General features: G+C 37.7%; 1 protein-coding gene across 3 annotated transcripts; it reads right to left on the bottom strand.

Annotated features, from left to right (window-relative positions):
• Positions 1-20,714: 20,714 nt before the first annotated feature.
• On the bottom strand, positions 20,715-45,590 carry LOC104243434 (uncharacterized). Of its 3 annotated transcripts, none has more exons than XM_070172162.1 (19): positions 43,899-45,590; positions 39,754-39,839; positions 39,145-39,525; positions 38,376-38,459; positions 37,835-38,215; positions 35,010-35,070; positions 30,306-30,444; positions 30,116-30,201; positions 29,790-30,035; positions 29,372-29,619; positions 29,021-29,239; positions 28,723-28,950; positions 28,571-28,624; positions 28,387-28,452; positions 28,160-28,300; positions 28,015-28,068; positions 24,650-24,709; positions 21,434-21,829; positions 20,715-21,289 (listed from the first exon to the last, which is right to left on the bottom strand). In XM_070172162.1, the coding sequence occupies exons 1-19, from the start codon at positions 45,244-45,246 to the stop codon at positions 21,122-21,124; spliced, it is 4,446 nt and encodes a 1,481-aa protein (XP_070028263.1). In that variant the 5' UTR covers positions 45,247-45,590; the 3' UTR covers positions 20,715-21,121. The 3 variants fall into 3 exon arrangements, 2 of the variants coding, with proteins under 2 accessions (XP_070028263.1, XP_009796919.1); XM_009798617.2 differs by having other exon boundaries at positions 29,369-29,619; XR_011406888.1 differs by lacking the exons at positions 20,715-21,289; positions 21,434-21,829; positions 24,650-24,709 and having other exon boundaries at positions 28,160-28,295; positions 29,369-29,619.
• Between the last annotated feature and the right edge of the window lie 19,555 nt (positions 45,591-65,145).

Raw genomic sequence — 65,145 nt, forward strand, 5'->3', positions numbered from 1 at the left:
TTATTGGTATTGCGGCACTATCTTGTCTGATCGACGGATGATATTCGAGTTTTCTTGGTGGCTTAGAAGAATTATAGGTGTACCTCTCATGAGATGATTGAGTACTAGAGGTGTGTTATATATGTCAGCGGTAGAATTGGGATCAGATATGGTAATTCGTGTGCTTTATGGACTTAGAGACTGGAAGTTCTCATATATAGGTTAGCTCGTGGTTGTGGATGGCAAAGATGTGGGTAAGTTAGTCAGATGATAGTATGCGCTATGATTCAGTCGTTGTGAACCTTCGAAGGATTATTTATCTGTTGTGGGTAACTAGAGTTGATGTGTGGTTCATTGGTAGACCTATATGGATATGTGTTCGGCATCGAGACGGCTTTGTTGACTTCGAGTTGCTATTGGTGAGGGATGTGTTGATTTAGTTGCTATTGAGCTATTAGTAATCAGGGGGATCTATGAGTTACCTTTTCATGTTGCGAACCGTTAGGATTTGTTAGTTATAGGCACATGTGGTGCGGTGTTATTAGGGCCTCTCAGTGGAATTTGAGCTGGAAGAGTACTGGGTATTTCTCGGTGGATGATGTATCGGTTATGTCCTTTCGAGTTGTGTGGTGTTATGTAATTGCTTCACAGTGGTTATGATGATCGCTTTGGCTTTAGACATCATATTGCACGCGGTTGTTGATTTTGAGCATAGTGACTTAAGGTGTTTCATGCGGACCAGTGTTTGGATGAGGCCGTACATTGGAGCGAAGCTATGTAGAGGTATGATCCTGCGGGTTGGATTCGTGTATTCTGTTTCTACAATGTGTGACGGGTTCTCAGCCTTGAGCTGTGGTGGTACTGGTGAGCTTGCAGTACAGCTCTTTCATTTGAATCATTTTCATGATTTGGGTATGTTCGGATTGTTGCTTATTGGTGCGCGGGTTGCACAAGTTGTGACTTTAGCCTGTATTGATGTGTCATGTCACCAGAGTAATTGTGTTGGATTAGATGAGATCGTTGGGGTCTTTAATGAATACAAACGGATTCGATTTCAGCATGTTGGAAGGATAATATCGAGGTGCAGCTCAGGAATTTGTTATGATCTTTGCCAAAGGAGAAGTGGCTTCATGAACGGTTGATCTGGGAAATGGTTATGGCTTACTTCGTGTTTCATTTATCATTGGCAGTATATGAAAGTGTTGGAATGAGACTTTAGTTGATAAGAGGTTCTCTATCGATATTCGATTGTTGTGTGTAACTGCTGTGATTAAAAGTTATCGCTACAAGTGTTTGAGTTATGGGTTATGTTATATAATTGCACCTGATGGTTGCAGGTATGGGTATTACAGCTTGTTCGGGCCTATTCAGAGTATAGATGTGAGATTTTGATCTTGTGGATGATTTCGGGTAGAAATGTGGTTCTAAGGTTTATGAGCTAGGATGGATTATGGAATTTCAGTTATATTGTGTTATCGGACCTATATAAGATAGGGTGACGTGGGATTACCCCCGGGTATATGCATGGTAAGGTTATTCAGTGATTGGTTGGCTTTTGGAACAACTCTGGGCACGTTCGAGGACGAACATATGTTTAAGTGGTGGAGGATGTAACGATCCGACCGGTCGTTTTGAGCTTTTGCACTTTGTTCGCCAGTTCCTGGGCGTGACTTGCCCCATGTGATGTATTATGACTTATGTAAATCGTTGGTTTTGATTTTCGGGGTAATCAGAACAAATTTGGAAGAATAGTTCTTAGTTTGAAGCTTGAAATTTGAAAGGTTTGACCGAGATTTGACTTGTTTGTATATGATCTCGGATCGAAATTTTTATGATTTGGTTAGCTCTGTTAGGTGATTTGGGACTTAGGAGCGTGATCGAAATGCATTTTGGAAGTTCGTGGAAGGTTTAGGCTTGAATTGGCGAAATTGAGATTTTGGCGTTTTCCGGTTGATAGGTGAGATTTTGATATAGGGGTCGGAATGGAATTCCAGAAGTTGTAGTAGCTCCGTTGTGTCATTTGTGACATGTGTGCAAAATTTTAGGTCATTCGAACGTGATTTGGTTGGGTTTTTGATCAAAAGCGTAATTTGGAAGTTCTTGAAATTCTTATGCTTGAATCCGATGTGATTTTAGTATTTTGATGTTGTTTTGAGCATTTCGAAGGTTGGAAAAAGTTTGAATGAGGTTATGGGATATGTTTGCATGTTCGGTTGAGGTCCTGAGGGCCTCGGGTGAGTTTCGGGTGGTCAATCGGACCATTTTATATTGTTTGGAATTGCAGAAAATTGCGGATCTGTGTTGCAGAGAAATGGCCTTCGCGTTCGCAGGTAGGCCGTCGCGTTCGCGAAGGGTTAGCTGGTGAATGATGGAATTTTAGCCTTCGTGTTCGCGAGGCAGGCTCCGCGTTCACGAAGGGTTGTGTGATTGGTCATCGCGTTCGCGTGAAGTGGACCGCGTTCGCGTAAGAGGAATTGGACAGCTGAGCTTCAGGGTGTTTATTCATCGCGTTCGCGAGAGAGGCTACGCGATCGCGAAGGGTTAGTCTGAGGAAGTATCGCATTCGCAAGTGGCAAGAAGTGATCGCGAGGAAAGATTTTTGGTTAAAGCTGGATTGTGCTTCGCGAACGCGAGGCTTTGACCGCGTTCGCGAAGATGGTTTTTGATGCCTGGGCAGAATGTTTAAATAGCCATTGTCCGCGATTTTGGGGCTAACTTTCACTATTTTTGGACAATTTTGGAGCTTTTTGAGAGGATTTGAAGAGGGATTAAAGAGATAACACCTGCAGGTAAGATTTTTGAACTCAATACTCTATTCATGTGTGAATTCTACCTAATTAATCATGGAAATTAAGCCTAAAATTGAGGAATTAGGGCTTGAATTTGGAGAGTGTAAATTGGGGATTTGAAGGGGCAATTGAGGTCCGATTTTGAGGTTTTTGGTATGTATAGACTCGTGAGAGGATAAGGAACCTATTGATGTAAAATTTATCGGAATTCGAGACGTGGGTCCGGGGACTGGGTTTGAGCAATTTCGGGATTTTTGATATAAATTGGATATTTTCGAATGGGTTTTATTTCCTTAGCATATTTTAATGGTTATGTACTGATTATGGCTAGATTTGGAGCATCCGGAGGTTGATTCGTGAGGGCAAAGGCATCACGGGCTAGAGTTTGGACCGGATCGAGGTAAGTAATGATTGTAAATGCTGTCCTGAGGGTTTGAAACCCCTAATTTCACATCGTTGTGCTATTTTGAGGTGACGCACACGCTAGATGACAAGCATGGAGTCGTGCACCGTTGGGGATTGTGACTTGGTCCGTCACTGTACGACTGTCAAGTCGCGTATTTGATTTGAAATCCTATGATATTCCATATTTTAGATATTGGTATTATATTTTGGGTTGTATGCCATGTTTGCGGCCTTGTGCCAACCTGTTGAAATCCTTAGGGCATTTTCACTACTTTTCCTCACTCTATTTGTTTTGAAAGCATATCCTCAATTATGTTTTACCTGTTATCGTTTAAATCTGGTATTGTCACTTTACTTCTTAAAATGTGAAAACTATTTGGGCTAAGTTCCCTGATTTACTGATGGCCCGAGCGATTGTGAGGTTGATGATTGAGATAGACCGAGGGTCTGATTATGAGGTTGATGACTGAGATAGACCGAGAGTCTGATTGTGAGGTTAATGACTGAGAGAGGTTGGGTCCTAGTTGTGAGGATTATATATTTATGGATCGGGTTGCACGCCGCAACGATATAGCGCTTGGGCTGTAGGAGCCCTTCCGAAGTCTGCACACCCCTAGTGAGCGTTGTCGACGAGATATATGGATCGCGCTGCACGCCGCAGCGATATATGGATCGGGTTGTGCGCCGCAGCGGCTACTATATGGTACCTATTAAGTGTGAGTGTTGAGTGTGAGCGTTGACCGGTAAGAGTGAGTCATGAGTGACTGAGAGGCTTGCCCGAGGGGCTATAGATATACATGTACATGAGTGATGCTTTGCGTGAGGGGCCTATTTATGAACTCACTATTTTTTTTCACTCCTCCTTAAAGTGAGTTTTTATCGAATATGTTGATTTAATTACTGCTTTCACTCATCTTTAGACCGAGCCTCTATTGAAAATGTTGAGCAAACGTTTTAAACAACTTTCATTCAAACTGAAGTTTCTAAGTTATGAAATGGGTATAAATTTCTGTTTTGCCGAGGGGCTGTATACGAACTATGTTTTGCCCGAGGGGCCGACTATGATTTTCATCAATTCCATTATAAATATATATATTTCACTAAGCCTATATTGAAAAGGTTAGAAAGACAAATTTTTAAGGATTTTACTAAAGTTGTTAACGAAATGATTTGAATGGTATCCTGATTTGGGAACATGTTGTAATCACGGTGGTGCTATGACGTGGTTGACGTGTTTTCTTACTGCTCAGTCTTTATTTACTCTTATTACTTACTGGGTTGGAGTACTCATATTACTCTCTACACCTTGTGTGCAGATTCAGGTATTTCGGAACCCGGAAGCGGGTGTTGATTGCTCAGAGGCGGAGTCATCGGAGTTACCAAGGTGGCTGCACGATGTTCACAGCACTGCTTTCCTTCCTCTCATTTCCACTATTGTATTTAGTATATTTTTAGACTCTGGTTGTATTTGGACCCTGGTAGATGCTCATGAATAGTGACACCCCAATGTCGGACTTGTGTAATTATTCTGTTCTTTTCTTTAAAAAAAATTCATTATGAGAACTATTGTTTATAAATGGTATAAAACAACTTTTATTGGAAAATGGTTGATTCGGGAGTTGTGTCGGCTGGCCTAGTTTTACGATAGGCGCTGTCACGACCGGGTCGGTTTTGGGTCGTGACAGGAACTCTCAGCTTGGTCTTTTTGGTCTAGAATATTTCGCAGCAGCATCAGAAAGAACATTTTAGTGCAATGCTAGCTACACGAATTAAACAAAATGATATAAACGGAGCACAATATGCAAATAGTTGCCAAGAACCTCGAAAGATATAGCAGTCAGTGCTATCGAACACCTACAAATTGGATGTGCAACCAATGACGCAACCATTGTACAAAAAGCTCGACACTGAAACAGATTTTGAAACCAAAAGCAATAATTCCTTTTCCTATTTTGTTTTTGTTTCTGTTTTTTTAGTGTAAGCGAAACTAACAGTCTTACAGCAGTAATTATCCACTCATATGTGTCTATGTAGAAATGAGCATGAACCATATTACTGTGTGTGCGTATTTGTAATGTCATTCTCATCTATTGTTAGTACCAAGATAGAAGGTTCTTTAAGAATCTTAATTATCGCTATTATGGTCCTTGTCTAGTCAAACTTAAAATTCAATCAATAGCAGCAGTTGGAAGCAACCTCAACACCCATATGTATGCATTATTATCAGCCAAATCCGAAAAAGGAGGAGGATGGAGTCTTGAAATGTCAGTATGGAACTGACAAAGCTTTGGGTAGGGGTAGCATGTCTTTAAAACAAAATCAACATCTAGAATATGATTCAGAACACCGCAAAGTTGGCACCCATACAACAATTGAAATATGAAAACATTGCCTCACATGTAGAAAATCAAGTATTAACAGGCCTAGATTTGATACCTCCGGCGCCCCATCGGAAACACTATGCTCGCCTCTTTTAGAGGTCTGATCTGAGTTGAATGAAAACCAGCACTAGAAAATTTTCAAGAGACAATTATAACAAGGGTTCTTTTTTCTCTTTTAATAATAAAAGGACAAGGATACTTGAGTATTTGTTTAACAGTCTCGGGATTATCATAAAGCCTGTTCCGTTCCTTTGTGCATACGTCAATCCCCTGTCAAATGAACTGGTAGCAAACAAATTCAAACTGTTAGACTTAGACCGGTAAATTGTCGTGTTGTCCTTCCGCAAGAAGCAACTGAGAGAAGAAAGTAGATCTATTCCTGACAAGAAAAAAGGAAGCAGGACAAACATGCACTCCCTTACATAGCTAGTTTTATAGCTGGATCTTCAGACAATACCACCATTTGCTCTTGGATTCCTTGCAAAATTCCACCCGTCGAATATTCCACTGGATACCTGTAACCTCCCACCAGTGTTCATACCGGGTATTGATTCAAAGTCTATTCATTACAGTTTTATCACGGAATTTTGGAGAAAAAAATGAAAGACAAGTTTATCCGATATTAAAATCCTTGAAAACTAAGCCAAACAGTTCACCAGAAGTTCATGGAAAACTAGATTATGATGTCCAAAGTGTTGGATAATTAACAAGAGAATTAATAAGCTGTGCTCAACTCCTCATACACGAGGAACATTCAGGAGCAAGAATATCTCAGTTTTCTTCATCTTTTCTTAGTAGTCTCAATTATTCAACACCATGTGAATTTGTTTTGATATTATCATGAGTGGTTAAAACCCATGATTCTGGGGTTGTGATTTAGCCATGAATATTGTTGTTTTAAATTGACTTAACCTTTGTTGCAATTCACTAATATATGGTTGCTTCTTTAATGTTGTGATTAATTACTTAATTGTGTGGCCAACAGGTAGGTTCTACTTACTATCTATGATATGCTTGGGAAAGCTACGTCTAAATTAGAGAAGAATTGAAGAGAGCATGATCTTAACTCTGAGTAGGGGCGGATTTGTGGTTAAGATAGGAATATACCTAGTCACTGTGCTTAATTAAATATCATAATTTTAATGTGTTCTTAATAAATTGATTCCATAGGAATATAGGCATTAATCTATTTTGAATAGGCGAGTAGGAATTCGGGAGAGTACTACGAGAGCAATTGTTCGATTAGTTAGCAACCATGAGTGAATTGTATGAAAGGGAGAGTTGATTAGAACACAATAGGATTGGTGAATCGATCACAACCCTAGAATATTTGTCTCTACAGAATACACAACAACTATTTTGCTGCTTGGTAAATTAGTTACTTGTTAGAATTATTGTTTAGTATAATCACACTTTTGAACTCTGATTGACTTGACAGAATAATAATCCTGGTGAAACTAGTGGATAGTTAACACAAGTCTTTATGGGTTCGACACTTGACTTATCATTTTATTACTTGTACGACCATGTATACTTGCGTGTGCGTTTGGGAGCAACCATTACAAAATCAATAATGATCATTTTTGAGGAATTTAAAATAATGCACGCGGAAATATACGGCTTTTCAGTATGATTTATAGGGGAGGAGTTAACCTGATTAGTTTCTTACTGGTCATGGACTTATTTAGACATTCTGGCATGAATGTATCCCGAAAATGGTTGAACAAGAATAACTTCTTGAAAGCGTCGCAATAACAACATTATATTCACGTGCTGAAACTTAATTTGTGACTGAAATATATCCAAACAACTATAGGTAATATTACTGTAAGAAGATGTTTAAGAAAATTCGTAAGAAAGTTTGTAAACGAACGCAGTATAAGAAAATATTACAAGTATTTTATCGAAATGACGATAATTTGCACTGTTTTATTGATATGATAATTGGCTGATTTTGATCTATATACGAGGAGTCCTATTTATATATGGGCTGGTCATTACGTGCATAAACCATTATTCGTTGTGTCTTCACTTGAATTAAATATTGGAGTGCAACCCTTCTTGGACCTGCGTGAACGCAGGATACTTTGTACACCGAATTGACTTTATTTTTTTGTTTTTGTTTTTTCTCTTTCGCGCGATTGAAATGCTATTTTGAGAAGCTTTATATACCGTAAGCTCAAGTTAAACATCTTTACTCGATTGCTTTCAGTTTATAATAAAGATCGAAACAATAAAACTTACTAATTATTTTTCATTATTAAGTAGGAGTTCCAAAGAAATTAGTTTTTCCCCTATGCATGTTTGGTCTCGAATAATTTGTTCAAAATATGTATATAAGTTGATCCTTTTGTCAATAAAATATACTGGACAAATACGCATAAATCAATCATAGATCACAATGAATAACATTAGCACAGATGAATGCATAGCACTCAGAGCAATAATCACTCACAAGATTAAAATGACAAAAGAAAAAGGAAAAAGTTTTTAAAAAAACCACGCGGTAGACACCAATTATGGGGTAAGACAGCAAATGCAGTGGGAGCTGCAAGATATATAACTAGTTAGATGGAGGAGGTGAAAGTGTAGGAATGGTTGGAATAGTGGGAATGGTTGGAAGTGAAGGCATGTTTGGAATAGGAATATTGGCAGGCATTGGTGGTAGAGTCATCTTTGGTACAGAGGGCAAAGTCGGCAAAGAAGGCAATGGTGTAGCTGTTGGAAGTGTTGGCAATGGTGGCAATGTGGCTGCTGTTGGCAAGTTGGGAATTTTAGGCAACTGTGGCATTGTTGGCTGAAGTAATGACGGTACTGTAGGCAAGTTTGGAAGTTGCAGTAGGCTACGAGCAGCACGACTTGTAGTGATGCTCGATAAGGACAACGCTATGATCAAGAAGAGGATTGAACAAGCAGCCATTGTTAATTTGCTAGACTGATGCTTTGTTTTATAAAGAAGTTAAGTTGTGTTTTGAGTTGAGTTGAGTTTAATTTAGTACTGAAGGGTATATATAGGGAGAGTTCTTAAGGGAATACAAGGATTTGGTGAGCTGTTAGGTGAGGAAGCATATGCTCTAAATTCAAAAACTCTATTGGTAGTTAACCTTCTCTATGTTGGTTTGAGAAAAATGCACCAGCTTTTAGGTCAAGAAGTTCTCTGAGAGTTGTTATTTATAGATGAAATTTGGGTCAACCATATTTTGTGGACAACTATATCCCCTCAAAATACAACTCAGTTCATCTTCAGTAGACAACAAACATGAAATGGCATCTGCAATTATCACTGGTCAAAGAAAGATCAGTCAATACAAATAAAAACGGGAATGTCAGGCCTTTTTTTTTAATAAAATTTTCCCAGCTATAGTGGGGGTGTTGTATTAATCAAAAACCAGAGTTTTGTTATTACAACACAAGGATAGAGCACACCCTTCAAAAGATGAGGCATAGGCGATTATAAATAGTTCACCCGCCTCTAATTACAAAACACGCCTAGCTAACAAAAAAATTGGCCTTGTCGTATTTGTTCCTTATGCTAGGCATCTGTTCTTTATCCATCATAAGAGGTCCCTTAGCTTCACTGGGCAGATGTTGGTTGGAGTAGAAGAAAGCAGCATGTTAATTTTTTGCTGCCATTTTAGCTAAACAATCAGCAAGTTGATTCGCCTCTCTATAGCAGTGCATAATCTGTATTTTGGATGTGTTTGAAATGCCTCTAATCTTGCTAGCGATTTGGCTCAGTTTATAGTTAGTTGTGCTCTCCTTACGACGAATATCTACAATATAAAGAGAGTCCAACTCAAGGATGGCTTGTGTGAATCTATTCTGCGCGCACCAGTTGGTATCAGTCCACACGGCCTGAGCTTCAGCAAGATTGTGATTTTTGCCATTGAAAGGTATTGAAAAGGCCATGATTATATCATCATTCTCATCTTTAAGAGCTCCTCCTAGCCTGCATTTCCTTCACCTTGTAGATAGCTCCCATTAGTGTTGATCTTAACCTTGCCCCTACCTGGTTTCCTCCGTTCGACCACCATGTATTTGTGGACAGGTTGTAATCTTGTCAATAAATCACAGAAGCTATTCCATGGCATTCTGGGTTTGCATTTGGGATAAGCCTTATTGATTGCAGCCTCGACACTCTAAGAGATTTGATGGTGCAATTTATATACTTTGAAATTTTTTTGATCACCATACTTGTACGTACAAAATTCTTTCCACAAAAACCAACAAATGATAATAGGAGTTATATTTAGCATTAATCTATGTACATCATTGGTGTGCTTAGTAGTCCACCAGATGTTAAGCATGTATCTAATGGGGTAGATTACAAATATAACTAGCAGCTTGTCCCTCTATAAATACATGATTCATGCTATCAGTAGAGGGGCTTAGGCAACAGTTATATTTAGAAACAATTTGTTTGCCAAACGTAGTAATCACTTCATCAAATGGAAGTTTACCTTTCCATAATCTCCAAACCAAAAAGGACATTTTAAAAGGGATATTAGAGTTCAATACCTTGTTGATGAATTGCACTTTTGGTTTAGACTTCCTTACCAGATTCCACGCACTCTTGTTAGTGTATTTGCCATTTTCAGAAATTTCCCAGAATACTTGATCCTCATTGTCTTGATTTTCAATGTCAATGGAGTTAATGTGATGGACCAATTGATCTGGTAAAGTGTCATTCAGCTTACAAATGTTCCAATGACCATTTGTTATGAACTCCGCAACCAAGGTTTTAGCACTCTTACAAGTGTTAGGATTCAAAGTTGTCAATTAACCTTTTAATGATCAATTACCCCACCAAAAACTGCCAGACCTAGAGTTTACCTGCCAAACCATATGCTTCTCTACAATACCCATCACCTTGAGAACATGATTCCAAGCATGAGAATTACATGGAGCCGGTTTCTTTGAGGCTAAATGAGCCCTAACACAGTATTTATTTTTTATGAAGGTAGCCTAGAGAGATGATCTGGACCTAATCCTCCACCACCTTTTCATGGCTAACATATCACTAATATCCTCTATTTTCCTGATTTCAATGCCCCCTTCCTCAGTAGGGAGGGCAAGATTGTTCCAGGAACTCCAATGGTATTTATTTATGATCAACAGAATTACCCCAGAAAAAGTTGGAAAATTCTTTTCAATTAATCTAAACACACTTTTAGGGGGGAGGGGACATAGCAGATTGAGTATAAACGGGGATGGATTGAAGCACACTTTTAATCAAAATAGTTTTACCACCATGACAAAGAAACTTACCCTGTCAGCCATTAAGTCTTTTAACAATCTTACTAAGCATGCTGTCAAAATAATTAATTTTCTTCCTTCCCACATAAAGAGGGCAGCCTAAATAGGTAAAAGGAAAAGTCTTATCCATAAAACCTGAACAATTTATAATTATGTTGATTCTGATAGCAGTAGTGTTAGGAGCAGTTAAGAAATAACTTTTATCCCTACTAACAAGTTGACCAGAACTCCTTTCATATTTAGAGATAGTGTTCATGATCAATTTAATAGAGATAAAGTCACCACTATAGAAAATAACAATATCATCAGCATAGGCTAAGTGGTTAATCTTTGGAACATTAGCAGGCATAGAGAAAGGGATGAAATTAGGATTCCTATATAAACAGTTAAGAGATCTAGACAAGACCTCGGCAGCTATTATGAATAGAGATGGAGACAATGGATCCCCTTGTTTAAGCCCTTGAGAGGATGAGAAGAAGTCATGTCTGGTACCATTTAAAATGACCGAGTACCACACATTAGATATTAGCTTTTGGATTATTAAAATCTAACTATCAGAGAATCTAAACTTTCTTAAACAACATATATAAAATCCCAGGACATTCTATCATATGTTTTAGTCGTATCAAGCTTAATAATCATATTACCACCTTTGTTAGTTTGAGCAATATTGTGAATAATCTCCTGAGCAAGCAATACATTCTCAGGTTATCAACCTATCTTTTACAAAACCACTTTGATTCAAAGATACTAATTTGTGCAAAAGAGTATTAACTCTAATAGAAATGATTTTAGAAATAATCTTGTTAGTAAAATTTGAAAGGCTTTGGTCTAAAATCAGCAAAAGTAGCAGGCCGATTATCAATTTTATGAATTAAAACCAAACATATATGAGAGTAAAATTTAGTCAAACCTTTTCTCTTGAAGAATTCTATTACAAAGGCAGTTACCTCCATTTGGATGATGTCCTAGCAACTCTGAAAGAAGGTACCACTGAAGTCATCTGGACCTGCAGTGCTATGAGAGCTCAAGCTAAAAACTACATCTTTGATTTCTTTTTCATCTGGTATCCTGATCGGCATACCATTGTCTCCCCCCGAGATACAAGAAGGGATATAATCCTGAGTAGAAGTGTTGATAGCGGGAAGAGTAAGGTTGAAAAGAGATTGAAAAATGTTTAACAGCTTTCCTAGCAATCTTCTCATCCCCGTTGATCCAATTACCATTTCTGTTTTTGATTCTATTAATCTGATGCTTTCTTCTATTGTTTCAATCCATGCATTATGAGTTCAGATTAGTTATTAACATTAGCTTAATATAGCTTCCGCTTCCTTAAAGTTCAAAAATATCAAACAAGTTAAGAAACCATGTTAATGATTTTTGACAGGACTAGTAAGAATGTGTAGCACTAAAATGTGTTGCATGCATGCAAAGGGCTATCCCAACCATGGTCTAGAATTAGTGAGTTCAAAAAATTTAGTTGAATTTCTGAAGAGTGGATTGAGGTATATAGAGAGAATGAGCTGAAAGGAAAGTGTTGATATGTTGCATTAATTGAAATACAATACAATTGTCACTTAAACATCTCGCAGTTATAACTCTATGTAGAGGTGGCAATGACCAATTTATTAACCTAATTCATCTTGACCCATCCAAATTCTGTTCAATCCGTCCATTTTTGCCACCACTCTCTATGCTACAAACATTTGCAGATTTAGTTGGTGTACTTCTTGCTAAAAATAATTCAGCACAATTTTCAATTTTTCATGTGTTAATACTCACACCGTCTTCATGAGTTCCGGCGACGGGTTCTGAATGACATAAAATTTTGTGGGCTCATTGACAATGACCTAATGAACAATAATTATTGCTTCGTCATGACTGTTCCTCATTTTTAGACATTTTAAGACCATCAAATAGAGATTCAGGACTATTTCTATTTTTTGGTATGCTAATATCCACGCCATTTTCATGAATTCGGGTGACTGACTCAAAATCACCTAAAAATTTGCGAGTCCATCAGAAATGACCTAACTAACAATAGTCATCACTCCACTATGATCGTTCCTCATTTTTTGGCGTTTTAGGGCCATAAAACAAGAATTCAAGATGATATTTAATTTTGTGTGCTAATATCCACACCATTTTCATGAATTCGAGCGACGAGTTATAAATTGCCTAAAATTTTATGTGCCTATCGTAAATTACCTAATTAATAATAGTCATTGCTTCGCCATGACGGTTCCTCGTTTATTGGCAATTTAGGGCCATAAACAAGAATTCAAAATGATTTTCAATTTTTCGTGTGCTAATGTCCACAACATATTCATGAATTCGTGCGACGGGCTGTGAATGGCCTAAAATTTTGTTGTCCAATCAGAAATAACCTAATGAACAATAATCATTAATTCGCCATGATTTTTCCTCATTTGTAGGCATTTTAGAGCCTTAAATCTAGAATTCAAGACGATTTTAGGGTCAATTTTTCGTGTACTAATGTCCACGCCATCTTCATAAATTGAGGTAAAGGGCTTTGAATCGCCTAAAATTTAGTGAGCCCATAAAATGAGACCTGATGAACAATAATCATTGCTTCTCCAGGACTGTTTTTCGTTTGTCGGCATTTTAGTGCCATAAAACAAGAATTCAGAATGATTTCCAATTTTTCGTGTGTTGATGTCCCCGCCATCTTCGTGAATTCGGGCAACGGGCTCTGAATTGCATAAAATTTTGTGAGCATATAAGAAATAACCTAATGAACAATAATCATAGTTTCTCCATAACCGTTTCTTATTTTTTGGCATTTTAAGGCCATAAAATAGGAATTTAGGATGATTTTTAATTTTTCGTGTATTAATGTCCATGTCATCTATATGAACTCAGACGACTGGAACCGAATCACCCAAAATTTATTGGGCTCACTAAAAATGACCTAACAAAAAATAATCATTGTTTCTCCATAATATTTCCTTTATTTTTGAAAGTTTAGGGTCACAACACAAGAATTCAGGACGCTTTTTAATTTTTCGTGTGCTAATGTTCATGTCATCTTTATGAATTCGGGCGACGGGCTCCAAATCGCCTAAAATTTTGTGGTTTCATAAAAATGAGCTAATTAACTATAGTCACTTTTCCACGAACATTCCTTATTTTTTGGCATTTTAGTACTATAAAACAGGAATTCATGATGATTTTCAATTTTTCGCATGCTAATATCCACGCCATCTTCATGAATTCGGGCGATTGGCTCTGAATCGCTTAAAATTTTTGGAGCTCATCAGAAATAATCTAATGAACAATTTAGTTATTAATTCACTATGATTGTTCCTCATTTTTTGGTATTTAGGACCATAAAATAAGAAATCATGATGCTTTCCAATTTTTCGTGTGCAAATATCCATATCATCTTTATGAATTCCGGTGACGGACTTCAAATCCCGTAAAAATTTAATGTCCATCAAAAACAACCTAACTAAAAGTAGTCATCATTTTTCCTTGATCGCTCCTCGTTTTTTGGCATTTTAAGGCGATAAAACAGAAATACAAGATGATTTCCAAAATGCCATTTTCATGAATTCGAGTGACGGGACCCGAATAGCCTAAAATTTTGCAGGCTCATCAAAAATGACCTAATGAATAATATTCATTAATTCACCATGATCATTCCTCGTTCTTAGCATTTTAGGGCCATAAAATAGAAAATCGGGATGATTTTCAATTTTTCGTGTGCTAATGTCCAATTTATCTTAGTGAATTCGGGCGATGGGCTCCGAATCACCTAAACATTTGTGGTCTCATTAGCAACAACTTAATTAATAATAGTCATCACTTCTCCATGACCGTTTCTCATTTTTTAGTACTTTATGACCATTAATAGGAATTTAGGATGATTTTCATTTTTAGTGTGCTAATATCCACGCCATCTTCATGAACTTGGGAAACGTGCTACGAATTATCTAAAAAAAATTGTGCCTATCAAAAATGACCTAATTAATAATATTCATAGCCTCTCCATGCATTTTTCTTATTTTTGGTATTTTAGGGCCATAAAACTGAAATTTATGACGATTTTCAAATTTTCATGTACTTATGTCCATGCCATCTTCATGAATTCGAACAACGGATTGTGAATCGCCTAACATTTTGTAAGCGCATAAAAATGACCTAATTAACAATAGTCATTGCTTCACCATGACTGTTCCTCGTTTGTTGGCATTTTAGGGGCATAAAAAAGAATTCAAGACGATTTTCAATTTTTAGAGTGCTATACACCAAATTCATGAATTTTGGCAACAAGCTGTGAATGGCCTAAAATTTTGTGAGCCCACCAGAAACGACCTAATGAACAATGGTCATTATTTTCCAAGACCATTCCTTGTTTGTTGGCATATCATGACGATTTCCAATTTTTTCTGTGCTAATGTCAATGTCGTCTTTATAAATTCAGGCGACAGGTTCTGAATTGCCTAAAATTTTGTGAACCCATAAAAAATGACCTGACAATAGTCATTGCTTTATCGTCACTGTCTCTTGTTTGTTGGCATTTAGGGTCATACAATAAGAATTCAGAACGATTACAGTTTTTTTGTATGCTAATATCCCCGCCATCTTTATGAATTCGGGCAACGGACTCCGAATCACCGAATACGTATGGGCCCATCAGAAACGATATAATTCATAATAGTCATGCTATATTCTATTGTTTTCATAACTCAACCATGTTTACTCTATTTTGACATCTTAAATGATATTTTGAGCTGAGCATCATATTTTTACTGTGCCCGAGTGGCTATTAGAGATTTTTAACTGAGTAGGGCCGAGGGCCTGTCTGAGAGGTTATTGGGCTGATTCATGATTATGAGGCCGAGGGCCTGAGTTGTACGCCACGAGGTGGCTTGATATGAGGCCGAGAGCCTGTCTGATTATTCCACGAGATGGCTTGATATTGTGCTTGGGACGTAAGGAGCCCCTCCCGGAGTCTGTACACCCCCAGTGAGCGCGGGTACCCAGTATGATATGTGATATAGCCCGAGGGACTGAGGTTGTTCCATGTTATTGCCCGAAAGGCTGATTTCTGTTGGTATTGTGCCCGAGGGGCTGATTTTATGTGTTTATCTTTTCTTGCTGTTTTTCATTCACTTGTTTAACTGTTAAAAGATGTTTAAAGAGGTATTTACTGAACTGAGGTGTTTCTACAAGTTTTCACTGTTTTGTTGCATTGTATGGATTTTATACTATCTCTTTATAGCATGTTGTTGTGCTTTACGTGATTTCTTACCTCTCAGCTGCTTTTACTTTTATTACTCACTGAGTTGGAATACTCACTTTACTCCCTGCACCATGTGTGCAGATTCATGAGCTTTGGGTCCCGCCAGTGAGGGTTGATTGCTCCCAGCAAGCTATTCGGAGTCCACTAGGTAGCTGCTCGGCGTTCGCAGCCCAGTGTTTCTCCCTCCTATTTTACTTCCGTTGTTCTAGTTCTGTAATAGACTGTATAAACTCTTTCATACTCTTAGACTTATATTAGATGCTCATGACTGGTGACACCCTGATGTCAGGCTGTGTTGGTTTCTGCAAATTGCACTATTCCACTTTTATTTGGGATTATTAGCATGTTAATGACTTAAAAATTGTGTTATTATAATTGTTTAAAATAAATTGGGAGTAGTGTTGGATGGCCTTGTTTCACGATAGGCGCCATCACGATCGGGTCTGGATTTAGGTTCGTGACAAGTTGGTATCAGATCCTAGGTTACATAAGTCTCACGAGTCATGAGCAGGTTTAGTAGAGTCTCGCGGATCAGTACGGAGACGTCTGTATTTATCCTCGAGAGGCTGCAGAACCTTTAGGAAAAACTTCATATTCTTGAAATTCTTGTCGTGCAAATTTGTTGATCCGAGTACTAAACTTCTGTTATTCTATTCTCTCACAGATGGTGAGGAAACGAGCGAGTGGTCAGGATGGACGACCACCAGTACCACCAGCTATGGCCACTAGAGGCCGAGAATGCGGTCGAGGTCATGGTAGGGGCAGAGGTGTATCCCGCACCGCAGCTAGCGCAGCACCTGTAGATCTACCATCTGCCCCAGTTTAGGATCAGGTTCCAGTTGTGGACACTCCAACAGCACCAGTTGTGCCCATTGTGATTCCGGGTCTTCAAGAGGCCCTAGCTCAGATTCTATCAGTATGCACTAGCCTAGCTCAGGCGGTCTCAGTTACCACAGCCGCAGCTACATCTCAGGCCGGAAGAGGCACTCAGACTCCCGCTGCTCGCATACCTGAGCAGGTCGTGCAGGGACTTTAGACACCGGGGGCACTTCGAGCCCAATTGGTTGCAGTTGTTCAGGACTATGTAACTCCTGCTATGCCAGAGGATGAGCAGCGCAGGTTGGAGAGGTTTGGTAGACTTCAGCCTCTAACTTTCAGTGGTACAGAGGGCGAGGATGCCCAAGGTTTCTTGGACAACTGTCAGAGGATTCTTCGTACATCGGGTATTCTGGAGACCATCGGGGTTGGTTTCACTACTTTTCAGTTTTCTAGAGCTGCCTTCACTTGGTGGGAGCCGTATGAGAGGCGTAGACATGTTGATGCAGCACCCCTCACCTGGCAACAGTTCTCCGTTCTCTTTTTGGAGAAGTATGTGCCACAGTCTCGTAGAGAGGAGCTACGCAGGCAGTTCGAGTGGTTACGTCAAGGGGATTTGACTATAACGCAGTATGAGATGAGGTTCTCAGAGTTAGCTCGTCATGTTGTTTTGTTGGTTCCGATAGAGAGAGAGAGGATTAGGAGGTTCGTTGATGGCCTCACTTATCAGCTTTGTATTCTCATGATCAGTGAGAGGGTGTCTGGTGCTACTTTTGGGGAGGTTGTTGACATTGCTCGCGAGATTGAGTCAGTTCGTCGTCAAGAGCGAGATGAGAGGGAGGCCAAGAGGCCTCGAGGATCTGGTAGTTATGGTGGAGCTCCTTCGAGGGGTCAGTTTCAGCACAACAGAGGTCGTCTATTCAGGCATGCTCAGCCAGCTCGCCAGGTTATCATGGGGCGTCATCGGTTCATGGCTCTCACAGTTCTCATCAAGGCCAGTCATCACTTAGTGCCCTTCCAGCTCATAGTTCGTCACGTGCTACATCAGTTCAGGGCTCTTCTATGCCAGATGCATCTGCCAGTCATTCCGGTGTTAGGGGTTCCCTTTAGTCCCCATCTCCAACACCCGGGAGTTGCTATGAGTGTGAAGAGATAGATCACATGTGGAGGCAGTGTCCTCGTCGTCTTGGGGGTTCATCTCATCAGAGGAGTCAGCCATCGACTTCAGCACCAGTTACTTTACCATCACCCACCCAGCCAGCTCGGGGTGGAGGACAGTCAGCTAGGGGCCGCCCCATAGGGGGAGGTCGATCAGGCGGTGGCCAGGCCCATTTCTATGCACTCCCAGCTAGACCCGATGTTATTGCTTCAGATGTTGTGATTACAGGTATTGTCTCAGTCTACCACAGAGATGCCTCTGTATTATTTGATACTGGCTTCACTTTTTCTTATGTGTCATCATATTTTGCTCGTTATTTGGATACGCCCTGTGAGTCTCTTGTTTCGTCTATTCGTGTATCTACTCCGGTGGGCGATACTGTTGTTGTAGACCGTGTGTACCGGTCATGTGTGGTGACTATTGGGGGTCTGAAGACCTTAGTGGATCTTCTGTTGTTATTCATGGTAGAATTCGATGTTATATTGTGCATGGATTGGCTATCTCCGTGTCGTGCTATTTTGGACTATCATGCTAAGACAATGACGTTGGCATTGCCGGGTGTGCCACGGATTGAGTGGCGAGGTTCGACAGATTATGTTCCCAGTAGGGTAATATCATTCTTGAAGGCCCAGCGTATGGTTGGGAAGGGTTGTCTTTCGTATTTAGCCTTTGTGAGAGAAGTCGGTGCAGAGACTCCCAGTATTGATTCTGTTCCAGTTGTGAGGGATTTTCTCGATGTGTTTCCTGCAGACCTACCGGGCATGCCACCGGACAGAGATATTTATTTTGGTATTGATCTGGTGCCGGGCACTCAGCCTATCTCTATTCCACAAGAGGCCTAGATTATGATTATTTGCTTTTCTAGAGTCATTTTGGAATTCGAATGTAATAAGGCAAATGACTCATTTATTTATTGTCGTTTTAGGTTCGTCTTATTTACTACATTAATGAAATGAGGTAGTTATCGGCATTAAATTTCTCCAAATCTAAGTGTCGCTAGGCCTACCTCTGGCACAACGAGGTTCCTAAATTAAAACGCGAATTTATATTTCCGCAATACGTGTCTAAATACTGCAAATACCTTTTCAGAATTCTTACTGACTTGTTTACCTTTTTGTTTTTTTCTTTATTTTGATTGTTCCCATCCTTTAAAGTTGGTTCGCACATACTGGCATCATCCGCATATCACACCAGATCTAGAGGCCCTCCACCTCCTCCTCCAAGTGATCCGAAAAGTAAGGGAAAAGCTAAGATGTATGATATGAGTGGTGTCAGGAAAGACAACGCTACACATGCAGAGAATGTTGAGACTTCAGATGGTCGAAGTACTCCGGCACAGAATGATTTTGTCTTGCGGTTGGAGCAGAAGATACTAGAATTGCAAGGTGAACTTGAGCAGGTCCATAAATTGGCAAACCTTTCCCTCACCCTAAACGTCCCAGACATTAACCTGCAAAATGCCTAGAACCCAGTACCTCCTCAAAACACACCAAACCAACGTTCGCAAAATCCTCCTGCACCCCACCAATACGCAACACTTCCTCAAAATCCTAATCCTCTACCCGTACCGACACCTCATCAGCACCAGCATCTTCCTACTCAATACCCACGAACCACTTACCATACTCCTCAGGATACCCCACAACCTATCCCCGGTCCACAAAATTCAACTAATGATCACCATTACACTCAAACTCCCGGCATCCACCAATACAATCTCATATACGTAGAAACATTACCCCACTCCACTCAAACAACCTCATACACACCAGAATGCACCGAGAAGAGCTTGCTCATCAAGAATATGGCAGAGCAGCTCAAGAAGCTCACAAGTCGAGTCCAGGGTGTTGAAGGAGGCAAAGGAATTGAAAGTTTGAACTATAAGGATCTATGTATTCAGCCAGACGTAGAACTGTCAGAGGGTTACAAACCTCCGAAGTTCAAGATGTTTGATGGAACATGTGACCCGAAGGTACATTTGAGGACATACTGTGACAAACTCGTGGGAGTTGAGAAGGATGAAAGGATTTGCATAAAGCTATTCATGAGGAGTCTTACTGGCCCTATCTTGGTACATCGGTCAAAATTCCAAGAAGTGGGTTAATTGGGTAAGCATGGCATCAAACTTCATGGAAACGAGCCATATATATATATTAGTTTTAAAATATTGCGCTCATTAGATATCGTGTACCCAAAGACTAGTTAGAATAGGACATATATGAACCAGTAATATGGAAACAAAAGTATTTAACGACAACAAAATTGTTAAAACTGATTTGTTACATAACTCTCTATATATTATTCACTGTAAAACAATTTGTATTTTACAATAATATTATTTCATTAATATTCACAGCATAATTAATTCACGCATCACAATTCCAGTATAACAAGCAGAACAAAACTGGTCCCATAACAAATAATTTGTGAAAATAGTCGATGCTAAAACTATGGTAGATAATCTCATCTGCAAATTCGCCAACTGAAACAAGCATTTTACCTACTGTATACCTAAATGCAAAGGACGACTGTGCAGTAACGCGTGGCAATGCCAAAATCTACTGAAAGAGGGCAAACAACAAAGTCGAGGGTTTACATAACAGCTGGTGAAACGTGAAATCAGTACGAGAAAACGCTAAAATAATGTGGAACTATGATGATAAAATTAAACTCACTGCTCTGCGCTAATTGCTTTGAATCAACACTGTAAGAATATTTACAATAACTTTACAAGGCTTGCGTAGTAGGGAATATCCTCTAACTACTGTATACAATTACAAGAAGCAGAGCTACTATCACCACCCAGCTCACCACAAACAGCCATCGGGACATAGCCATTCAAACCACTCCAAATTCCACTGTACAGTAAGCTCTGAATGAATATACAACAATCAGATACCGTCCTCAACCTAATCTCGATGGCTCCTGGAAGGGCGCTTGTTGACATCATCTTAACTTTAAATAAGCCATCCTCCCCGATGGTTCAGATAAAAATGGTGTACCAGCAGCAAAATGCCAGATATGGCGTGCTCGTTCGAACCAAAATCCTACAATGACTGAGCTAAATCTATCCATCAGGATCCAGTGGTTCTCCAGAACACTCATCTGGAGCAGCTTCCTCCTCCTTCGGAAGGCACCGGATTGGGACATAGACGTACCCTTTAGGTAATCGCTGGTTCTTCATTGAGGCTTGATCTGAAGTCATTACCAGCTCTTTCTCAAAAGTTTCCATATGCTGTACATGCAAGAAACTGGTTAACATCTAAATTCCAGCAAATAATGCATATCAAATATCTAACCATACATCCAACTAAAGGCATGGATGTTTCCTGTTATGAAGAATGTCAAACCTAATGAATCAGATGGAACAAGACTCTACCTTTCTGTAGCTCAATCGCTTGTCCCCGTCATCTGTAGAATTGCAAGAAGCTCTATAAGGGATTTGCTTCCCAGAAAATGAAGCTCGTTGTGCAGGTTTTTGTGTGACAGGGTTGGGTGATATAGAACTATCATCAGTCTTCTGATCATTGTCCATAGGCACAGGAAACTTAATGCGTCGTTTTCCTGCTACAGCACTGTCTACTGTTATGTCATCTGATCTTTGTATTGTTTCACTGCCTGATTTATAGCCATCAGTGTAGCCTTTAATGGATGTTGTAGTAGCTGAATCTGAACTAACATCAGGTTGGAAGTAAGGGTGTCGAGTCAGAGCAGATAAAACAGCATTGTCTCTACTTGAAGCTAGAATATCATGTGAGCAAAGGATTACTTCCCGCTGCAAATCAAGAAACAACCATCAGGCCAACACACCAGAAAAACATGCAGCATAAAAGAAGAATAAAGCAAATCCCACATTTCGTGCAATATCTACGAACAACAACAACAAACCTACTATAAAATCCCACAAGTGGGGTCTGGGGAGGATAGTGTATATGCAGACCTTACCCCTACCTTGAGGGTAGAGAGGAAGCAACATAACAAGATAACAACAGCAAGATAACAAGCGGAATAATCAATATGTAGTAATAGAGATCTAACAATAGTAGAATACAAGGCTAACTACTAGTACTACTGGTAAGGGGAAGATACACACTCGACTACCTACCAACCTTCTACCCCAATTCTCGACTTCCACACCTTTCTATCAAGGGTCATGTTTTCAGTGAGCTGAAGCAACGGTAAATCCTGCTTAATCACCTCTCCGCAGTACTTCTTTGGCCTACCTCTGCCTCTCTTCAGACCCACCAAGGTCAACCTCCCGCACCTCCTCAGTGGGGGCGTCTGTGATTCTCCTCTTCACATGACCAAACCATCTAAGCCTCGTTTCCCGCATCTTGTCCTCCACTGAGGCTACTCCCACCCTGTTCCAAATATCTTCATTCCTAATCTTATCAATCTTGGTATACCCGCACATCCATCTCAACATCCTCATTTCTGCTACTTTCATCTTCTGGACATGGGAGTTCTTGATTGGCCAACGCTCTGCTCCACACAATAAGGTCGATCTGACAACCACCCTGTAAAACTTACCCTTAAGTTTAGGTGGCACATTCTTATCACACAGAACACCGGATGCGAGACTTTATTTCACCTCCGCTCCAATACGATGTGTAACATCCTCAACAATCTCCCCATTTTCTTGGATAATAAACCCTAGGTACTTGAAACTATATTTGTGTATCAAGCCTCGTGTTTGCTCCATTGGTCTTTTCACTGAACTTGCACTCTAAGTACTCAGTCTTGATTCTACTCAGCTTCAAACCTTTATACAGAGTCTGTCTCCAAACTTCTAGTCTCGGGTTAACACTGTCTCACGTCTCGTCAATCGGTACAATATCATCCGCAATAACATACACCATGGCACCGCCAAGGCAAATAAAATGGGCTAAGAATCGACCCCTGTTGAAACCCCATCACAATTGGTACGTGGTCCGAACCCCCATCCCTCACTATCCTCACCCGTATTTTAGCTCCATCATACATGTCCTTAATCACTCTAGTGTAAGCAACATGAACAACCCTAGCCTCCAAACATCTCTATAGAATCCCCCTCGAGACTTTGTCGTATGCTTTCTCTAGATCAATTCCCTCTTCCTCTCCCTATACTGCGCCACCAACCTCCTTACAAGGTGAATGGCTTTCGTAGTCGAACGCCCAGGCATGAATCTGAACTGGCTTTCGGAAATAGACACGCTCGTCTTCACCCTCGCTTTCACTACCCTCTCCCAAACTTCCATAGTGTGGCTCAACAGCTTGATACACTTATAGTTGCTGCAATTTTGGATATCACCCTTATTTTTGTACACCGGAATCATCATACTCCACCTCCATTCGTGAGGCATCTTCTTTGTCCTAAACATGATGTTAAACAATCCAGTGAGCCATTCCAAGCATGTTCTGCCCATGCTCTTCAAAAATTCTACTTTTTCATCAGGCCCGATCGTTATTCCCTTGCTCATCTTACGCATAGCCCTCTCGACCTCTCCAATCTTAATACGCCTACAAAAACCAAAATCTCGATGACTCTCGGAGTGCTCCAAATCACCAACACAATACCCATGTCCCCTTCTTCATTTAGGAGTTTATGGATGTATGTCTATCATCTGTCTAATATGCGCCTCTTCTATAGTCTTGTCTTCTTCGTCTTTGATGCACTTCACTTGATCCAGGTCACGAGCCCTCCTTTCTCTCACCTTGGCTAGCCTATATAGCTTCTTGTCCCCCACCATTGTCGCTAAGTTCTTCGTACAAACGTCCAAATGCTACCGTCTTAGCCGTCGTAACCGCTAACTTTGCCTCCTTCTTGGCCCTCTTGTACTACTCCCTATTCTTCCTCTTCTCCTCCTCGTCCTTGCTCTCCGCCAGCTTCAAGTACGCCGCTTTCTTGGCTTCAACTTTTCTTTGGACCTCTCCATTCCACCACCACTCCCCTTTGTGCCCTCCAAAGTAACCTTCCGAGACCCTAGCAGCTTCCCTAATGCATTTCGCTGTCATGGTCCACATACTACCCGCGTCCCCATTACTCCTCCATGCCCCCATAACCACCAACTTCTCCCCCAACACCTAAGTTTTGTCCTTAGTCAAGGCTCCCCACTTGATCTTAGGTAGACCATGCACAACCCTTTTCTTCCTCCTCCTCCTCCTCCTGATCTCCAAGTCCATCACCAAGAGCCTATATTGGGTCAAGAGATTCTCATTGGGAATAACCTTGTAATCCATGCAAAGGCCACTATCACACTTACTAAGGAGTAGGTAATCAATCTAGGTCTTGGCCAGCGTACTTTGAAAGGTAACCAAGTGCTCCTCCTTTGGAAAAAGGTGCAATATCTATAGTACTAAAAAGAATGTTTCTTACCATAGAAACAATTGATTCAAATCAGACAAAGTAAAGCACAATCACAAGATTGTAATAATACAAGACACCAAACTAACAATATGCAAACGAAACAAGTAAAAAGCTTGTACCAGCAATGCAACAAAAGTGATGAGTTTGACAAGGCAGCGGCAAACAGTGATATCAAACAGAAAAAATGCAGGAAGAGTATTCACAACTGCCATCAATCTGCAAAGAGCATGGGAACGAAAGAAAAGGTACCTTCAGCTTCTCTCTCTTAACAATTCTTTCGCATAATAGCCGTAATCGCTCCAATTCAACCTGCACATGAAGATTTGAAAGGATAAGGATCTTCGCCACTCCGGTATGAGCAAAAATATTCTAGATAGATAGACAAAAACAGAACGCTTCAATATCAGATTCCAACAGTAGCTCACAACTGCAGCATATAATGGAAAGGACCTTCATAGACTGGGATAACAGCCACAAAAGATTTACAAGCCAAAGCATAAAATTTGCACTTTGAGCAGCGTCCAACCCTGAATACAATCCTATAACAAGTTGTCCTGAGAAACTATTGAATAAACACATAGAGCCTAAAATCAACCACCCCTTCCATCTTTTCTGGGAAAAAAGCAGAAAGAAAAACAACAGCAAGGAGGCATGTTTGACTCAAAATAACAGATGCGTACTTTGTGAGGATGGATATGAAGATGCGAACCATCTTTTTATTCACTGTAAGGTCATTTCTCAAATAGGGAGAGCGATTCTGAATCTTTTAGAGCTGAAATAGTGTATGCCAGAAAGCACAAAAATTACTCCTCTATACAGAAAGTAACGAACAGAGACATGAAACCAGTGTTTGAAAAGGCAATCGCTTCGTCGCTTTAAGCGCGAAGCGACAAGGCATCGATTTTCCCAAAGAGAGGCGACTCGACCGTGTGAAGCGCACGCTTCAGTGGACAAAGAGACGAAGCGATGAAGTGATCGCTTCTATTAAAAAATCGCAGTTGGGCCCTTTTTTTAAAAAAAAAAAAGATTGGGTCTGTTTATAAATCATACAAAACAGACCCCTAAGCTCGCTTCTGTAATTGCTCGACAAAACAGAGATCCCTTCTCTCTTCTTCATCGACAAAACTAGGGTTTCCAAGTAATTTTCTTCTTCTCCTTTCTTCGTCTTCCTTATTCTTTCTTTTTTCTTCTGAGTTCTGACAAGAAGAGTCCAGCGCTGGTTTGATTCTTCTGCTTCCTTTCTCCTTGTTTCTTCCATTATTTATATATGTTATATTTTTCAGTTTTTTTTATTTTTAGTGTATATTTCAGTATATAAAATTAATTATTATATATATGTTATATTTTCAGTTTATTTGATTAATTTTATATGTATTTCATTTTAGAAAATTCATTATTATATATATATATATATGTTATATTTTAGTTTATTTGATTTTTTAATGTGTATTTCAGTTTATATAATTAATTATTATATATATGTTATATTTTCAGATTGATTAATTTTAAAATGTATTTCAGTTTAGAAAATTAATTATTATTATTATTATTATATATATATATATATATATATTTTATATTTTAGTTTATTTGATTTTTTTAATGTATATTTCAGTTTATAAATTAATTATTATATATATTATATGTATTTTAAGAATTGCGCTTCACTTCAATGAAGCTGCGCTTCGCTTTTGAAGCGAGGCGAGCCTCTGTCGCTTTTTTGCGCTCAAAAACACTGCATGAAACCATTTTGTAACGCTATCCTTGCAGCTATTTGGTGAGTGTTTTGGAAGGAGAGAAACCAGCGGATCTTTTAAGGAAGAAAGGACTGTCTGAGGAAGATCAGATACAGATGTATCTTTACATTAGCATACTGGTGTAAGCTGACAAATGTATATGACGTTGCTACTTTTGATAGAATTCCTCAATTATGTGCAGTAAGGTCTTGAGTCTTTGCTTTTTGTATTGCACACCCCAATGCACCTACTCGGTGTCACTTTTTTAGTAATACTCACCTTACCTTATCCAAAAAATAAAAAAGCTCCAAGTACTAATGTTCCTTTGCTTTCCACCATGTTCTAAATTTGTTGAACCAAAAAGTTAAATCAAAATCAAAAAAAAGACATGATTAAGGTTTGTCGGACCCAGTTCAACTACTTACAACACCAACTGGATTAAAACAACCTGGTTCAGATTAAAATTTTAGACAGCAAATCATATTGAATTTGAAACTCCTGCATGCCAACTAAGCCAACCTCACATCACACGACAGTAAGTTGTTCAAAGAAACATCCTGGTAAAAGAAAGGAGCTCCTGATTAAAAAAAACTGTAAAATTGCTCAAAATATCGTTTGTAAAATTGGATTTATGAACATCAACTGTAGTTGCAGGCACAATAAGGACTTAAGAAACAAGAAATCTGTTGCCGACTACAAATAGTAACTTGGTCTATAGTTTAACCCCAAGGTTTAGTCTTCACTTCTTTCTTAGGAAGGACCCAATAGGAGTCATTTTCTCCATCTTCTTGATAAGCCCGGGGTCAGTTTCTCTTAAATTACACAAGCTTCTCTTTAGCGCCAAAAGGGAGCTAGGCCATATCAAGATACAGGGTGTCCTCCCAACTCCCAAAACAAGAACAATATACCATTCAGGGGAAAAAAAGTTTTTCTTTGGGGTAGTTCTCTTGCTCCAACATCTTGCAAACGACATGGCAAAAATAGAGACTTTCAGGCAGTAAAAAGAAGAATCTGTGACCTTGGTAGTTGGTAGTATAGTCACTTGTTCTATTTTCCTTTTAGGCACCGGGTTATACTGGACCTATTCTCGTTACTAAGATTTGGAAGAAGAGGCCACCTACGGTATATGATCCAACCCTGAACACTGTCTGAAATGCTTTCAGGATTTAACTGAATGGCTCACAAGCTTAAAGAAAATGGTTGTACGCATTTTCTTTTTTGACATGAAGAGTGAAATTGCTTGTACGTTTCAAACTCTTTGGTCCAGCATAACTTTTGTGATTCTCTATTTTCTAAGTATTGCTTTTATTTCCAGTAGCTTTTGCTCATGCATGTCTATATATTAAACACAGCCTTCAAAAGCGTCTCACTTGCAACCCGTCTCTTCTTTTTTTTCTTTCTACATTAATAGGTCATTGATAATGCACAGCACAGCAGACACCAAATATGACTATGTCAGTAGCGTGCAAATTAATAGCCATGGAGATCAAAACTGAAAAGCGGAAAAAAAAAAAAAAAAACAGTCCCCAATTTCTAGACCCACCAGCTACTCTGTCCAACACCCTCTTAATAGTATCCTATTTCCTAAGTGAACATATAAAATTTATATCGAACTGGTGCAACTAACTGTCAATTCTCCTACTTAAACTGTCCATGCAGCAGATGTCTATGTTCCATCGCAACCATAAAATATGATTGAAAGCACTATGTCTAATACACTATTTAGTGTTTAGCAGAATTAATAACCATGGAGATGAAAATTGAAAAGTGACAAAAAATCAAAAACATGGGAAAAAACCAAAGAAAAATGAACGGGACAGCAAGACAACTTATGCAACTTGAAACATGATAGATAATCAGGCAAATATCATCACTTACCCTGACTTGCTTCAGGCTCTTCAGTTCTTCCACCCCATGTCTCTGAGTCTCAGACTGATCAGATGTGATAAACAATGAGTATATGACACAAGTACTAATCACTAGAGAAACTTGCACCCATTACATGGACAAAGACAACACCAACCTTAAGTCTCTGTTCCAAACTATGTTTATCACAATATGCTTTATGCTGCAGCTTGCCACCGTTAGTTCTCATGATCAAAAAGAAGCCAGCACTTCTAGCACAAGAGGGATGGAATGTGCTCTGACAGTGACCATAACTACACTGCAAGTAATACAGTAGTATTCCAATAAACAAACTAAGTTTAACACAATTTCAAAATGCAAAAAAAGCCCTATCACATCTTTTACCTTAGTGCATACACCTTTTCTCCGCTGGCATACGAGGCAGACATCGTTACCCTTGGGGACAGTTGCCTGCCATTATCACAATGATTGATACGATAACTATTACATAGACTATGCAAGTCCAGCTTTCCAGACCTAAAGACAACTGTATTGAGCAAAAGACATTCTTATTCTGCTAAGCACGTACCATTCCCTCTATTTGTTGTACCTGCCCTCTTTTGAAAGTTGATTCAAAGGCCCACTACAGAACAAAAAGAAATTAGTGCATTCATCAGTGCAACAAAGTAAATAAAACTAGTGTGTGATTATGAATAGCTAAACATGAAGATTGCATTTTACTTCAGCACAGAAGGCATGAACCCATTGACCATCATTTGACTTTCTAAAAGCGCCAGCAGTACCACCACATAACCCACATTCTGCAATAAAACAAGGTTTCTCCTTCTCCCAAAGATTAGAAGCTTGAGCTCCAGAGCCCCCAGATGACAATAAATCCGCGCATAGTTCACAATACCAAGGACCTGTTGAGTTTCTTACACTTCGATAGCAATCCAAGTGAACAGCAACCTATGAACAAGGATAATTTGAACTCAGGAAAAGATTTTAAAAGGAAGAATAGGAATGCAGTGCTTCCTACCTTGCAGCTGGTACAAACTAGGATGGGATTTAAAATGGTCTCGGCCCGTCTGCAGACATCACAAGTTCTGGCATGGTCTTTCAAAAAATCTGAACCTGGCTGGACAAGATCAGAGTTAGTCTCTGGTAATATCCGCACACTGGTTGGCCTTGAAAGCGTCTCCTTGACACGAGGATGCTGTTGGGAAGAAAGCCTAAGCCTTTCATTGGTAGCATTCATCTTCAAAACACCCAGCATAGAAGAAGAAAAAAACAAATAAACTCAGTATGGCGACAACAAGATTAAAATTCTGATATAGTTGTTAATATTACTTCAGCGGCTCTCAAGTCCTAACGTAAATAGACTTACAACCTCCTGGTGCATAGATTCTTCTACATTATCTTTCCTCAATGATGAAATCCTAGACGATGCGGCAGCTGCAGCAGTTGCAGCAGCCAGTACAGTCTGAGCCTCCTTATGTCGTTTTTCTTTCCTTCCTTGCTTTTTGGCTTCCCTAAGCTCATAAAGATACTGGCTAACGAGAACAGCATCCCATTCTCGTTGTCTAGCAGCATCAGTCTCCTGTTGGAGACTATTCACAACCTTAACAATTAAATCATCTGCAAAGAAAATCAAATGACCATCAGTTAATTCAACAACAATAGCCATGAGTTCTGGCACATGAAAAAGCTCAGCAAGAGGTGCATGTTATTTTCTGCAATTCTCATACAAGAAAAGGAGGCAATAATGCTAAAACGCGCAAATGGGAGATGGGGTTTATAGCAGAGACCACTAAAACGTTTCCTTGCAGCAGCATTACAAAGCAGTCTGTGCTGGTAATAAACGAGCTCTCCTTCCAGCTCATCTGCTGGTGAAAGCTCAAGCAGGCCCATATTACTTGCCTTCACCAACTGTTCAAGGCATGCACCATTCAATTTGAGAATGTTGCCAGAAGTTGACTGTAGAAAATGTTGACTGCAGCAGATTCCTGAACTGGAAGATGCTTCAATTTGAGAAACTTCTCCGTGTCTCAAATCTGCGAGCATAATAAATAACATGAAGTTCAATATACAAGTGACATCCACAAGCTTTTACCATAATAATCACGAATATTACCATCCAAAGGGGATCTGTTCTCCATTTGCCTTAATCTATTCTGAATAAGAGGGTGAATGTAGGAGCTACGGAAAGCTTCATGCTTACTGCATGAAGAAAATATAAATGCTGGTAAAGCTCAATAGTTAAAATGACGTAGCTCAAAAAGTAGCTACAAGTCACAACTAAACATAAAGTATAGAATACTTACAGGACATCCGGTAAGTGGTTAAAAGAAACTGAAGAAATAGTGCTGCTCGTATCAGCAACTGTCACAAGATTCTGATCAGATAAAGCACCCTGCTCCACTTGACCATTGTCAAGGCTGTGGACTGAAACCTTAGATGGCTCTGCAGCCAAATTATTCACAGATTAATTTTGAGAATGGCAAAAGGCAGTAAATATACAAGCTCATTATTACATTATAGCTTCACTAAAGAGAAATTCTCCTTACATCTCATCACAAGCAAACACTGTACAGATATAAACAAGAAGAGGCATAGTTAGTACTTAAAACTAGTTCTTCAATGACATTAAAATTAACCGACATTGTAAAGCATAACGCAAAGGCAGTTTCACCATTTCAAGATTTTATCGGAGGTGGATTTGGTTCCAAGTCAGTTTTCAACAATAAGCAACCAAAACTCGCACTCAAATACCAAAATAGGCTCAGACGAAAACAGAACTAACCCCGTCGTTCAGGTTGAAAAACAATAGATAGCATAAGGTAAGCGAAATGTCTACATTGAAAGACAGATAAGAAGGAGTTTGGAGCAAGGAAACTAATCGATCACATGGATTGGATGCTTGATAAGCTAAAGAGATTATCCTTTGAAGACGAGAAAAATATGGTCTATATGGTTGTGACCCATGAGCTGATAGAATACAGGACCGCGGACCACTCTTTCAATTAAAGCAGCTAGAGCTGGAGAATAAACCCGGCAGCTTTGGTTATGTTGCTAAGAGTAATTTGTATCCAATTAGTTTCACAATTGTTGTTACTGGACTTTTTAGATGCTTTATTTTTCATTTTTCTTTTTTTTGATGAAGCAAAAGTTTCGTTGCTAGCATCAAGTGGATGCAAAAAGATAGTACAAGGATATTACAATTGAGCTCGCAAAGAAATGCAAATTAGTTCCTTGTACAAAGGTGCCTATTCTAAAACCAGGGTGCTAAGAAACTGCACAAAAAAAAAAAAAAAAAAAAAAAAATCAGGGGTATCTACAGGGGTTACATTGAACCAACTAAATAGATACAAGAGGGATCTAGTTTTTTTTTTTTGTTGTTGTTGTTGATATTGTACAAGAAGCATCTAGCCACGAAAGAGTGATCCGGAGTTGACAAACCATCAAAGAATCCTCTATTCTTTTCTTTCTATAAGCACCAGCATATACTAGCTGGGATCATCTATCAAATGGTTTTTGATGATAAGAGTGATTGGACTTTTATATGCTTTATTATTTTACACGGGTCTTTAGGATTTTCAGTATGTAGTTTAATATTGTTTTTTATCATGTCACCTCTGGACAAAAGCAACCAGCTCGCAAGAAAAATACTTGACTATCACCTGCTTCAACCAATAGCTGGTTACCTTAGTCTGTCATTTCAATCATTAATCCGCAGGATTCTAAGTGTCAATATGCTAGCTTTCGAACTTTCAATGAAAATTTTATTAGGAAATAGCACCCACAGAGTGTGTGACGTGTGCATCTCAGTAAAATAGCTACATGTGAAAAGAACTAAGGAAATTAATCGTCCTATCTACAAGTGTCAAATGATCGCTTAAACTAAGGAAATTAATCATCCTATCTACAAGTGTCAAATGCTCGCTTGAACTCTCAGAAAACTCTTTTTTACATATGTATGAATTTATCCTAATATTTCAGCAGTTTCCCAACAAAAAATTATACTCCCTCCTCTTAATCGAATTATTTTCTTTTAGTTCCTCAGCAAACAATGGCCTATTTTGTTAGATCTTCACTAAGTAAAGCTTAATATATAAAAGTAACATTTCTTTATCAAAAATATCTAGAAGCAATACACTTCAGATCATTTTATTTAATGTTGCATCTTTTAGCCTTTTCACATCTTCCAACAATGATATGACCGTATATACTGACCTCAAAAGGTCGAAAATTATTTGGCTAATTCACAAATTAACCACTAATATTCAAATATAATAACTCGTTCACCCTTTTTTTCTTGACCTCGAGTGGAAGTCATCAAGGTAATACAACTTGGGGCTACTAAATTAACACGGATCTCTTTCCCTTTTGCCAAATTACTCTTCCTCTACTCTTTTGTCTATTAATGTTTTTTCTTTCTTCTTGCCCATATCAGCAACGAAGAAAGATATTACAGTCTCCAGCTTTTTAGCGCTAAAGGCAATCTAAAACTCGCCACTTGTTAAAATAACTTGATACAGTTGGAAATTAAACATCACCAATCTCAGAATGGAATAAAATATAGGATTTTGAAAGAGCAGAGAACCTGCTTGAATGAGAAGGTTGGCTGGGAGCTAATGACTAGAGAGACAGTATAGGTTTTGTAGTGCACATAAGGTATGACAACAAACCCAACATATAAAGTAGCAAGCACAATCTTAGCATGAATGAGGAGATTTTACATCGGTAAAATGGCAAGGCTCTGGAAATTTTACTACATGATAGTGTGATGATGGGGGCTAACGAGAAGTTCAGGCATTTATATTTTATGGGTAAGTATGCATTAGTTCTTCCAGTAGGCTTGTCTAAAGAAATTTAGTTTACCAATCACAGAAAAACATAACTAGTTATCCAAAATTTATATAACCATGCTACAGGAAGTTGGTTCATTTTACAGAATCCCCCCCCCCCCACCAAAAAATAAAGACCATAAAAAACTAAAGATGCACCTATATCCCAACTCGGAATCTAATGGGGAAGTCACACAAAGAAAATATGTATATATATTTAGTTGGTGGAATTGCACAACAGCCTCTGCAGGCATTTATCGAGGACTTGGCAAGATCATGCATTAGCCTCAGATGGAACCGTCTAGTTTCCAAGGCCCAAGACCGCAGGGGGAAAAAGATAAATCCCATATACAAGAGATATAAGCTATGTTGCTCGAACTCTCCGAAAGAGTTGCCGGGTGCGTGTCGGATCCTCCAAAAATAGTGTATTTTTGAAGGATCCGCCACGGGTGCGGCATCATTTTGAAGAGTCCGCGCAACATAGGATATAAGTGAAAAAGGAGTTGATATACAAAAAGCTTTTTGCTCACTTTTATTTTTTATTATCTTAAGCCTTTTTTTATCAAGCTTTATTATCTTAAACCTATTAACCGTTTTGGCAATTTCTTGTTTCTCATTAATATTTCATCTTATTCTTCTGGAAGAACATACTCTTTTAGCAATATTATAAGATAGATATGCAACTCCCTCCGTCCCAATTTATGTGACCGTGTTTAACTGGGCACAAAGTTTAAGAAAGTAAGGAAGACATTTGAAACGTGTGTTCTAAAACAAGCCATAGACATTTGTGTGGCTATAAATCATCTCGCTAAGGGTAGAATCTGAAGTATAATTGTTTCTAAATAAGGAATATGAAGTTCTTCTGGGAACAGGCTAAAATGAAAAGTATGACACATCAATTGGGACAGAGGGAGTATTATGTAAGTTCGATATCAATAAAATCATATATATTGTTTGTCTAACTAAACTTACCTAAATCCTCATTAGTTATAAGTTTGTAAAGTTGGCCAAAGTACTCGAACAAGGAAACCTAGCATAAACAGGAAATAGGTTTTTCCAAAAGAAATAGCATAAAATCGACGCACATTATGGTGTAGCCACGTGAAAATCCCGTCAACAAGGTGAATATTTTAGTTGTTGTGTCATCAACCAAGGCAACATTGAGACAAAGAAATCAAATCAAAAAAGCCAAAAATATCCACACGCACATGCTGCATAAGCTATCAAATGAATAAGAGTTGCATAGTTTTCTGACCATCTGAAACAAAACCTATTAATTATAGTATGATTTGAATAAGTATCTAAAGTTACCTTGTAAATAGATAATCAATATTTATTAAAAATAATTATATTTAATCAATTTAGAGTTAAATTGAAATTGTGTTGTAAATTAATTTGCATTTAAACCAATTTAGTATTAAAAATTTTGCAATAATAAGCTCATTATTAGTGTCAACAACTTTAAGGGCATTCAGTCACTTTAACAGAAAAACATGCTTACCAGCACCTTTTACCACCAAACATACCGACTGTTTATTTTCGGTTTCAGCACTTTTATCCAAACACGCAATTGCTTATTCATAAAATCAGCTCCAGCACTTAAAAGTGTCTATTAGCTCTTGGTACTTAAAAGATACTGCTATTCAGCTAATCCAAACGGGCTCTGACTCAACCCAAGGTCCCCCATTGTCGTGATACCAGTTCATTGTTGGCTAGACAATTTTTCATTTTTCAACGACCTCTCTATAACAGCATCCCTATATAACAACACTTCACTATAAAAGCCAAGCTTTTCCGGAACCAATTTTTATGTTATGTTATAATATATGTTCTCTATAACAGCACTTCGTTATAACATCTAAAAATATTCGGAACAAACGAGGTTGTTATAGAGAGGTTTGACTGTACTAAACACCAAACCGGTGTCAAAAGTATATGCAAGATGCTTATGACACTATAATCGTCCATATGTATCTAATTTGTCGTCTATCTATAAAACAGGTATTCTCTATTCACAAGAAATACAAGTGAAATAAAAAGACATTTATTAATTGCAGAACCTTTGACAATTGATATCATTTCAGCAACATAATAAATGAACAAAAAAAGACAATGTTCCTACAAAGGTTAAGCTACATATTCCTCACATGCAGACCGAAATCAGTAATCTGTAATGCAAACCTTCATCATTGTTGGAATTGCCTGCAAGAGTGGCTTTTGAAGGAACAATCTCGGGCATAACCTGTACAGGAACAAGATAGGAAAGAACATTACCTCTAACTAATTTAAAGTCACACCCTTTAACAAGAATAAATAATCAATCACAGACTAAATCAGTTCAATAGGTCACAAAATCTCGGTGCCCCTTACATAGGGAAGATTCAGATCACCAAAGGGCATCAAAGATATAGTGGTCGGCCAATTACCAAACAAGTCTTGAGAGGGATTATAAGATTAACAGAATACCTTGACCAGAATATTCCCAAATGAAAATTTTTGTTATTGATAAGGTCAAGATGGGAATAATTTCTAAGTACTTCAAAAGCCAAACACCAACATTACAAATACCGAAACAGATCATGATTACAATTGCAAAAACGAGAAATGTAGACCCGTCAGGAGCATTTTCTCACGGAAGTAAAAGGTCTCAAAAATGATCTTATCCTGTTAAAATCCAATGCAAGAATCAAGAGGGTGCTATAAGGAAAATGGCTGTGACATGAAGGGACCACATTTATTATGGCATAGGGAAGATCAAGAGATGGGTAGTTCTCGGCAAGGCAACAAAACGCAACGTGTGAGCCAATGGGAAGGAATTACGAAAGAAATGGAAGTCTATATAGATGAAAATGACATGATACATGTTTGGCAAGACTAATGGTGAGGGGAAGTATCACAGAAGGAGGCATCCCAAGGTTTGTACCACTAGTGAGATAACAGTATCCAGCCTTACGAGGAGGAACTTTCAAGGCGTTTTGAGGGGTACAAGGTTCAAGAGGAACATATAGGACTAGGAACGGGAGGAAATTCAAGAGGATTTTTTTTATGATGATGTTCTTGTTCTTTTCTTCATTTTTTTTTTTTGGGGGGGGGGGGGAGGGGGGATAAGGTCAAGAGGTTTTCTTTTATTTTTAAAAGATAAAGTAAGTTCAAGAGGTTTTTCAAAAAAAAGATACAGCCACAATTTAGGGGAGAGTGGGGAAGGTTAGAACACTTTGGGGAGGACCACGGGCGGGATGATTCACGATGACGACCTTTTATATGAGATTCACTAAAGAGGGCATCAGGAGAGAAGTGTGGAAGGAAATTTTGAGTATGAAGACGCCGAAAAGAATTGCTTCTTCTCCTGGGGCGCAGCATGAGTCCTTACTGATTTATAGGAACAGGGTGAGAGTTATGGTAAATTGGTCTCATATGTTTAAAAATCGGCCTTCCTTGCTGATATAATTACAGGAAGGGCATGAGAGTTTTCGTAAATTTGTCCCATATCCGCACAAATTGCAGGGAGTATAGAGATCAAACTATCATTTTACTTTGCAGGATACTACCCACCTATGAGCCCTCAATTTTGCGATGTTTAACATGAGCATTACAAATATCAGAGGAGAAAACAGTTGAAAGCTGAAGAATATGAAGAATCAGAGGGAGAAGGAAAGAAGCCAGGAAAAGATATGGAGCTAGAGATAGAAATTCATTATAGTATGACACAATTATTGCTTCGTTTCTCTTGTACTACAATTTTTTTCAAGCATGTCTTAAGTTTTTTTAAGAATAAAATATTGTAATTTAGAGTATTTTTTAAGTAGTTTCCAAATATTATATCAAAAAGAACTTGAGGAATCAATGTTTAAATTCACACCGAATATTGCATGCTTTAGTCCTTGAAATTTAAAGCCCCCCATTCATTGCCACGCATCTCCATTATCAAGGTTCACACCGTGCTGCTATAGAAGTCTAGAGAACTGCTAAATAAGCCAGAAAAGAAGGAAATAATCTTCCAAAGAAAGATAGCATAATTCAAAAACATCTATAGCTACCATCGATGTGAAAGACACTAATAGGTTCCTAGTCAGATTATCTTTTCCAAGCTTAACAGCCATCGCCCAACAACTTAAGCCCTAATAGCATAACACAAATCAGAACACGGTAATCACAAGTTTTATTATACCACAGTGTCGCACTTCTTAGGCATGGCATGGTCAATAAGTAACAACTTTTCGCAACTCAAATTTGCTCCATTTTCATGCTTTAGTGGGCGTTTGGACATAAGAATTGTAAAATTCCAAAACATGGTGAAAAAGTTTTTCAAGTGAAAATGGTATTTGAAAGATAGCTTTAGTGGGCTCTAGAATTGTGTTTGGACATGAATATAATTTTGGGTTGTTTTTGAAGTTTTGTGAGTGATTTGAGTGAAAATTTTAAAAAACACCTTTTTGGAGTTTTTCAAATTTTCAAAAATTTCCAAAATGCATCTTCAAGTGAAAATTGAAAATTTTATGAACAAACGCTGATTTCGAAAAAAAGTGAAATTTTTTTGGAAAAACGGAAATTTTGTTTATGTCCAAACGGGCTCTTAGTCTTCTCTCTTTCTGTTCCAAAATTCACTGATTCTAGTGTTCAATCAGAAATACCATACTCAATGTGATTCATACCAAAAGCCTAAACTGGAAAAAATGAACCTTGACTCCAGCAACTAATGTGCAGTTTAGTTCCAAACTTTAACCTTAGTACAGAACACAATGTCAATATCAAACGAATGTCATGTCAAAGCCACTCTCATGAAAATTTGGCTTCTTTTCAGTTGATGTTTTACCAAAGCAAGTAAATCATCACTACCGGGCCCTTCGAGCTGGCAACGGGAGGTGGCCTGCTCATTGGCCTATAGGAGGCAGAAGCGCTACAGCCTTACCCCAACCACACTTAACCAACTCAGTGAAACTAATTCCATTCAACCAACCTAATTCAAATATAATCAAATAACCAAAATCATAAAACATTTTTCATACCTGCTGCAAACCAGCAGACGGAAACTCTATTGGACAACTTGAATCTTCCCTTCCAACCACACTAGTTTTAGCTTCATCCGATGATACTCCATCAGTGTTGAGTGTCTCCTTAGCTGGAAAAAGTGATTCACCATCTTTCACAACCCTGACATTGTTTTTGGTTCTTCTCCGAGGTGGTACAGACTTGACGCGGACGAAGTCCGTAATCTCGGGTTCTGTTACTCTAATGGAATCCAAACCATCCACCACACCAGCCTCAACTTTTGGAGCTATTGTGGATTTAATTTTAACTTTTAGAGTTTTCTGTAAACTTCCAATATAAGCATGATTCTTCAACCACTTAGCTAACTTGAACTGTATGTCAGGAACCATTTTATCATCCTGCAATTAGCAGAATTGTGGATCAAGAAAAGTATCTGTATGTTACCAAAAAGAAATCAGCTCGACCAATAACTTCAACAGAAACAGAAAGCTTCAGTTTTTCATCAGGTGTATAATACAAAAAAGGTAGGACAAGACTAGTAGAACAAAAGGATATTACCTTGAGCATTGAGTCCAACAAGTCTGAAGATACAGCAATCTCCGCAGCGACATCTTTTACATCAACTTTTTTCTGCTCTATTAACTAAAAAAGCAATGAATAGATTCAGTATTTTATAAACTAAAGTGGCATATAAAACTGGAATAAAAAGATCAAAAAGATAGCTTCCACAGGTTAAAAGCGCAGATACCAAATCTTACGTCACATATCCAAGGTCATACTTAATTCCCAGAACAAATCAGTCACACAAGGTCCAAAAGCCCATCATATCTTATTTAATTTTTGTACTGGGCACGCCAACATCTACTTGGACACTTCTGCAACTCCAATGGGCATTAATGTAATTCTGCTTCCCTGTTTTCTGCTATATCCAACTTGTTTTCTTGGTAGCCTAATCAAATGTTTTCTGAAGAATAAATAGGGTTTCTTTTTTTAGTAAATGGAAAAGTGACTATAGGATTATCTTGTCCTTTCCTTTGACCAAGGCTCTAAAATGGAAAGAAAGAAGATGGAATTCGCTGATGGACTTGGGCACTAAATTGTGTTTATGCTCTTTGAATAAAAAAGCTACTATTGTTTTTTTTAGGTGGCTGAAGGAGGAAATGGAGATAGGGTTAAGGCTATACCTGAGAAAACATATATGCGAAGACTAATATATTTGCTTGACATAGCTGTAAATTCTGTATCTCATTACAGCTTTCAAAATTTGCCAACATGATCTAGGAGTCTGTGAATGTACCATTGCTACTTAGTCTAGATGCGGTAATACCTTTTTTAATATCACGGTGAAATTTAGCTGATCAGCCACATCACTATCTTTGTTTACACATAAATCCCTATTAACAGGCTGCTGTGAAATGCCACATTCTGTTTGACGTTTAAGGTTCAAGTCCTTCTCTGGCAGCTCTTGCTGTTGTAATGCATCATCATTCAACTTATCTAAACCCGAGATAGAATTGTCCACGTGCAGCACCCTTTTGTCTCCATTTCTTAAGCCAAGCTTTAACTTGTGTGGTTTGGCTGTGACTGATGCTGCCAACTGATTGTTATCTGTGGGGCAAGAAACATCTACTGCAGGATCTCTAACTTGTTGACTGCCACTATTGACCTGTAAATCTGAATGCTTCAAGCAGAACGCGCGCAATTCAACCTAAAAGCATTGCACACAACAGGTAAAAAGTAATAAGGAAGATATTTTAATCAATATGTGTGTTGCAAAATGAAATGGATCAAAACTACATCTAGTACAAAATGACATCAGTTCAGAACCAAAATCGAAAACGAAAAAAAAATTAGCAGTTCAACATTACAGGAAAAAAAGCCATTACAGGAAAATTAACAATTTCGCAAAGCAGAAGACCAGAAGAATAGAGCTCACATCATCACATCCAAGTTTCCCCCATATCTCCATTCTGTGGCTTGCCTCCCTCGCACATATAGGATGGAAAGAAGTCCTACAAGATCCTACAACCATTAAGAGGAGAAATTAACAAGGAACAAGCCCGAAAAGTCTATAGAAATAGTATAGGGCAAACAATTCCGTTAGACAGGATCTTTCAGTTTATTTTGTTTTTCTTCTCTCCAAGCAATATAGGGGCAGAAATTGAACAGTAATGCAAGGGGAGTGGGGGAAGGGGGTGGGGAGAGAGAGAGAAGCAAACTGCATCAACAATTTAAAGGAAAAGATATTCAACTCTACCCAAATATTTAGCATGTAAGGTGACCACCTTCTAACTGAACCAACTTATTCACTGACAGAACAAATATCCAAAATCCGACTTAGACGGATGGAAACTGATGACTGTCTGTTGCTGAAATTGCATTGTGGTGTAAATAGTTTGCCCAGTAGTTAGAGATTACATTCCATCGTTGAGAAAAAACTTATAAAGATTGCAAACCACGAGAGTGTTTTTACAGATCTGCAAAATTTAATACTCCAATGGAGCAAAATACGGTTATATTGGAAGAACCAGTCTAAAATTTGAAAGATGCGTGAGTTGATTGACCACCTGCAACTACACCTAATCCAACATCGATGATTCCCTCAGAATAGCTCAAAAACCCATCATGGCAGATCTTTCGGCCATTGAGCAACCCCCCCCCCAAAAAAAAAAGGTAAAAAGAGTGTAATTGCGAGTTGCGACGGAAAGCAAACGATCCAAATTAGCAAAACGAGATGACCATAGTCAATAGAAGATATTCTCCCATTCTGTCTTCACTATATTCAATTTTTAAGGCTTTTTAAGAGTTAGAATCAACTATCAATAGCAACCAAACATTTTGGAATTATCTCTTCAACAAAAAAAGGTGGAAAAACAAAGAATAAATAGCCATTCCCCTAATTCTTTTTATAAAGAAGGTAAAGTAATTTTATAAATTAAAACAGCACAAAGAATGTGCGATTGGGACTGTACAAGATAGCAAAAGAACGAAAAACAAAAGTATGCCCCAACTAATCTTGTTGGGATTCTAATGTTTGTAGAGCCAATTCAGTCATTGCCCTAATTCTTAATTCATTGCCTTCAATTAGTAGTCTTTTTGTAAGAACTTGGATTCATATATGAAAATTCATCCGTTCTTCCACACATAAGTCTTTAAATTATCAAATATTTGGAAAGACATTTTTTTAATAACCGAGAAATCCATGAGCGTCAGTGGCGCACGGTTCGAAACTCGGTGGATAATGGGCCTAACCATCTATCTTTCTCCACTTAAACAAGGCTTTTGTTTCCATTTAGGTTCAAGCCCGTGAAGTGAGCCTAACCCATTGTGCTCTTAACACTAGAGGAATGCCCCAGGGCTATTTGGAAAGACACTTGAATGTTAATATCAACACCTCAATTGTACATACTCCAACAGTTATTTGGTTGTTCGAGCTCAACTCGAGCATTATAGGAACCCAGCTTGAGCACAATTTAAATACTAAACAAGCTTTATTGTGACTCGTATACAAGCTTGGCTTGATAAAGTAAATAAACTGAAGTTTTAATTGAAGGTCACATACCATAACATATACTCCCATATTTTATGTGCATACTTTCCTTTTCATTTTGTCTCAAAAAGAATAACACATTTCTATATTTAGAAAAATTTAACTTTAAACTTCACCATTTATCCTTAATGAGATAATTTATAGCCACACAAATATCTATGGCTTGTTTTAGACCACAATTTCAAAAGTATTTCTTTCTTCTTAAACACCGTCACATACAATGTGTTAGAGAGAGTAATGTATTTCTATTTTAAGGATAAAGACTTTAGTCTGTAAGGTTTTCATCTTAGCATAAAAATAAGGCATTGAGTAGATATATACCAAAGACATTGATAGTGACCAAAAATCATCCAAGCTCAAGTTTACAAACTCAGCTCATCCCGTTACTATTCTCGATCAAAGTTGAGTCTCAGCTCATATAATATAATGAACAAGATAAGTTAATGAGACCTCTGTCTTTTTAAGGGATAGATCAGAAAAACTACACTATGTGTCAACAACTAAATACATGGTGTGAGGTAAGGTTAACCACAATCATCAACCAATTATCCCGAGGATCTATACACACATGGGTATTTCCGTTTACACCAAAAGAGTAAATGAAAATAGAAAAGATTTCTAATAAGCTCTTTATTTGCAATATAAGCTCATCCACAAGCTTAAAGTCTAAACAATGACCTAGTTTTGACGGTGCGGTATTATCGCACAGTCTCTCCATGATGCGGAATTGCATCCTAGACTCCTTTTAGAGACTAAAACCCCCTCATCCCCACAGCTGGAAATTTCAGGCCAATAATTGGGAAGCATCTACCTTCCAAGAAGGACATCACGCAGGGAGGGGGGGAAAGGGGGATCAAGCCATATACCAAAATGGATCTTTGAAAGGTCAAGATTAAGCAAACTAAGCGGATCCAATGCATATCTTATCCTCAAAGTAATTAGTATTAGCTTCCAATTCAAATCATAATCGACTTCTTGAAACAAAGAAAACACGGCCTTTCCCTTGTGTATCTATGAGACTCTTTGGCAAGTTGAGAATATGTAAGAATCAATCAATTTGATGTCCATTAAACCCGTGTTGTCAAAGGCTCATTTAAGGCGCGCTTAAGCCCTGAAGCTCAAAAAAGCTCAAGGAGGACGCTTTGCCTCGCTTTAGTTGCGCTTCAGTGTAAGGCAAGGCACTAAGGCGTGCGCCTCATTACCCATGCTTTCTCTCTTGAATCAAGCGGCACTAAAAAACAACTATAATCAGAAATAAGTGTATTAGCTGCTAAGGGAAACATTATCAATGAATTTGTTACTTTGTTCTTGAAATACATATAAATTTTTATTTATTTCCTTCATTGCGCCTTTTTTAACTAAAGCCCACACTTTAAATGCGCTTTGCGCTTAAATCCCAGATAGACCTAGAGCGCTTTTTAGAGCTTTTTGCCTTTGACAACACTGCATTAAACTGGAAAAGCGAAAGAAAAACATACAACTTCTAAGTGGTAAGTACTACAAATCCCCTCAAACTGCAAAAAGCCTTCGCGTGACGGACACCAAGCAACTTCCCATCACTGAAAAGAAAGTATTCCTTATATGAGCCTTTCAATCACTAACGCTATTCAAGGGTCTGCTTAAAAGCCAAGCAGCAATTTCAGCTTCAACTCTGAGCTGTAACTTTTATAGATTTACTGGTCAAATTCTCTGATCCAATGACCTCCTCATACCCTACTGACCAAAATATTTGAGAAAAGTTAGGTCAACACCAGTTGGTAACTGGTCAGAAAGGTGAAAAAGCACGAATAAAAGAGAAAAACACCCCAACTCCCACAGACAAAATGAGAAAACAGAAAACAAGGAAAAATCACGACCTAAACAGTATAATCTGCCGGAAACTTTCCACATTCTCTTAAACAATGAAAGTTAACAGCTCCAAGAACAAATCAGAAAAAATAACAGAGATATCAAATTCACATTGTACTGAATCGTAGCTCTATCCTGATTTCCTACTTCATTGAAACTCCAAAGCCGCGTTTCAAGAAGTAAATATCAGGAAAAATCCACTCTTTTACATGATTTGTAGGGAGAGAGGGGAAGAAGAAGAACAGAATTATGAGGGACTTGCAACTTAGGTCAAACAAAAACACGAGCTAAGCCTGGCATTTAAGTGGAGAAGGGTAGAGGGGCGACCCATTGTCCCCGAGTTTGGAAGGTAGCGGTTGGTCCTCAGACATATTCCAATCAACAAAAAAAGGTGCATAATGAACACTGCAATCAAATACTAAGATTTATTTAATCTTAACTCTTGCTCAGGTACAAATGATTGATAAAATAAGATGACAGCCTAAGAAAACTGAGATGAGCATATACAAGATATGTCAAACAGAAATTCTTTAGTAAAAGACTACAGCATGAAGTCACTTGCTATGAAACAGAAAGAGTCCTAACTATGTCAACTAGTAGCTCCCCATAAACCAAACATCTTCGAGAAAGCCATCTAACGAAGAAATGCAGGAACTGTAAAGTAAGGAAGCAGCAAAACATACCATTAGTGCACCGAACACACGCCCCACGTTTCCCCTTGCAGAGATAACAAATTAACTTTTTCCGTGTATCCTTTATACCATCAATATTCATTATCGGCTCCATCATCCTAGTATTCTCAATATATACCTCAGGCATCCACTGACAACAAAACAAGTGAGCAAACTCCAGACAAGAAGATTCTTCTCTTTTCCTACAAGGTTTCATGGCACCACCGCTTTTTGGGCAAAGAACACATGGCAGCTTGCCGTTACTTACCATCTCATCATTCTTTTGCTTGCACCAAGAACACAACCAACTGCCATCAACATCATCCTGCACACCATAACATCTCTGATGAACAACCATACTGCAAGCACTACAAACTATCAATCTGTTCAACACATCACCATGGTCACCTAAACTACAATAGTCACAAAATTCAGCTGACCCTTCTACGGGACGAGCAACTAGAAGCTTCTCCAACCCTGCATCTCCACCCAAAAGCTTCCTTTTCTTTGAGGGTCGTTCAGAGGCAAGATATATCTTATTCCTAGAACCTAATAGCCATTCTAACCCACTCAGTGGCAAACAAGAGGATGACGAACATGGCTTCACATTCACATTTCCATCCTTTTCTTCTTTAACAAATTCAGTTTCCCTTCCTCCTTCACTGTCCACATCCATAAATTGATCACTCTCCTTATTATCTTCTTCTTTAACCAACACTCCACTATTGCTTACACCACTACCCACATTGTCAAATGTAGTAGGAATGAACAATAATTTCTGATTATCATTACCCAAAAACTCGAACGACCCAAGTTTATACAATCTATCAATATCTTCCACAGATAATTCACGAAAGTATTCCTCAACTTCGTCCCAGAATCCACTATTACGACCGCCCTTTTGCCGCGAAGATGACTTCTTCTTCTTCGTTTCAATTCCTCCATGAGACTTCTTGTGTCGTTTTCTACTATCAGAATGCTTATTTAACAACTGCGCTAAGTTATTGGGTAAAGTAAGGTGCACGGTAGAGGAAGAAGACGGCTGTGACTGAGAAGTAGAATCCTCGGTATCGAAAGGACTACTTTGGCACAAAGCTTTTCTCGCCTGGGAATAGAAGTCTAACGCACTTTCAGTTTTTTCTGGTTGTTGGGGCATTTCCGTAATTTTATCAAACTCTGAGGGCTTTTCTGTAATTTCATCATTTTTCGAAACCCTAGGGATAGATATTGGGCATGGCTTTTCCTCCGTAAATACCCTACCCATCATCTTCCTCGGCCGCAGACATCTCCCCCCGCCGCCACCGTCACCACCACCAGTCATCGACGCCACCATCCACTCCCACAACCACCCTTCCAACATTCCATTACCGCCACTTCCGCCGCCGCGACAACCGGAAAAACTTATCTCCACACAAATCTATAAAAGATAAGATAACGCTCTCAGATTTGTAATTTCCTTTTCGGAGAAATAGAGAAAGATGTATGGATAGTTCGTGGGAAATAGGGAAAGCTAGGGTTAGGGTTTGTTGTTTTTGGGGGGCGTAATATTTTTATCGTCGGGGCCTATTTTTTGGATCCCTTTTTTTCCTTTTTTTTTCCTTTTTTCAGGTATTTCGATTTTTGGAAGAGTCGCGATTTTCGGTAGAACAGAGAACGGGTAACGTTAGAGAGAGATAGAGAGATGTTTTTATTTTATTCCTTTTTATTTTGTTTCGGTTTTAAGTACGTGACACAATACACTTGGGGTATTTAAAAAGAAAAAGACGTGGCAAATGGCATAGAGAGAATAGGACGAATATCTTTTTTGACCTTTTTGCATGAGAATTCGCACCGGATTCTGTAATTTACCGCCATAAATGAACTGCTATTTCTTTTTTATTTCTTTTTCTAGTAATAGTACTTTCTTTTCTTTTCTTTGAGGTATTTGCTTTTTTGAGATTGAGGGTGTGTATGTGTTTGGTAAGAAGAAAAACGTTTACCATGAAAAAAGTTTTCTTAGAAATTTAATTATCCTTCTAAAAATTTACACAAACTCAAAAGAACTAATGTGCTACTTTATTTTTTTACGCAAAAACAACGTCGAAATTTGTGCTCCATAACTAAAAATATACTCTTTTTTGGTTGAAAAGGAAAGTACTCTTTCTGCAATACGAAAATAAAATACTCACTTTGTTGAAATGAAAGAAAATACTTTTTTCACATCATGAAAAGAAGATATTTGTTTTGTTGAAATGAAAGAAAATATTTTTTTACTACATCATGAAAAAAATACTCATTTTATTGAAATGAAAGAAAATATTTTTTCCACGTTATGAAAAGAAAATAATTTTTTTGTTGAAATAAAAGAAAATACTTTGTATACATCACGAAAAGAAAGTATTTTCTTGTTAAAATAAAAATAAATATTTTTTTTATATCATGAAAAAAAAATACGCATTTGTAGAAATGAAAAAAAAAATTACCCTATCTATAACATGAAAAGAAAGTGTTATTAATTAATAATATTTCTATTTAGGGTGGGGTTGGGGGTGAGGGGTGGGGGTGGGGGTGGGTGAGGGTGGGGTTGGGTGTGGGTTTGAAGATACGGCCTCTATTCCCATTTAGTTGTGAATTGTGATATTTACAGCCTGTTTCGATGGTTGTTACGCATTGTTTTATAATGTATCGTATCGTATTGTATTGTATTGTATTGTACCGTATCGTTTGATAAATATAATGTTTAGATAGATTGTGTCGTTTGTCATCGTTTCATGATATCACGCACCAGCAATATGAAGAATAAACTTACAATATTATAAAAAAAATTATGATACAACGTAAAATTACTATATAAAAAGGTAGGATAAATGATAAAATAAAATAATTTAATAATAATAGAGGGTGAGATTGAGAGAAAAAGACAAGGTAACGACGCGACCACACCAAATCGGTCGTTACATAAAGTGACACATTTCGTCGTTATGTAACGACGGATTTAACGATACGATATAATAAAATTTAAGTAACAATCAAAACAAACATTGTATTTAAAATAACAATACGATACGATACATTTTTAGTTGTCATGTATATTAAAAATAATCATTTTTAAATATTTGCCAATTTTAAAAATTAAGTAAAAATTAACTATTTCTTCAATTTTGCATTTAACATTAATTGTTATATAATTAAGAGGCACGTAAATACATAAAAATTAAAGAACTAGTCAAATTATATTCCTAGTTAATTTGTCCTTATGGATGGGTAAGGTTGAAAAAGAGTTTTGAAAAATATTTTTCCTTGTCTTGATATGAAAAAAAAATTCTCCAATCGAAGGAAAATATTTTCCAAAACATTTAAGCGAGTCAAACATGAAAAAATTAAAAAATATTTTTCGAAAAATGTTTTCCTTCAAACCAATCACAAAGTCGAGATAAAATTTCTGATTGAGCGGAGATTTCAAGAATTTAGTGAAATTTAATGGGTCCACATGTTATTTCCATTTCAAATAATGAGAATTTAGCATTTGTGACTAATTTAGTCATAACTATTTTCAAATACTAAATTTCAATATTTAATTTTAAGTTAACTATTGAAGTACTGGTATGAATGTCTAATTTAAGTGATATAATATTTTCACTCACAAAAATTAAACTTTCATAGTTTGTTTTAAGTAAATTTAATGTCAAAATATAATTTCTAATTTTCAAATACTTTATTTACATTTAAATTTCTATGGATTCACTTGAACTTTTAATTGAATGTTCCTAATGGACGAGTTTACTCGATCCCTGATTTGATAAAAAGTGCAATAGTTTCTTGGTGTATTTTTAAATTTTATCTTAACATGTCAACATGAAAATAAGTATTAAATATATATTCTGTAGGTTGGAATAATGCTTATTTGTAGCTTTTATAGAGTAAGACTAAAGACGTGTCTTTTTTGTAATTTTATAATTTTGAAAAATCTTACATTTGATTAGTAAGTTAACGTTCTTGTTATTTGACAGAAAAGATAAAAGATCTCAAGTTATATTGAAATATTACACCCACTTCATTATCATTACAATTGTAGTCAAGCAAAATTCATGGTTGCTATATGGAAATCAAACTTCGTTATTGGAAACTCTTGTCAAGTAAAACAAATTAGGAAACTGTCACACCTCCTTTTTCACTACACCCCCAGAAAGGAGTATAAAGGAATTTTTTCCAACTTAAAGTGACAATCGAAACGGGATTATTTATTTATTAAATTCAGAGTCGCCACTTGGGATAATTGTATGGTGTCCCAAGTCACCGGTTCAAATCCCACGTCGAGGAAAAGATTGACTCTGTATTATAGTCCGCGAACACAGAAATTCGGGTAAGGAATTATGTTAACCCGGGAGAAGGTATTAGGCATTCCCCAGTTCCGTGGTTCTAGCACGGTCGCTCAACTATTATAATTGGCTTATTTACTTGATTTTAATACATGTTTTAACCTATGGTTCAATTTTAACTTTATAATCGCTTTAATTAATTAGTTTTTAAGAGAAAGATTCAACGTCATCTAAAACACGTCTTGAACCACGTCACATAAATACACTCATGGTCCATGTCACATTTTATCTAACGTTGTTGAGATTTGGATTTGGGTCACATAAATGCACACCCGAGTTTAAGGAAATTAATTTAAATTACGCGCCTAAAGCAAACTACGAAAGTTCAAGAGTTGTTCATTTCCTAAATCCAGGAGTGTTGTGATGGCTAAGGTTATAAAAACTAAACTAACAAATGTGCTGATTATCTTTGCAAACCTTTCTGTAATATTCGAAACACCAATACATTTTCTAATTTTCTGAACCAACTCTTGTCCTTGGGTAAACGAAACAGCTATATCCTTCAAATTGCTTGCAAGAAAAGAAAAGATTATAAATTGGCAATTAAATACATCCTATATTATATATTAGAATGCATACAGAATGCAACCGCAACAAATGCTAGCGTTCATGACAATTGAAGATTAGAAACAAAACAACAAAAGAGTACTGCTTCTGAGAAGTAAGCTGGAACTGTGCAGGAATGTGCAAATTATGAATAGGACTTTAAGATCTCACTTAACAAATGTGTTACTTTATTTGAACAAATTCTCGGAACCAAATGCAACAAAAGACAGCCCAGAACATAGATGGGGTACTAATTAATAGGATATTCCTCTTATCATTAGCTTTAAAATTGAAAAAAAAATAGATTTTATTCACAAAACTTGACTGTTGAAACAAAGCTAGATTGGAAAACAGGTTCTACTAATTCTAAAGCAGAATGCACGAAATGTCTCCTATATTGTTTTTACTTCCCTTCAAACTTTATCAGCGCTTGCGAATGAAACTACGAGAGAGAGCTCGAACAAATTGCAGTCAAAGCTTCAAATTATGCAGCCCCAAATCCGAACGTATTCAAATAATATATTTTGCTTGTTCGCCATCACTTTAATTATCACATATTTGGTGTAATTAGAATGAGACAAACTAATCAAGAGAAGTAAAATAACAAAATTTGGACAAACCTAATGATCTCAAAGAAATTCATGCTGGACCAGATCAGATTTTTCCTTTTTAAAAAAAAAATTAAAAAAAAAATAAAAGTAAAATAAACAAGATGAAAGCTAGCTATAAGAAACCACTTGTTGAATCTCATTCAAACACCAAACCATCCACCAGGAAAAGATCGAATCGGAGACATACAACATCAATCGTGTAGGTCGACATCAAGGAAACAATAAATTCACAACAAACATCACTAATCTAGACTAGCAATTCAGAAGATAAAGTATAAGAACAAGATGAACCTGCTTAACAAATCTTCCTTTAACGTGACAGAGATTCCCAACAAATACAATGGCAAGAGAAATGTCGCTGCTACAAGTAAGCTCACAGCAATCGGAACTCAGACGGAGACCATTAAACCTATGTCCTTAAAATAGCTCAAATCGAACCACTAGAACAACAAGAAATCTCAGACCATCTCCATTTTTAACCCAAAATTCTAAATTTGAAACAGAAACCAAAGGAAAGAACAAAAGACAACAACATTGTTTATGTTTGTGCCATTCAGGAAATTAAAATCGAAAAGTTTTTTTACTAGAGAAGAGAAAGACTCCTGAGTTCTGAACCCTAGCTCTCTTCTCCGAATTTTTCTCCCTAAGAATCCTCTCTAATTTCTCACCCCCCCCCCAATTTAGGGATTAGATACTATTATATATGGGTAGAGATTAGGTTTGGGGTTTGTGCCTAGGAATTATGGGCTTGGGAATTATGGGCTAGGTCCAAAATTAAGCCTAAAGATGGGTTGCTCGAGCCCAAGCTTTATTCTTTCCCCGCGAACGAGATTAAAAATGCGACCTTATTTATTAAATAATCCTACTTAAGTAAAATAACTATTAAAATAAGACTGGCCGTTAAAACGAAACTATTTTTGGTATTTTTTTCAAGATTAAAAATGACTACAATACATTAATGAAACTATTTTTTTGTAATTTTCATTTTCTTGTGATAAAATAAGGTAAAAAAGTAAAACTTAGTTGAAATAGCTATATTAGGCCTAAATTAAATATTTACATGCTAAAATATAAAAAATCTTGGGGAGGGTCAAAAATCACATGTCTACAGCTGCCCTTCTTTGATTGGAAAGACGAAGTATTTTCAGACAAAGAACGACTAGACATGTTTTTTGACCCGAACCTTATTTGGAGAGACTAAAACTAAGAGAGAGGGGGATGTGACCGAGCCCTGGTATCTGAGCTGCCTACATATCCTTGGCTATAAAGGAATCAGGCCACGTGTAGTTCAGAGGTGAGTGAGATGATGGAGTATGCCGAGGTGGAGAGCCGATCGAGGTGTCGTTCTGCCAAGGTTCCGGTTCGCGGTCCTGTTATTACATCAAAATCAAAAATGAAAAAGACTGAATAAGCCTATCAGCTGCGAGTTACAAGATTCCTATCTATGAGTCTTCTGAAGCTTGATCTTGAGTCTTGGTTGGTTCTTCATGCGGATGTTGATCTGAATCTTGATGCCTGTTAGTTGCAGGTGTTGGTTCAATCTTCTTCAGCTTTTTCAAACCAAGACGGGACATGCAGAGTTTGTGACCTCAACCATGTCTTGAGCAACTCACATCTTTCATTAACTTCTGCATTTGGATTCACTTCTTGTCTTTCCTTTTGTTTTGTTTTTTACTTTTTATTTTTGATTGTGACTAACTTCTGTTGATCATATCGGACTACTGACTCGCATTCTTGACGCGAGCTTCTTTTATTGCTGACCTGAATTGCATTCTGAATTGAATTCTCTTATTTTCCAGGCGGGCGCCTGATTGCTGAACTTGAACCGTCTTCTCTTGTTACTTGACACTGTTTTCCCTTGCACCTTGAACCAGATCCCTTAAAACTTGAACTGTCTTCCTTCAAAACTGTTTTCCCTTGAAACTTGAATTGTCTTCTCTTGTTCTCTAGGTGGGCGCCTGATTACAACAAAACAGACAAAACGAAAGAAATATTTCTTCCCCAGTTGCACTAGGAAGATTTGTGAGTTGTTAGCAAAATTGTAAACCACTTGTACTATTGATGCAATGATGAGAGTAAACTAAAGAATAGACTAGGAAAACTATAAACTAAGCTTGACTAAAGTAAAGACTAACCCTGTTCTCTAGGCGGGGCCCCCTGATTTCAGGAAAACTAAACATTGATAATCTTAAGAAAACTAAAAAAATGACTCCCCTTTTTTTTCAACTTCAGACTTCCCTTTTTTTTAAAAAAAAATTATTATCCTAGGAGAAAATTCATCGGACTAGGTTTTCTATCTTAGGAGAAAGATTCATCAGACTAAGATTTTGATCCTAGGAGAAAGTTCATCAGACTAGGTCTCTTTTCTACTTATTTTTTGGTATCTTAGGAGAAAGGTTCATCGGACTAAGATTTTTATCCTTGGAGAAAGTTCATCAGACTAGGTCATCTATCTTAGGAGAAAGATTCATCAGACTATGATTTTGATCCTAGGAGAAAGTTCATCAGACTAGGTCTCTATCTTGTTATCTTAGGAGAAAGGTTCATCAGACTAAGATTTGATCCTAGGAAAAAGTTCATTAGACTAGGTTTTCTATCTTAGGAGAAATATTCATCAGAATAAGATTTTGATTCTAGGAGAAAGTTCATCAGACCAGGATTTATATTAGGACGAAAATCCATCAGACTAGGACTTTTTATCCTAGGAGGAAAATATAAAAATCAAAGGCAAGACTTTATGCACAATAGCAAGATAAATAAAGGCAAAGATTTGAGAAACTTCCCTTTGTCGGCTCTTCTCGTCTTTTCTCTTTCTTCTCTTTTTTTTTTTGTTTTTTTTTTTTCTTTTTGAATCACTTTCCTTGCACCGCTTTGTTCCTGTTTCATACAAAGAAAAATTTGTCAGTTTTGAAAATGGTGGTCGGTTTATGGCCTTGAGTCTTTGGGCATCTTGGCTTCTGCTCAATCAGCTTGAGTCGGCTTCAGGAGACTTTTGCTCTGCATCAACCCTAATTGTTTCACACCTAGTACCACTTATATTTGCGGCTCAATCTGTCTTATCCCAACTGGAGATCTTTGCTTAGGTGACCTTTTTTGATATCTTGAATGACTTCCTACTTTTTGACCAATTTGTCTATCAAAGAGAATCACCAGTTATCTTTTTCCGTCAAGTAGGCTGAGAAGAGTCTTTTTGGGGAAGCCTTTGTATGAATCCTCAGGGTATATTGACAGAAACAACTTAGTGCTGGCCAAACTTGCTTTATGCAATTGAAAAGCTGGTGGCAGATTCTGAAATTTTTTCTTGCTTGTTTTGACAAGGACCGACTCGGAGTGAAGGACACAATGATGCAAAGAAACAAGTATTAACAAGAAATGCCCCTGTCGGAAGGACAGAATGAAGAGTTCTTTTTTTTTCCAATAACTAACCTTAATGATCATGACATGCATTTTGGACTTAATGACCGATCTACCAAACTAATCCAATCTTCCCTTTTACCATTCTTATGACATGAAGTCAGGCTTGTTTATGCCAATTCTTCACATCAGCTTCACGACTCACTTTCGACAAGTAGTGCCCGAGGGGTTTTCACCAACAAGTCTCTCTCATTTATTCATGTCTGCTTATCGTCGTCTTATAGTGCCCGTGAGGGTTTTCACTAATAAAACTCTCTCATTTTTTTTCTTTCGCTTTTCTGTTGCTTTCTTGAGCAACTTGACAGTGTTCTATGTCGTGTGACAACCATTGCTCATTGCATGCTTCTCTTGGCATTCTTGAACGCATATCGGGAGGTCTTTATTTGGAAGGTTTTTGGATAGGGTTGGACGAAAGGCCGGCATGAAGCTAAACACAGACTAAAGATGACAGGGTTGTATACTTACAACTTTTGGAATCGACTCTTTTAAAAATGAAATAAAATCTTTGTCCCAGTTTTAGCTATTGCGGATTATTTTTTGAATTTTTCTTTTTCTTTTTCTTTTTCTTTGAATTCTTATTTGGTTGGACTGAACCGTGAGGCTGCCTACGTTTTCTCTTTTTAAGGAATCATGTCGAACATAGTTCAAACATTTGACCTAACTAATTTTCTCATTTTTCTTTCTCTTTTTTTTCTTTTCTTTTCTTTTTCCTATCTTTTTTTTTTTCAAAACAAGTTGCCCCAACTTCTATATTTTTTTAGGGCATGGACCTTTGACAATTATTCTTCTTTTTTCTTTTTTTCTTTTTTTTTTTAACTTTCTAAGAGTTGCCCCAGTTTGTACTATTGGGGCATGGACTTCTCTCTTTTCATCATTTTTCTTTATTTTTTTATTGGACTTTTAACTCTAAATTTGATTCCAAAAGAGGGTGGTAAAAGAAAATAACACAGGCTCAAAAGGGGTAACAAAGGGTATAAAGTGTTTGGATAGCAAAAAAAGGGTCTCCCAGCCTCGAGAACGCCAATTATAGTATCCTTTCGTGATCACATCATTGATGAACATGCATGTCTTCTTGGGTCTTTCCAGTGTACAGCTGTATGAGCAATACTTTCCTCGCCGTGAATTACCCTTGTCAATTTGGGTGACTTTTCTTGGATTTTGTCTTGATGTAGAAGATGTATTTTGCCACTAACTGATCCATTTCAAGTTGTCTGGAATACACCTTCTATTGAAAATCACTTCTATCTCCTAGTGCTAAACAAATTTCAACCGCCCGATTATCCTTAAGCCCGATCTTCTCAAATGATTCAAAAGGTAGAAATCCTTAACTTCCATGAGCATGACGGCTTTGGTTCCATGTAAACTCAGCTCATGCTTATTTTCCATATGTTTCACGTATCTATTCTTCTTCAAAAGTGTCCCTTTCTCACTTATCCAATTCAAGACTAAATCAGTTTTCTAAGATCTGGCCAAAAATTCCGCATGCATGTCGTGTCACTAAAACTGGCGTGAAAAGAATTATGTACAAAATGGACACAAAATGACTGGCTGTTTTTATTGAATAAAGGATGAAATGTCCAATAACACAGAAAGAAGAAGAAAAAAAGACAAAAATAAACTACCATAGCTGAAAGAGGAGTGACTTTCCAGTTACTAAGCGACATCTTAGCCACACATTCGCACATCAGCATTACTACGTCATTTGACCATTTTGATTGCTTTGGATTCAACACTCGAATTTTGACAATCATCCCGAGCAGCCCATGTTTTATTGCTCAAATCTGGTAAAGTCAACCCCACATTTGCCTCCATTTTTAATTTTTCGCTGTCGACTTGCCTACTTGCTTTGTTCGTGACCTTGGATCAACAACAATGGTGCTTGTTCCATTGGTTAAGAAGATGCTTTTATTTCCGAGAGATCTTGGATTGTTTTTGTGACTCGCCATTGCAAACCAACAAACCGACCACCTTTGACTAGCTTTTATTTCAAAACAACAAGCATGTTAGAATAAACACTCACTTTCTTTTTCCTTTTTTTTCTTCTTTTTTTGGTTTCTTTCCTTTCTTTATTTTTTTGGGTTTTTCTTTCTTTTTTTCTCTCTCTTTTTCTTTTCCATTTTTTTAAACCATTCGATCAAACCTGATGTGGGTTGCCTACGTATCATGTGGGAACATGAATCAGATCTTGCGTAGTTCGGGAAGATTGAGAATAAAGTAAATAAACTAACTTTTTTTTTGGATTTTAATTTTTTTTAAAATTTCTGAAACAAAGACTTATAAAGAAGAAAGAAGAAAATATTTTTGTACTTAGATTTTTTTGAGAATTTTTGAAAAGAAAGACTTCTAAAGTAGAAAGAAAATATTTTTTGAATTTTTTATTTCGGTTTTTTTATTATTTTATTTTTTGAAATTTTTGAAAGAAAGACTTCTAAACAAGAAAGAATATTTGTTTTATTTTTTTAAATTTCGAACTTTTTTTGGGGGGGAATTTCGAAAGAAAGCTTCTAAAGAAGAAACGAAATATTTTTGAATTTTTATTTGAAAATGTTTTTGGATTTTTTTTAAAATTGGGGTCTTAAAGAAAGACTTTTCTAAAGAAGGAAGTAAAGGAAAGTATTTTTGGACTTTTGAAAATTGTGGGTTAGAATCGATGAGGTTTGCCTACGTATCTCACATCCGGTGAGAATCAGACCCGCGTAGTTCGCCCAGTTTTGACGGAACAAAAGAAAATATGACTTATTTTGAAATGACTTTCCCTTTTTTTTTCTTCAAAATTTCAACAGAATTTCAGGGTAATTCAAATACCTACCTCTCACTTTTTTTTCTTTTTTTTTTTTCGATTTTCATTTTTTTCATTTTCTTTCCCTATTCTAGAAGCCAGTCAACATGCAAGCCGAAATAGACAGATGCGCAAGTAGCACGTAAGATGCATTAAGATGGTCTTTTGATTTTTGGGTACACCTGTCCTAGACGGACCCAACCTCTGTGTTGAGTCCCCAGAGTCAAATGCACATGATGCAAACATGCGTTCCTACTAGGGATCCGACATGAGGCTGAGTTATTTTAGGTTTAAAACATGGGTGTATTGTTCTAGACCTGTGCACCCGAGCGGACAACTCGAGCCGAGGAGGGGGCTACGTATCGAGAACCAAAAGGCCATCCGGCTTTGTAACTTGTCCGAGCCTCTTTCTTATTTCAAGGTATGCCACTAACAGAAGAGGAGTCACGCCAACGTGCACATCCCCAAAGATGAGAAGAGAAGGGTTTCGTAGCAGTTTATATACAGTTCAGGAAATATCAAAGCAGTAAAAAACAACATTTAGCACATTAGGCCCAAACATGTAAATAAAATCAGACAATAAATAAAACCAAATATAACAATTACTCTAAGCTCGAATTCTGAACCCTGAACCAGAGATTCTGGGTTCGATCCCTAGCAGAGTCGTCAGAGCTGTCACACCTCCTTTTTCACTACACCCCCCCGAAGAGAGTATAAAGGAGTTTTTTCTAACTTAAAGTGACAATCGAAATGGGATTATTTTTTTATTAAATTCAGAGTCGCCACTTGGGATAATTTTATGGTGTCCCAAGTTACCGGTTCAAATCCCGCGTCGAGGAAAAGATTGACTCTGTATTATCCGCGAACACAGAAATCCGGGTAAGGAATTCTGTTAACCCGGGAGAAGGTATTAGGCATTCCCGAGTTCCGTGGTTCTAGCACGGTCGCTCAACTATTATAATTGGCTTATTTACTTGATTTTAATACATGTTTTAACCTATGGTTCAATTTTAACTTTATAATCGCTTTAATTAATTAGTTTTTAAGAGAAAGATTCAACGTCATCTAAAACACGTCTTGAACCACGTCACATAAATACACTCATGGTCCATGTCACATTTTATCTAACGTTGTTGAGATTTGAATTTGGGTCACATAAATGCACACCCGAGTTTAAGGAAATTAATTTAAATTACGCGCCTAAAGCAAACTACGAAAGTTCAAGAGTTGTTCATTTCCTAAATCCAGGAGTGTTGCGATGGCTAAGGTTATAAAAACTAAACTAACAAATGTGCTGATTATCTTTGCAAACCTTTCTGTAATATTCGAAACACCAATACATTTTCTAATTTTCTGAACCAACTCTTGTCCTTGGGTAAACGAAACAGCTATATCCTTCAAATTGCTTGCAAGAAAAGAAAAGATTATAAATTGGCAATTAAATACATCCTATATTATATATTAGAATGCATACAGAATGCAACCGCAACAAATGCTAGCGTTCATGACAATTGAAGATTAGAAACAAAACAACAAAAGGGTACTGCTTCTGAGAAGTAAGCTGGAACTGTGCAGGAATGTGCAAATTATGAATAGGATTTTAAGATCTCACTTAACAAATGTGTTACTTTATTTGAACAAATTCTCGGAACCAAATGCAACAAAAGACAGCCCAGAACATAGATGGGGTACTAATTAATAGGATATTCCTCTTATCATTAGCTTTAAAATTGAAAAAAAAAATAGATTTTATTCACAAAACTTGGCTGTTGAAACAAAGCCAGGTTGGAAAACAGGTTCTACTAATTCTAAAGCAGAATGCACGAAATGTCTCCTATATTGTATTTACTTCCCTTCAAACTTTATCAGCGCTTGCGAATGAAACTACAAGAGAGAGCTCGAACAAATTGCAGTCAAAGCTTCAAATTATACAGCCCCAAATCCGAACATATTCAAACAATATATTTTGCTTGTTCGCCATCACTTTAATTATCACATATTTGGTGTAATTAGAATGAGACAAACTAATCAAGAGAAGTAAAATAACAAAATTTGGACAAACCTAATGATCTCAAAGAAATTCATGTTGGACCAGATCAGATTTTCCCTTTTTTTTAAAAAAATAAAAAATAAAAATAAAAGTAAAATAAACAAGATGAAAGATAGCTATAAGAAAGTACATGTTGAATCTCATTCAAACACCAAACCATCCACCAGGAAAAGATCGAATCGGAGACATACAACATCAATCGTGTAGGTCGACATCAAGGAAACAATAAATTCACAACAAACATCACTAATCTAGATTAGCAATTCAGAAGATAAAGTAGAAGAACAAGATGAACCTGCTTAACAAATCTTCCTTTAACGTGACAGAGATTCCCAACAAATACAATGGCAAGAGAAATGTCGCTGCTACAAGTAAGCTCACAGCAATCGGAACTCAGACGGAGACCATTAAACCTATGTCCTTAAAATAGCTCAAATCGAACCACTAGAACAGCAAGAAATCTCAGACCATCTCCATTTTAACCCAAAATTCTAAATTTGAAACAGAAACAAAAGGAAAGAACAAAAGACAACAACATTTTTTATGTTTATGCCATTCAGGAAATTAAAATCAAAATTTTTTTTACTAGAGAAGAGAAAGACTCCTGAGTTCTGAACCCTAGCTCTCTTCTCTGAATTTTCCTCCCTAAGAATCCTCTCTAATTTCTCAACCCCCCCCCCCCAATTTAGGGATTAGATACTATTATATAGGGATAGGAATTCGGTTAGGGGTTTGGGCATAAAAATTATGGGCTAGGTCCAAAATTAAGCCTAAAGATGGGTTGCTCGAGCCAAGCTTTATTATTTCCCCACGAACGAGATTAAAAATGCGACCTTATTTATTAAATAATCCCGCTTAAGTAAAATAACTATTAAAATAAGACTGGTCGTTAAAACAAAACTATTTTTGGTATTTTTTCAAGATTATAAATGACTACAAAACATTAATGAAATTATTTTTTTTGTAATTTTTATTTTCTTGTGGTAAAATAAGGTAAAAGAGTAAAAATTAGTTGAAATAGCTATACTAGGCCTAAATTAAATATTTACGTGCTAAAATATAAAAAATCTTAGGGAGGGTCAAAAATCACATGTCTACAGAAACAATTGAAGAAAAGTGTATAAAACCTAGTAATAATTTGTTTTCTCTACAATGACAACAAAAGTGTGTTTAATCTAAAGACTATTCAACATCTAGGCCTCATTTGTTTGCATGTAATAGATGCTTAAATCTTAATCATTCAGATCTCAGATATTAAGTGTGTTTGTTTTTAAAGTCTGAATCTTAATCATTCAGATCTTAATCATTAAGTTTGTTTGTTTTGTTACTTTACAACAACTTAATGGGTCTTAATAAGTCTATATGATTATGATCTATAACAAAGACTTAGTTTCATTAAAATGCTATCACCCACATTTATTTTTTATTGCCACCACTGCCTACCATTATCAACTATTATCATGCCACCCACCACTACCATACTCAACCACCACCACCACCTCCTCAATCATAGCCGCCACCATTATCGACAACCACCACCCAGAATCCTCACTATCCCCATCACCATCATTCTCAAGCACAACCATTGCAACCACAACCACAAACTCATCCACCTCAGTTACCACAACTAATGATACAGTCCGAGATAAACAAAACAACCGAATATGAAAATAACAATAATTAAAGCAAAATTAATTATAGGTTTGATTAAGATAACCAAAAGCAGTCTGAATAATAATATTTAGAAGAAAATATAGAACCCTAAGTGAACGTCTCAAGCAACAATCAAAAAAATTATCAGATCGCCTCCCAAGAACGACAAATTAGAACCATATATATAAAGAAAAAAGAAGAAGATTACCTTGAAGAACCCAAATCTTGAAAATAGGTAATCCAAAGTCGAACTCGAACCAAGAGGTTCAAAATCTCTCTAAAGAGTTTTCTTATGTCAAAATATGCTAATCCCTAATGAAATAACCTTAGCCTGTTATAAATGCCCAATGGGTAAAATAGGAAAGTTTTCAAAGTTAATTTTTCAAAAAAACTCGTCAGGTCAAATTGTAGCTTTAATCGTAACCCCAACCGTGACGCACAGCTGAACCGTGTCAAATTCCAGAAGCTTATTTTCTTCAGCTTTTCAGGCCCCTCTTGAACTGTAGCCAACGGTTGGTGAATCCGTGTCACACGGTTTGACTTGGGGTCTTGATTCTTCAATTCTCAAGACTCCAAACATGGTATGCTTTGCATATCTTCCAAGTGACTCTTCAAATATCTCCTAGTCAATTGTTGAAGATCATGCAGCTCCCCGACGTGCATCCCTCAGGCATTCTTGGACTTGGAGCGAGTCAATGGTCCACCAAATAATTCGGGGTCATCTTCAATATTTTTTCATTTTTCCCGAACTATCTAGGATCATATCATTCTCCACCTCTTAAAAAATAATTCGAATACAACACAGAAGAACAACAATAGGATGTAGAACTTACATGATAAACAACATTTATTTGGTATAAGCAATATAAGATAGTGTTCATGCATCCACTTGACCCAGTTCCACCTACAAAGTATAAATACTCCCCTATAAAATATATAGACATAATCATCCCCATAAAATTTATGCAAACCCAGATACATAGGATTAAAATCTCGGTTAGATGTATTATACATATGATGTATACTAGATGAAGCTAATGCATTAAAGAGATAATTACACAAATATCTCTTCCTAATGATAGAATCTCTAGGTCCTAAATAAATATCATGTCAATCCTTCAAAGGATCTAACTCTAGTTTCAATATAGATCTCTTGGCATAAACTAAAGAGAACGACTCATCAAAATTAGAAACTAAACAAGAAAAGATATAAACACTAGACGTAATGTCAAATGGTTTACTTCCCTTTTCATCTTTGCAGTCTTCAGTCCTAATATTATCCTCTAAACTTGAGCCACTATATTCTTCTTTCAACTCAATCTTCGTGGTATCTATGTAACCAAAATCTCCATGGGCCTTATTTTCCTTATTGGTAACCTGTTGTTTTACTTCCTCATCCCTTGTTGAAATTCTAACGTTTGTGAATATTTCTGTAATTACGTGCTTTGGTCCAAACTTGTGAATATTCATGTAATTATTTTCTTATCTTTGTTTATCTTCTTAGTTGTTTTCTTTTTGATTTTTGTAGTTTTTGAAAAAATGGCATCATATGATGAAAATTGGCCGGATGGTAATTATTCATACTTTGATGACCCTTGTCCTTATTTTGGAGAATCACACTCGTGGCAAAATTATTTAAATTCTCCCGGGGGCGGATTGTGCACACAATCTCAAATCCATGAGTGGAGTATTTGTGATAAGTGTGGTGGTCAAAATGTTCATTGAACTAATTGTGCTTATTTGTCCTTCCCTTCCCCGAACCCCCGCTATGATGATTCTACTTTTTGTGATGATAATTATAGGGATATGGAAGTTGAGGAAATTGAGCATGGTCAAAATGGAGAGTTCAAACTTATGATGGAATGCCTACTTGAAGGAGGAAACAAAGAGCAAAAGGCCTTGGAGGAGCTTTTGGAAAATAGTCTCCAAAATAATTTGGCGCTTGAAAGGTTAAACTTACAAATAGGAGAAATGCTTGAAGCTTTAGAGGTTCAAAAAGCCTCGGAAGTGGATGATAGCGAAGAACCTTCCTTAGAGGTTGAAGCCAAAAGTTCTTCTTTGGCACTTTATCAAAACCAAGAAGAACTCTCAAATGCTCAAAATGAGAGGATGATGCTAATGTTAGAGGGCTTAACTCTCTACTCACTACAATGTGTTGTATTATTTTTGGGATGGTTTCTACAAATGAAGGAGTGCATCTATTTATAGAGGTAAAGACCTCCTCTTGATGTCATTGGTGACATCAAACTACCTCCTCTTGATGTCATGGGTGACATCAAAGGAGGAAGCTTCCTCCTAGCATCCACACCAACTCTTTCCACCAACTCTTCCAATTGGCATGCCATTGTTGACTAAACATAAACCAACATTTTCAATCTCCACCTTGGTTTGCGTTTCGAGCGTGTGAACAACTCTGGCCAAAACTTCTAAGCTTACTGGGCAACCCCGTTGTAAGAAACAAGAAGAATCAAACCATTGTTGAACATACCACCTCCACCTAACAACTGTTCTCTTCGGAGTTGCATCAGTTGATGCACACCCCCGCCAAGTCCTTGCAGTGTGCAAACTTAGCGAGTGGGACTATCTTGGTCAACATATCTGCAGCATTATCGTCTGTGATAACCTTCACGACCTTGATAGTTCCCTCTTCAACAACATCTCGAATAAAATGAAATCTGACATCAATGTGTTTAGTGCGCTCATGAAATCTCTGATTTTTCATTAGATGAATAGCACTCTGACTATCACATCTAAGAGTTGATTCCAGCTGAACCAAACTCAATTCCGCTACTAAACCTTTCAACCAGATAGCTTCCTTCACCGCCTCCGCTACTGCCATGTATTCTGCTTCTGTCATAGACAAAGCGGCAATCAACTGCAGAGTCGACTTCCAACTAACGACACTACCAACGAGGGTAAAGATGTATCCAGTTGTGGACCTTCTTCTGTCAAGATCTCCTGCATAGTCAGAATCTACATAACCGAGAATTGAAATACCTCCACCACTTTTTCGAAAGGTCAGACCAACACCAGAAGCTCCTTTGAGATATCTCAATATCCACTTGACAGCTTCCCAATGCCTCTTTCCTGGGCTGGACATGTATCTACTTACCACACTTACAGATTGAGCAATATCTGGACGTGTGCATACCATAGCATACATAATGCTACCAACTGCACTGGCATAAGGAATCTTTGACATATGCTCCACCTCATCCTCGGACTGAGGCATTTGTAACTCTGAAAGTTTAAAATGAGGAGCTAATGGTGTACTTACAGGCTTGCACGTATGCATATTGAATCTCTTGAGAACCCTTTCAATATACCTCTTCTGAGAAAGATGTACAACACCGTCTTCTCTTGAAATCTCCATACCAAGGATTTTCTTTGCAGCTCCTAAATCCTTCATGTCAAATTCCTTACTCAACAGTTTTTTCAAAGCATTTATCTCTGTAATGTTGTTAGCAGCAATAAGCATATCATCAACATACAACAGTAAATAAATCATTGAGTTACCAGACATCTTCTTGTGATACACACAGCTATCAAATGCACTCCTTGAGAATTCATGTGTAGTCATGAATGCATCAAACCTCTTGTACCACTGTCTAGGGGATTGCTTCAAACCATACAAAGACTTCTTTAGTTGGCATACGTGATCTTCTTTTCCCTCAGCTAGGAAACCTTCAGGCTGATCCATATAGATTGTCTCTTCTAGATCACCGTGTAAGAAAGCAGTTTTGACATCAAGCTGTTGAAGCTCCAAGTCAAATTGGGCAACCAATGCTAGTAGCACGCGAATTGAGCTATGCTTCACGACTGGAGAGAAAATCTCATTGTAGTCAATTCCCTCCTTCTGACTGAATCCTTTTGCAACCAATCTCGCCTTGAACCTAGCATCTTCCACTTCAGGAATTCCCTCTTTCTTTCGGTAGACCCACTTGCATCCAACTGTCCTCTTCCCCTTTTGTCTTTTCACTAAGACCCATGTCTGATTCTTGTGAAGAGACTCCATCTCTTCAGTCATGGCTAACCGCCATTGTGCGGCATCCTTGCAAGAAGTTGCTTCAATATACGAGGAGGGCTCCAGATCTTTAATCTCTTCTTGTGCAGCTACGAACGCATATGCAATCAAGTTTGCTTGATTTATAAGGCGTTCCGGTTCTCGTGTTTGCCTCTTCTCCCTCCCCTTTGCAATTGTGTATGGTTCATTGACAACAAGTTCTTCAAGGTCTACATCTTCTGACTCATCTTTAACCTGAGTCTCTTGATCCTCTTCCTTGGCAAGCTCCACCGGAAGCTCCACCTGCTCGTCGTTCTTATTTCCTGAAAACTCCACGGAAACTTTACGGGGATCAAGTATAGAGCATTCATCAAAGGTGACATCTCTACTAACTATAAATTTGAGTAAAGACAAACACCAAAGTTTGTACCCTTTTACTCCATCCATATACCCTACGAATATGGCCTTCTTAGCCCTTGGTTCAAGCTTTCCTTCATTAACGTGATAATAAGCTGGACACCCAAATACTTGTAAGTATGAATAGTTAGAGGGTTCACCTGACCATACCTCATTCGGAGTCTTAAAGTCAATTGCCGATGCTGGAGATCGATTGACAATATGAGCAGCAGTGTGAACTGCTTCAGCCCAAAATACTTTGGACATTTTGGCTTGTAGGAGCATACAACGAGCCTTTTCAAGAAGAGTTCTGTTCATTCTCTCGGCAACTCCATTCTGCTGTGGGGTATGCCTGACAGTCCTATGTCTTGAGATCCCATGAACCTTGCAGAATTCATTAAACTCTTCATTGCAAAACTCCAAGCCATTGTCTGTGCGAAGATACTTGATTTTCCGCTCCATTTGATTTTCAACCAAAATCTTCCACTCTTTAAATGCTTCAAAAGCATCACTTTTTGCCTTCAAAAAATACACCCAAACCTTTCGTGAGAAATCATCAATAAAAATGAGAAGATACCTCTTTCCGCCCTTCGATGGAAGTTTAGAAGGACCCCATAAATCTGAATGGATGTAGTCTAGCACTCCTCTTGTCTTGTGTTTGCCAGTGCTGAAGCTGACCTTCTTCTGCTTCCCTAGAACGCAGTGCTCACAGAAGTCAAGCGTGCTGATCTTCTCACCTTCCAAAAGTTTACGATTGCTCAACATCTCCAGTCCACGTGCGCTCATATGACCCAGTCTCATGTGCCATAGTCTTGCCTTGTCATCATTAGATAACTGCACTGTAGATGCATTTGCAGAGCCAACAATGGTGCTTCCGGCCAATGTGTAAAGGCCGTTCTCCAGCTTGCCTTTCAGCATGACTAAAGAACCTTTAGTCACCTTTATAGTTCCTGCTTCGCTCATGTACCTGTAGCCTTGTTCATCCAGAGTACTCAGGGAGATCAAATTCTTCTTCAGATCAGGAACATGACGGACTTGTGTAATAGTCCTCACGACTCCATCATGGCAGCGAACCCGAACTGAGCCAATGCCAACTATTGCACAAGTTGCATTATTGCCCATTACTACGGTTCCTCCACTTTTCTCATAGCTGCTAAACCAGTCTTTTCGGAACGTCATATGCAGAGTGCAAGCAGAGTCTAACACCCATTTGTTTCCATAACTACTATTATTATTACACGATGTTGTTAGTACATAATCATTATCAAAATCATGTACCTGTTCAACTGTGGATGCACTCGCCTTTTCCTTGGACTTTGACATTGGGCAGTCTCGTTCAAAGTGCCCCTTCTTGCCACAACCCCAACACTCTGTATTCTTCTTGTTCACACGAGACTTTGATCTGTGCTTTGATTTGCTCTTTCCCTGTTGGCTAGTCCGGCCTCTCAC

Source organism: Nicotiana sylvestris, chromosome 4, assembly GCF_000393655.2.
Source record: "Nicotiana sylvestris chromosome 4, ASM39365v2, whole genome shotgun sequence".
Lineage (NCBI taxonomy): Eukaryota > Viridiplantae > Streptophyta > Magnoliopsida > Solanales > Solanaceae > Nicotiana > Nicotiana sylvestris.

Excerpts from the sequence above, each read along its gene's own strand:
- LOC104243434 (XM_009798617.2), bottom strand. The coding sequence starts at position 45,246 with ATGTTGGAAGGGTGGTTGTGGGAGTGGATGGTGGCGTCGATGACTGGT. Across the intron at positions 38,216-38,375 it reads TGTTGGACTCAATGCTCAAG|GATGATAAAATGGTTCCTGA; the intron begins GTAATATCCTTT and ends TGCTAATTGCAG. Across the intron at positions 24,710-28,014 it reads AGAGCCTGAAGCAAGTCAGG|GTTGAATTGGAGCGATTACG; the intron begins GTAAGTGATGAT and ends CTTCATGTGCAG.